This window comes from Drosophila miranda, chromosome XR (assembly GCF_003369915.1).
Source record: "Drosophila miranda strain MSH22 chromosome XR, D.miranda_PacBio2.1, whole genome shotgun sequence".
Taxonomy (NCBI): Eukaryota; Metazoa; Arthropoda; class Insecta; order Diptera; family Drosophilidae; genus Drosophila; species Drosophila miranda.
This window is the reverse complement of record NC_046674.1, coordinates 51,434,757-51,506,845: the sequence shown is the minus strand read 5'-3', so window position 1 is coordinate 51,506,845 and position 72,089 is coordinate 51,434,757. Positions and strand designations below refer to the sequence as shown.

The 72,089-nt window shown below is 46.1% G+C and overlaps 2 long non-coding RNA genes across 2 annotated transcripts; both read left to right on the top strand.

Annotated features, from left to right (window-relative positions):
- The first annotated feature begins 44,352 nt into the window (after positions 1–44,352).
- On the top strand, positions 44,353–45,124 carry LOC117186822. The gene is made up of 3 exons (XR_004471707.1): positions 44,353–44,509; positions 44,578–44,762; positions 44,820–45,124. It is a non-coding gene; the product is annotated as an uncharacterized LOC117186822 (long non-coding RNA).
- Positions 45,125–50,582: 5,458 nt separating this feature from the next.
- Positions 50,583–51,354, top strand: LOC117186796. The gene is made up of 3 exons (XR_004471695.1): positions 50,583–50,739; positions 50,808–50,992; positions 51,050–51,354. It is a non-coding gene; the product is annotated as an uncharacterized LOC117186796 (long non-coding RNA).
- Positions 51,355–72,089: the final 20,735 nt, after the last annotated feature.

Genomic DNA, 72,089 nt, shown 5'->3' with positions numbered 1-72,089 from the left:
TTTCCTAATCAACAGTTACAACTAAGATTATCAGTGGGCTCATATTTTCTAATCTTAAGGATCTACGGCGGGTATATATATATGAGAGATTTTGAGTTGTATATAAAGTAAGATGAGGTGGGGTTAATAATAATAATAATAGTAATAAAGGGTTGTCATATGTGTAGCAGGGCCTTCTTACAATTTCATCCATTTCTTTTCAATATTTCATGTCAATTCTTAATGCGAAGGGACCTAACTATTATTTAAAGCTAATTCTTAGGAACTTCATATTCTGCTCAAAGGAATGTTTATAGGGTCTCGTTCAGCGGGTTCGAGTCTCGGTCGGGTTCGACGGAACAGCCTGCAGCTTGATCACTTTTCTAACTAGGTAACCCGAGGGCTTGGCGAATCACATAGGAATGCCTGGCTAGGAAATGATAGGCGGAAACTGGAATCAGGTGTCCGAAGAGCGCATTTATGGATTTATGGACTGTAATCTTTTCTAATTCAGGATTTTAGGCGCCATTTCAACACGGACCGTGTTTCAGATTCTACATAGACGAAACTCTATTAATACATTAATATTAATTTCTTTACATGCTTACGATGACATTAGATGTTCGAAAAGGCCTTGTTTCGCCAGCACACACTCCTCGCCGAGCGACGCGGGCGCCGGTTGGGGTCGAGAAGCGGCCGACGGGACGAGACAGCCTCAGCCCACGGGCAAGGGCGCGGTCTCGGTTACGGATCGCTTGTTGATGCGGCACGTGGAATCTGCAGACCCACTCGCTGATCTGGGAAGGGCGATGAACTAGAGTGCTGACGCCTGCGATTTCCAGGCGAATTGAAGAGCTCCACTTTGCCGGTCACTTTCTGGTGCGCCTTGGCACGGGTCGCGCTAGGCTGGGGCGCGTAATGCGGCGTCTTCTCAAAGAGCTGATCGGCAATTTCCGCAGGAAATCTTTTGCTGCGAAAATACGAGTTTTATCTATTAGATAATCGTCCGGAGAATATAGATCGACATTAATTTTACCGCAATGGCAGCGATATCCGTGGATGTAGACAGATTAATCCAGGCTCCAGCGGTTCACTGAGTTTAAACGCTCACAGAAGATCTTGATAATTGTCAATCCTGCGGTCAGCTGTCCAGGCAGCTGATTGGCAAAGCACCTTTTAACACTTGTAAAGTCGGTTCATGCACCCTACACACTCCAGGCATAACACTCTACATTACTTCCAACCGATATTTTCACCCGTTGAATTAATTTTGCCAGAAGATGTGCTGCACAAAGTTCTGATTTCGGAATAGTTTTCGGATTCTTTTTCGGATTAACTTTGCTTTGCTGGCTATTATAATTGTATAACTATCTACCTTGGCATACACTACGGCAGCATAAGCCCTTTCGGATGCATCGTCAAACCCATGAATTTGCATCGACTTATTGTGCTGAGAATTTAGCCATCTCGGTATCCGAATGCTCTCTAACTCTGTTAAACTATTTTTAAGCGAATTCCATTCCCGAGTATACTGTTCTGATAATTCTTCATCCCAATTTTTGTCTGCTATCCAAAGTTTTTGAATAAACAATTTTCCGACAAGTGTCACTGGAGACAACCAGCCTAAGGGGTCATACATTTTGGCTAAGGTAGATAATACTATTCTCTTGTTATTTTTCTTAATTGGTTCATAATGGAAATCGAACCTAAATTCGTCTTTGACCGGTTCCCATTGGAGTCCTAATGTTTTGACGGATTCATTCTCCTCAATGTTGAATACTTTATGTTCTTGGTTCGCCCTAGCGCCATCTATAAATTCTGGGATATTTTTTATCCACTTTCTTAAGTTAAACCCAACCTTATTAAACTCCCGGGTAACTTCCTTAACATGCTTCATCAGGTCGTCCATTTAAAAATCATTCTTTATGAATTCCCTAATTGCTTGATTTTGCAATTATCTGCTTTTGCAATAAGAACCCTGGTTGCTAAGTAGGGTTCTGAAGCTGTACCGTACGTAATGGTTGTGAGTTCATAATCTTTTAACTTTTCGTTTGGATTATCTCTCCAAATTATAAGCAAATATTGTGGATCGTCTTTATCAACATTAATTTGCCGGTACATTTTTTCAATGTCCGCAGATATTACAAATGGCCATTTACGCCATTTCACCATAATATCGAAGATATCTTTTTGGACCCTTGGTCCAACCCACATGATATCATATAAACTTTTATTGTTTGTGGTTTTTGCGGAAGCATCGAAAACCACCCTCAGCTTTGTCGTTAGACTGGAATCTCTTATGACTCCCTGATATGGTAAATAATATTTCCCATCTTCTTTGGACTCTACCATATGTCCTTAGATTTTATATTCATGCAGAAACATTATGTAATTTTCTTTTAATTTTTTATTATTGCTAAGCTTTCTTTCTAAGCTGTAAAATCGCGCCATAGCTTGGGGTTTTGAATATCCTAGATCCTTTTATTTTTTATATGGTGTTTTGACCACATACCTGCCATTCTCAGCTCTTCTTGTTGTTTCCAAGCGAATGCTTCTTGCAAACAACTTCTTCTACGTCATTCTTTTCACTTTCCAATTCCCAGAACCGCTCTAAGTCCCCAACTTCAATTTTTGTCGCCACAATAATTGAATAACTTTTTTATTGGTGCAACCGGTTATAATCCATCCGAAATCTGTACTTTGACCGACAGGTATCACCGAGAGTACTACGGCAATCGCCGGATAGCACTTTTGAGATCCTATCGGACTATGGGTTACTACGGCGATCGTTGCTACGTAGGGATACCGACAGGCAGCACCGAGAGTGATTGCCCATGTACTCTTGGTGATACCTGTCGGTTCGCAATGTGGCGGCGACCCCCGTAATAACCCATAGCCTAATAGGACCCCGAAAGCGAGGTCTGGTGATTGCCTCGGTGCCCTTGGCGATACCTGCCGGTATCCCCGTCTGATTTTCTACCCTTAACGTGGCTGACAGGCCAGCGAATCCGCAAGAGAGCCGTCCGGCGATTGTCTAAACGTTCTCGACGAAACTTGTTGACACGCCGCGTACGGTTTTCGTTCACCTCGGTGGGTCCCATCTACGGAACTGCCTCCCCGTCCACCATTGTCGGCCCAAAACTCGGAGTCCCGGTAAATTATAAATATTGCTGTAATTTCGACCCTGGAGTAGATTGAGATATGTACCCAGCCAGGATCGTTTCCTTACAAAAAAAAGGAACTCAAATAGACACCCGCAGTAAAATGTATCCTTTGCGTAGGTCTAACGATAATTATAGAATACAAAATTTTACCTCCTACCTCATTGTCAAATCATATATAAGGCTCTGATTTTAAAAATAAAATGTAGATTGAATTTACAACTCAACTCGCAAAGGTCTACACTCTTTTTTTTATCTGGCTAACCTAATTGATTTCTATATAGAACAACTCTTTTCTCATAAACTGTCTCAGATTTCGTTTCAGAATTGACCTTAGTTGACTCTCGCTAATAGGGTTTTGCAAGGGATCTACAAAATTCAAAACGCCGTTATGAAATTCGTCAATGCTTTCGTTGATTTGCTGCTTGCGATATTGACAGGTATCACCGAGAGGGCTTAGGCAATCGCCGGACGGCACCTTCGGGACCCCGGGGGAACTACTGGGATCATGTGGGACACCAACAGGCATCACCGGGAGCGCCTAGGCAATCGCCGAATAGCAGCTTCGGGATCCTGTTGGGCTACGGATCATGGGGGAATCATACGAGAGCGCCGACAGGCATCACCGGGAGCGCTTAGGCAATCGCCGGATAGCGGCCTCGGCATCCTATCCAGGATACAAATCACAACGGGACGGGGGACGAGGGGTACTCAGGCAAGCATGTTAAGAATGGGGAGAAGAGACGGATCCCCTGACACCCGGATTCCCCAGTGAATGGATACGGACCGTTGGCGGCGAGATTGTTGGTTCATTGTGTTCTTCACTTGTTCTTTCTCAATCCCTACCTATCGCACCGTTAGCAGCCTGTTTACTCACGACGTGAGACCCGCTCACCTCTTATCTCCTGCGCTACGCACTGTCAGCTCTTTCCTCCTTCCTTGTTCCTCACAGGCGCCGTTGGTGCGTGGTCTTCACTGGGATCACTGGTATATTCCTTTCGCTGGCGTGTGTCCCGGTTCACACGTTTTTTCTTTTCTCTTATCTCGCCCGATCTCGAGTTTTGTCCGCGGGCACGTCCGTCTCGTACGGCACTCTCTAACCAACTTTTTTTCAGCTCCAGCGTCAGCTCGGGCAGCTAGCGTCGTTGTTGCTGCGGCAGAGGCCTGGCGCTCTCGTTCTTACGCTCGTAATACGCTGGCGCGTATTTGCTGTTAGCTTGCCTGATCGCTTACGGCTTTCGATGCTTCATTGTGCCTGGCCTTCGTCTTCCTCTGTTTCGATTGTCGCTGCTTCGTTGTTGTTGCTGGGCTGGCTGCTTTTGCTGGGATAACCAACCCCGAAAATTCAGTGGCGTCTGCCGTGATCACAACTTCATTTATAAACATAAGAGACTACGTGGGTGCTATAATACGGAAATTAAAGAAGTTGGGCCTTCGTGGCTCTTCCCCCCCTCCCCTTAACCTACAGATGAAAGGTCAACGCTCAAATCTAGAAAATACGAAAGGTCAGGACTAGGTAATCGTGACTTAATTCTAATAGGTAACTGAACAAAATGGCAAACTTAGGGTCCCTCCAGTGGGAAAGAAAACGAAAGAGAATGGTGGGTGGAGCGTACGCTCCCTCACAGCTTACATTACTGTTATTTTAGGACTGCATTAATTAAGTGTGTTTCCCACTTGTGTTTTTTTGTAGTATCTTTCAATGTGTTACTGATCTTTGTTTACACCCGAACAGTCATTTCTTGTCTACTTTATGTGATTTCTTTAGAGATCAGTTTGAGATCAATTGTTCGGAGCAGAACCCAGCCGATTAGCTGCTTGCCAAATAGCACCTAATTCTTGGCCCTCAGCCGTTTATTTTGTTTGTTACTTATGTCTATGTCACTCATTTGTTTGTTAAAGCTTTGCGCTTGCTTGCCCTGCTAAACGCTCTCTGCCAGCTCGCTCTTCGCTATCTCCGCTTTGCGTCTGCCTACCGACGTCGGCCGAGCGAAGCTGCGCTTAGCGATCGGAGCGGCAATGTAAAGGGCAGGCCACACTTGCAATTTGGATGTCACGCATTAAAGAACACATCGTAATTTTATTTCTGCGCCGAGTTTTATTCAATTCGAAATAATTAGTCGGCCGATTGGGGATAAAAAACATTATCTCCACATAAAATTTGGTGACCCCGACGTGATATCTGAGTTGCAGTGTCAATTAATAATCATTCGCAATCGACATTCGTTAGCCTTAGCAAATTTTCGGCGGTTAAGCACAATTCGGTGCTAAAACATACTTACATACGCGCATTGCTGGCTATTAATTTCTCTGTCGCGACAATTCGGTCAGTGCAGTGCGGTAGGCAGTGCAGCGAACTCACTAATACACACAAGCGGAGTACAAAGCGGAATCGGACAGCTCGCACAGCCGCACAGTTAAAGGCATTAGCTGTAATCCCTTTGCTTGCGGTTCCCACGTTTATACGTATACAGGGTGTCTTTTTTGGTCGTGCTGAGTGACTCTTTTAAAACCTCAACATGGCAGCACCTGAGCCTACCAATGTCGCGAACGCAGCAATGCCGAGTGATATAGATTTCTACAAGCACAAGGCCGAGTCCATCGCGCGCCAACTAAAGGCCATGGATCGCTTTCTCACCAAGGAAGAGCTTGCCGAGTTAGATGAGGCAGAACTTCAAGCTCGCTTAGAGCAAATCGAGCGAATGAATGCGGATTTCGATGCCGCTCAAACGAGCCTTGAAAGGCTGGATTTCCTGCAGTTAGCCCATGATGCCCGGCTGGAATTTTCGAATGTTTATGTCAAGGTTAGGTCCAGGCTGTTGCGGGAGTTGATGGCTGCTCGCACGGTAAATGTTGCCAATTCAACGGCTCGGCATACTATCGAGGGGAATTCGTCGTTGTTCGCCTATAATAGTATAGGCCGTTCTCGAATGCCCGAGTTGCAGCTTCCGCGATTCGGTGGGAACTACATGGATTGGCCAGAATTCCACTCGATGTTCTCGACAATGGTGCACAAAGACCATCGTATACCAATCATCGAAAAATTCCAATATCTTCGTGGATGTCTAGATGGTGCTGCGCTGGATACGATTCGTTCCTTGGAACTTTCTGAGGAGAATTACGACAAGGCGTTGAATTTACTAATGTTGCGATTCGATAATAAACTGTTACATTTTCAGGCACACGTCAAGGCTATTTTCGGGCTGCAAGGGGTGGAGAAGGGCTCGGCTATCGGCTTGCGCGCGCTCAGCGATAAAATCAATTCGCACTTGCGTGCACTTCAGACCTTGGCGACCCCGCAGGAGATATCCGATGGGTTGCTGATCTTCATCATAGGCACGAAATTGGACCACAAGACCAATGAGAAATGGGAAGAGAACTTGCCGACGTCAGGATTGCCTCGGTGGTCAAGCATGGCCTCATTCTTGGAAGCAAGATGTCGGATGCTGGAAAATTTGGGATCGGCTTTGGTAACAATTCCTAGCCAGCTGGTGGGAGAAGACAAACCTGTCACCCTTTTCACCTCCAGTAACGACCATCCTAACCCCATATGTAACCATTGCAATTCCTCCGAGCATTACATATCTAGATGTCAGGAATTCCTGAATCTCTCTGCGTTTGAACGATACAAAGAAGCAAAGAAGAGCCGCTTGTGTTTGAACTGCCTCAACAAAGGCCATGAATTGCAGAGGTGCAGGTCAGGACTTTGCAGGCATTGCCAGGCCAAACATCACACGCTACTCCACATTCCATCGGGAACTGGTGCTTCATCTTCCCCTTCACCGGCCGAGGAATCGATCCAGCAAGAGGCCGCGACTGTGCTTCTAGCAAGCGGGTGTTCTAGCCCTCCCCCCTCGATCCAGAAATCTCAGCCTAGCCAGAACGTGTTGCTACCTACTGCCCTCGTCCATGTAACAGATCGTTATGGAGCACTTATCCCATGTCGTGCCATTTTGGATTCTGCATCACAGGCAAACTTTGTAACATCTAGACTTGCTGATCAGTTGCAGTTGGATCATCGCTCGTCTTATGTTCACATCTCTGGAATCGGAGATTCCATTCTACCTTCGAGCAAGTCTGTACATATAGTTGTACAATCCCAGGACGCAAGCTATCGAGCTTCCTTCGCTGCAATTGTCACCAACTCAATTACGGAAATGCAGCCTAACTTCGGCCTAGACGCAAAGGATTGGCCAATGCCGAATAATCTACAACTAGCTGATCCTAATTTCTCCAAGCCCCAACGTATCGATCTGTTGATAGGTTCTGGTTTGTTCTTCGATTTAATGTGCGTCGGACAGACTCGACTATCAGCCCAATTGCCAACATTGCAGGAGACAAAACTTGGTTGGATAGTATCAGGAAGCATTGATAGCTCGGAGAATAAGCGTGCAGCTTTAGCCGCTTTTGAAAATTCCTCGTGCATCTCTATTGACGATTTTCGACCCACAACGCTGGAGTACCAAAACTTAGAGCAGCAATGCAGGAAGCAGCTGCTCGAGTGCCAGGTGCAAGTGGAAAAACTGCGATCGGAGAATCAGGAACTATTAAAACTATTAAAAACCTACATATCCACGCCAAATGAAATTCAACTTTCAACAGTTTCTACATTGCCAAATTTCCTGCCATTCTATGCAATTACAGAGGTTCCCGATGATCAAGACGTAATCACGACAAGCCGCCTTCGTAAAGAAGCGCCGATTGCTGCGTTCAAAGATCATCCCAGCGTAGCCGCCAGCTGCGCCCAAGCAAGCATCTTCAAGAGGGCCATTGGAAAAATAGCGGTTCTGCCCCTTCAGGATGGATCTGTTGAAAGCCTTTGCCTTCCAACGGGGGTGAATGTTCGGAGCAGAGCCCAGCCGATTAGCTGCTTGCCAAATAGCACCTAATTCTTGGCCCTCAGCCGCTTATTTTGTTTGTTACTTATTGTGAGGAAAGGTATTCCCACACGTAGGGGGCAGTACAGGGTTAAGCGCTAACGGCCGTTATCCGGGGATATCCGGAGGCGGCGAATTCCCGAGGAGAGCTCTCCCGGGGACCCAAGATGAGAGGGGAGGACCCCTGGAGAGAGAGCAGCGGGATGACGGGATCGGGCCGGCAGTGGCCCAGCGCATGACCAAATATGGTCATGAGATCACGCCACCAGCCAGGTCCCGTTGGAAAGCGACAAGGGAATGAAGGAACGCCGATGGAAAAATACGGGCACCACATGGCGGAAAGTGCCGTTAGCGCCAGGCGGCATCGGCGGCATCGGCGGCATCGGCGGCGCCGACGCAGAAGCGAGCCTATAAGAGGAGGGCCGCGACCAGGAACGGGGGAGTCAGCAAACGGAGCTAGCAAGAGTGAAGTGAATAGTGAGCCACAAGAGTGAGACCAAGCGAAGGGAAAAGAACGTTAGAAAGCGAACGCGTTGTGTGAGGATTGAGAGGCGGACTCGAGCGTGCAGCCAAGAGCCAAAGACCCCAATCCCTTGAACCAACGGTGCCACGCTTGACGCGCATCCCACCAGGAGTGAGGCACCCTCGGGCCGAAAAGCCAAGTGAGTCGAGTGAGAGCGAACGCGTCAGGCGCCTGACTGAGAGGCGGATCTGGGCCACGTGCCAAGAATCGCTAGCCCCAGTCAGTAGAGCCGGCGGTGCCACGCTCGGCGACGCCGTGGGGGGCCCAGGGAGCGACACGCTCATCGAACCACAGAGGAGAACCACGAGGAGAACCAGCACCGGAGTCGGAATAGCGTAAGATAGACTTAAGATACCAATAAAGCATATTAGCATACCAGTACAAGACCCAACCCGTGCCTTCTTACTTGTCGTCGGGGCAACATACACATATTGTTGCAGCGAGCCTACCGACCGCTGAGCCAGCCCAGCTGCATCAGACGGGAAAAGAACGGATCGTTACAACTGGCGCCCAACGTGGGGCCTCTCGACAAGTAAAAGACAAAGTGCATTTGGGAAGGGCGGTATTGAGTTTGGTATCGCGAGGGCATAAAAATGAGGAGCCGACGATGGGTTCATTCATTGAGGAAAGAGGACTTGGTCCAGTGCGCGCGGGCGTGCGGTCTTCGATTGGAAGGCACGCTGACCGAGATGCGCCGAATCTTCAAGGAGTGGATAGAGAAACACGGAGAGGAACCAGAGTATGCGGACGCGCTCGAGGCCTGGGAGATGAAGGCGGGAGGAGCCATGACCGCGGCCCAGATGGAGGACGGGGCGGATCCATACGAGCGCCTGACGCTGCCGGCGAGTGCGGAGCAAGTAACGCTGTGGAGACGGCCGTCCGAGACCCAAGAGGAGCTCATCGCGAGCCTGGCGGTCCCGGTGAAAAGCCGGTCGCCTAGCCGACCGCGGGCAGAGAGTGGGGAGAGGCCAACCAGGCCAGCACAGCCGGAGCAAGGGAGCGCGAGAAACCCACAGGGATTGGAAGAAGGGAGAGCAGGGGAGGATCGTCGACGGGGACTCGATGAACAAACCACGAGACCGCCCAGTTCGAGTTTTGCCCACGTCGCCAAGCAGGTCAGGGAGTGGTCGTTTCGGTTCGACGGAACGGCGAAACCACTCGAGTTCTTGGAACAGATCGAGTGGTCAGCCGACATGTACGGGTTGGAGTTGAATTTAATTCCGCGAGCCATGCCTGAGCTGCTAAAGGGTCGGGCGCTCATGTGGTTTGTAGCCAACAACAGGCAGTGGCAGACATGGGACGCATTTGCGCGTAGCTTCCAAGCATACTTCCTGCCGAGGGGGTATTTTGAAAAATTACTCCAGGAGGTGAGGTTGAGGAAGCAAAGATGGGGAGAGCCATTCAAGGACTACATGGTGGAGATGCAGACCCTCATGCGGCCACTAAAATGCACGCCCGAAGAGCAGTTGGAGCTCATTAGAGACAACAGCATGCCCGATCTGAGGGTGTTCATCCGGCCACATAGGTGCAGAGACCTGGATCACATGATGACGCTGGCCGACGAATTTGAGGCTCTGGAGAGGGACCGGCTGGAGTTCCAACGGGAGTGTCCGGCGAGTAAGGCAAAAGCAAACAATCCGATCGCTCGTCCGGCAGTAACGGAGATATGTCGCCGCTGCCAGGGCGAAACGACAGCCAGCTCTGATTCGACAAGGGAAAAAAGGCCGGTCCCAACGCGGCGGGACGACCAAGCGAACACGAACATAGAGGCTGGGTTCGTGAAAAACCCAGCCCAGGCGTGTCGACGATGTGGAAGTGACCGCCATTGGGCACAAGCATGCAATGGCCGACCTATAACATTCTGCTGGAGGTGCGGCAAGGTAGGAGCCCCGACATGGCAGTGCTGCCAGAAAGCGGGAAACGCCCCGCGACCCAAGCCGCGGAGGGCCGTGCCAGGGTCGCAAGACGAAGCCCCCCAAAGCTCATAGGAGAACTCACGGAGGAGGATGTCCAGCTGTCGGCGGTGGTGAGGATCGCGGGCAGCAACTGGAAAGCAACGGTCGATACCGGGGCGACAAGCAGTTTTATCAGCTGCGAGGCGGCGAGTAGACTGGGGGAAGAGAGGCGACAGAAAGAGACGAGGAAGCTGGTGTGGCTGGCTGACGGACGCAGCCGGGAAATCAATTCCCAGATCGAGGTGGAGCTGGCCTTCGGGGACAAGATCGTTACAATCCCGCTTCTCGTGTTGCCCGGAGTAATAGATGAGCTGGTCCTGGGATGGGATTTCCTCGCCGCGGTCGGAGCAGAGGTGACCTGTGCGGGACACAGGATTGTGATCCCTGTGAGAGGCCACCGCCAGGGGCGGTTGGAGGAGAAGTTGTCAGTGGCGGTGGTAGCGAACACGGGAGGGTCTGTCGAGCCCGCATCCGACGGAACGCGAGCGGAGGAGGGATCGGTTGAAAACTTCCTGGCAAAGGAGTTGGAAGAGTTCCGAGAACTGAAGGGAGTGTCGAACATAGCTACACACACGATCACTATGAGTGATGCCCAGCCGGTCAAACAGCGTTACTATCCCAAAAATCCCAAGATGCAAGCCGAAATCAACCAACAGGTCGACGAACTGCTGGAAAGAGGGTGTATTGAGCCATCGAAGAGCCCGTACAGTTCACCCATCGTGATGGTCAAAAAGAAGACGGGAAAGTGGAGATTATGCGTGGACTTCAGACAGATAAACGCGAAGTCCATCAAGGATGCGTACCCCATGCCAAGAATAGACTATATTTTGGACCAGCTCAGGGAGGCACGGTTCATCAGTAGCTTAGACTTAAAGGACGGATATTGGCAGATACCACTGGAGGAAGGCAGTAGAAAGTTCACCGCGTTCACGGTGCCCGGCAAAGGGCTGTTCCAGTGGAAGGTGATGCCATTCGGACTCCACTCAGCCTCGGCTACGTTTCAGAGGGCATTGGACCAGGTGATAGGCCCCGAGATGATGCCACACGCGTTCGCGTACCAAGACGACATCATTGTCATCGGCCGTACCGAGGAGGAGCACAAGCGCAACCTCGAAGAAGTTTTTCGACGGTTGAAGAACACAAACTTGCGCCTAAATGTGGACAAGTGTCAATTTTTTAGGAAGGAGCTACGATACCTGGGGCATTTGGTAACGGGAGACGGAATCTGCACCGATCCCGAGAAAGTGGCGGCCATTAAGGAGTTGCAGCCGCCAGCGAGTGTCAAAGAGCTACGACAATACTTGGGCGTGGCCTCCTGGTACAGGCGTTTCGTAAAGGGATTCGCCACGTTGGTGCAGCCCCTCAGCACTTTGCTGAAGAAGAAGGCCAAGTGGGAATGGTCAACGGAACAGCAACAAGCGTTCGAGGACGGAAAAAGTCGGCTGACAGCAGACCCGGTGTTGGCATGCCCAGAATTCTCAAAGAAATTCGTGCTCCAGACGGACGCCAGCGACTACGGACTGGGGGCGATCCTGACGCAAGAGACGGAGAAGGGCGAGAGGGTCATCTAATACGCCAGTAGGACTCTGAATAGCGCAGAAAAGAACTATTCGGCGACTGAAAAGGAGTGTCTGGCCATTGTATGGGCTATAAGAAAGCTAAAGCCCTATCTGGAGGGATACCATTTCAAGGTAGTCACAGATCACATGGCGTTGAAATGGTTGAACAGCATCGAGAGCCCAACAGGGAGGATCGCCAGGTGGGCGCTGGAGCTACAATAATACGACTTCGAAGTGGCATATAGGAAAGGGCAGCTGAACGTAGTGGCGGACGCACTGTCCCGACAGCCATTGGCGGAGCGATGCCTGAGAACCACCGAGGAGGAAGCAGAGAAGGGACACGAACCGGAGGCAGAGTGCGGATGGATTAAAAAGGTCAAAGAGAGGATGAGGACGGAACCGAGGAAATATCCGGATTACGTCGAGGAAGCAGGCCGGATATACCGTCACATCCCGCACCGGGCTGGAGAAGAGGAGGTAGCATCATGGAAGTTATGCGTCCCGAAGGATCTAAGAGAGAGAGTTATAAGAGAGAATCACGACTCGCCGGAGGCGGGGCACGCGGGCGGCAGAAGGACGATGGCCAGAGTAGCCGCCCGATACTACTGGCCGGGGATGCACCGAGATGTGAGGACATACGTGAGAAAGTGTGAAATCTGCATACGCTACAAACCAAGTCAACTGCAGGCGGCCGGGAAAATGCTGACACAAGTGCCAGAGGAGCCGTGGGCAACGGTGTGTGCCGACTTCGTGGGCCCTCTGCCCAGGTCAAAGCATGGGAATGCCATGTTATTGGTGATGGTGGATCGGTTCTCGAAATGGACCGAGTTGGTCCCCTTGAGAAAGGCCACTGCGGAAGCACTAACAAAAGCGTTCCGAGAGCGCATCGTGTCCCGGTTTGGCGTGCCGAAGGTGGTGATCACGGATAATGGCGTCCAGTTCACCAGTAGAGCTTTTAAGAGGTTTTTGGAGCAGATGGGAGTACGGCATCAGTTCACGGCCCCGTACACGCCGCAGGAGAACCCGACGGAGCGAACTAACCGGACAGTGAAAACTATGATAGCTCAGTTCACCGAAGGGAACCAGAGGAACTGGGATGAGAAATGGCCAGAGATAATGTTGGCCGCAAATTCAGGGGTGTCCGAATCCACCGGGTACTCGCCGGCGTTCGTGGTCCAAGGGAGAGAGCCGAGGCTACCAAAGGCTCTATACGATGACGAAGCGCTTGGCACAGGACAGGGCACGCCCACTCCGGACGAGAACGCGGCCAAGTTGAGAGAGGTGTTTCAACTGGTGAGGCGGAATCTCGAAAGAGCGGCACAGGACCAGGCGAGGTATTATAACCTGAGGAGGAGAGCGTGGAAACCCACGATTGGAGACAAGGTATAGGCCAAGCAACACCATCTATCCAACGCGGCCGAAGGGTTTGCGGCAAAACTGGCCCCGAAATATGACGGGCCCTACACCATAATGGATTTCGTGTCCCCGGTCATTTGTAAATTAAAGAAGGACAGCGAGAAACGGACGCGGACCGCCCATATAGGGGACCTGAAGCCACAACCCGGGGAAGGAACCCCTAAAACAGGCCCTGGAGCCGAAGCGTAGACGACGCACAAGGAGGGGCAACGGGCGAGGCATACGGAGAAGGGTGGACGAGCACGAAAGACAGAGACTAACGGCAGGGGCAGAAAGGAGAGTCCCAGCTGGATGCCACGCAGGACAAGGTCGTACGGGATACTCTTACAACTAAGGTTCAGTAAAACTAAGAACCACGCGTGTCACGCAGGACATGAATCGCCCACAAGAGAGGAGCGGGCGGCCCAACTTGATGCCACGCAGGACAAGGCCGTACAGGATGCTCTTACAACTAAGGTTCAGTAAAACTAAGCAGCAGACGGCGGCCGGCGGACCAATAAAGCTGGACCTACAAGGAAAAAAAAAGGAGGATTAGCTCGTCAGCCAATAGGAACTGATCAAAGGCAAAGAAGGTAGAAGATACCCGGGCTACCACTATCCCAGGGGGGGCGGGTTGCGTGGTGCGTCGATGGACGGCGGGGGGGCGGGCCGATGTTTGGCAGCACGGGCGAAAGGTCGGAGGACCTATTGATCACGAGCTGGGAGATCGGTCAGCACCCTGGACTGGAACCCAAGGACGGGCTAGAAGAAAGGCAAGGTGAGATGAGGAACCCAAGAACTCGGGAGGCTTACCAGATTCAAGGCGAAGCCAAACAACACGTCGCCAGACCTGGAAGAAGAAAGGGCCGAATAAAAAAAAAAAAGAGAAAAAGGAAGAAAAAGTGGGAACCGAAGGAAAGCTAACAAAACCAGGGGGCACCCTAGGGCTAACGCGGCGAGAGGCGCGGATAACTTTCAAAACGGGAGCGACCGAGAGAGCCAGCTGGAAGGCAAGAGAGAGCCGTCCCACGGGCCCATGTAAGGCACCGTTACAGGGAACGGTGAGCACCGGCACGAGCCCTTATAAAGGGGGAAGCAGCGCACGATCAGGTCTTTTCAAAAGTTGACCACGTGGAAAAAAAAAAGGGGTAAGATGCAGCAGCACTTAATAAGGTACATAACGGAGCAGCGAAAATGGATTCGCCGCGGGTATCAGGCTATGGGTGATACACAAAGTCGGCGGCAGGCGTACCAGGTCGAGCGCGAGGAGCAAAGGGCGAGTAGGAGTAGGTCCCCGGAGCTACAGTTGTTGGCCTCACCGCTAGTGTCAACCGCGGGATCCATGGGACCGACGGTGTCCCCCGTGGTATCGCCGGGGTACACCGAGGCGGAAAGTGACCTAGAATTGGTGAGCTGGGAGCCGGCGCCACGGAGAAAACGCGCACGCGAGGCGAAGCGCGAGGAGCCCCGGACTAGCAGACGCGAGGAGCCCCACACCAAGCGCGAGGAGCCCCGGACCAGCAGTAGCGAGGAGCCCCGCACCAGCAAGCGCGAGGGTTGGCTGGCGGTGATCTCCAGCGATGAGGAGGAGGCGGAGTGCCCACCAGCGCCGAAGGCGGCTCGAGTCCAGTCGCCCGAAGAGGAGTGGCAGGAGAGGCTACGACGAGCCGAGGTGGAGGAGGAAAAGCTCTGGCAGCCACCCCCTGAACACGTCGAGTCCGAGGAGGAGCCACGGCCGCAGGCCCCACCGTCACCGGGGGCAGAGGAAGAGCTGTTCCTGCGTCGGCCGCCGGCTGACAACGCGCGCGGTCAAGGGGGTCAGCAGCAGCAGCATCAGCAGCAGCAGCAGCAGCGTCAGCAGCAGCAGCATCAGCAGCATCAGCATCAGCAGCAGCAGCAGCACTGGCACGGGCCACAGGGAGCCGCCATCGGGCCGTTCGTCTCGCAGGAGGTGCGCTCCGCGGTGCGAGACGGCATGATGTGGCACGTGCAAACGCTGCACATATCGTGGGCCTCTGGGCCCGCGCCCCAGCAGCCCGGGCAAGAAGCGAGGGAGGCTCGACTGTGGGAGGAGGCACCACGCGCCAGTGACGAGCGGGACCCGAGGCGGCGGGCACGGCCACAGGAGTCGACAGGCCCAGCGGTGGCACCCACAGCCGAAGAGGTGCCCGAGGAGGCGCCCGGGAGGACGAGTCCGCGGAACAACACTCACCTGAGCCATGGGAGAGAGGTCCTTGGCGATGGCCGGAACCCGGCCAGGGCGAGCGTCCGAAGCTGGGCCGACAGGCGTCGTGCCCAGGGGAGCGGGCGGAGGCGCGCCGGCCCGAGCTCCAGCGCCAGGCATCGTCGCCCCAGACGAGGTCGGCGGACAACTCACGGTGGTGGGCCGTCAACCGCGAGGAGTGGCCGGCCGTCGTCACGCGCTCTCTCGCGCGGATAAAGCCAACCGCAAGGAAGGTGAAGCGTCTGGTCAACGACGGGGGCGTCCGGTACCGGCTATTGGTGTCCACCGATCGGCAGGAGGTATTCCGGGCTAGGTATTGAGGAGAAAAGAAGAGTAGAGAAGAAGAATGGAAAAAAAAGTAACTGAAAACAAGAACAAGTAAAAGAAAAAAAAAACCAAAAAAAAGGGGTGTTTTAAAAAAAAAAAACATGGTCTTACCTTGCAGCAGAGGAACAGCGGGGAATCGGTGAAGCTTGAATGAAGGCGGCGGAAGGCATCAAAGCGGGAGGAAAACTTACCCGAAGCATCCAGAGGGCCGGCGGAAAGCATGCGCGCCAGCGAAGGGTAGTAGGGAAAACCAGACGCGCACAAGATAAACAAAGAAAACACCCGGCATCGCGAGAAAATAGTACGTTTCCAGTCCATTGAGGAATTCGCGATCCGGAAGTAGAATACGCACGCTGCGACATATCGAGTAGATCACAAAAACGACCCTACGCTGTATCGAGTGGAGCGTAAGGGCAACGCTGTGTCATATCGAGTAGGTCGGAATAGCGACCGTACCCTATATCGGGCGGGGCAAAAGAAGCTCCTATGCGAACTATCGGTAAGGGGGAATCGAATCGATCGCGCTCATCGGAGAGATACGGCAACACCGCAAGGCGTGAGGCCGAAAGAGGGCGCCAGGGGGCACCCGGGTCGAGAACAAAGCACGCGCGCGCCGGTCGCGCGGGGTTTTTGAAGCATCCCAAACCTGGGACGCGGAAAACCGGGGTTTTCCGCCAATAAAAGAAAGGGGGAAGTGTGAGGAAAGGTATTCCCACACGTAGGGGGCAGTACAGGGTTAAGCGCTAACGGCCGCTATCCGGGGATATCCGGAGGCGGCGAATTCCCGAGGAGAGCTCTCCCGGGGACCCAAGATGAGAGGGGAGGACCCCTGGAGAGAGAGCAGCGGGATGACGGGATCGGGCCGGCAGTGGCCCAGCGCATGATCAAATATGGTCATGAGATCACGCCACCAGCCAGGTCCCGTTGGAAAGCGACAAGGGAATGAAGGAACGCCGATGGAAAAATACGGGCACCACATGGCGGAAAGTGCCGTTAGCGCCAGGCGGCATCGGCGGCGCCGACGCAGAAGCGAGCCTATAAGAGGAGGGCCGCGACCAGGAACGGGGGAGTCAGCAAACGGAGCTAGCAAGAGTGAAGTGAATAGTGAGCTACAAGAGTGAGACCAAGCGAAGGGAAAAGAACGTTAGAAAGCGATCGCGTTGTGTGAGGATTGAGAGGCGGACTAGAGCGTGCAGCCAAGAGCCAAAGACCCCAATCCCTTGAACCAACGGTGCCACGCTTGACGCGCATCCCACCAGGAGTGAGGCACCCTTGGGCCGAAAAGCCAAGTGAGTCGAGTGAGAGCGAACGCGTCAGGCGCCTGACTGAGAGGCGGATCTGGGCCACGTGCCAAGAATCGCTAGCCCCAGTCAGTAGAGCCGGCGGTGCCACGCTCGGCGACGCCGTGGGGGGCCCAGGGAACGACACGCTCATCGAACCACAGAGGAGAACCACGAGGAGAACCAGCACCGGAGTCGGAATAGCGTAAGATAGACTTAAGATACCAATAAAGCATATTAGCATACCAGTACAAGACCCAACCCGTGCCTTCTTACTTGTCGTCGGGGCAACATACAAATATTGTTGCAGCGAGCCTACCGACCGCTGAGCCAGCCGAGCTGCATCAGACGGGAAAAGAACGGATCGTTACATTATGTCTATGTCACTCATTTGTTTGTTAAAGCTTTGCGCTTGCTTGCCCTGCTAAACGCTCTCTGCCAGCTCGCTCTTCGCTATCTCCGCTTTGCGTCTGCCTACCGACGTCGGCCGAGCGAAGCTGCGCTTAGCGATCGGAGCGGCAATGTAAAGGGCAGGCAAGCCACACTTGCAATTTGGATGTCACGCATTAAAGAACACATCGTAATTTTATTTCTGCGCCGAGTTTTATTTAATTCGAAATAATTCGTCGGCCGATTGGGGATAAAAAACATTATCTTCACATTGAACATTCTGCAAGGGGCCGAAAGTGGCATAGTTTTGACGATAATATGTTTATGTTTGAGCATTCTGCAAGGGGCCGAAAGTGCAAAGATTTTGTATTTTGATTCTTGTGAAACTTTTTGTGTACATTTTATTTATAGCCATAATTACAAGTACAGATAACACAGCCCCACAAAAACAAGTGTCGTGCGCGGCTGACCAGTGTATCCTATCCCTATGTATTTTGGGCCCTGAACACGAATCCAAGGTCAGATTTGCTCCATCACGTCAGGTTTTTTTTCTAACCTCCAAAAACCTATATCGTCGAATAATGGTGGAAATCCATTTCAAAAAAAATAATCGGATTTGCTTGAAAGTCGTCACTGTGGGGCTTCTGGGGTCGTTGATTACGAATTTGATGTCAGTTTTCTTGTTTCTAGATGTATCGAGTTCTTTTCTCTTAAAAAGATCAGTTCAAAAGATGTCAGTATTCTTGTTTCGAGATGTATCGAGTTCTTTTCTCTTCAAAAGATATATTTAAAAGGGGGGATGTAGATGTAACATGGCCGGGGAGTTATTCGTTTTAAGTAAATCCGGCCTTATTGGATACTCCATTTCGAGTTTTTTAAAACTGGGTGGAGAGTACGCTCCCTCACACCCCCTCCATACTTCGGCGGGTCCGAAGAGTGACCGTGACAGCCCGGCTGCGAGTGGTGGTGTAACCGGATATAATCCATCCGAATTCTGTGTTTTGACCAAGTTACTACTCCGTCTTTTAAAATATGGGTATACAAATCTATCCCAAACTTTACATCTTTAATAATCTTCCCATCATCTTATCTTTGCATCAGTATTGCGCCATAACCGTATGAACTTGAGTCTGTATGTATTTCCGTTTCTCTATTTGGTCTAAAAATGGATAATACCGGAGGATTTGCCAATGCGTTCTTAAGAGTTTCAAACGTCTTCACCTGTTCTCTATTCATGGGAAACGGACCACCTTCTTTTAACAACTTCACCAAGGATTTAGCTGTCGTCGAAAATGACAACATGAAACGTCAAAAATAAGAAAAGAATCCAAGGCCTGAGTGCAGTTCTTTTACATTTTGAGGGACTGTGCCTCCCTACGTTATCCCTCTTTATCAATCTCTACCGACGCACAAAATTTACTGAATTCATCGCCTTGATCCATATCCTCGCTGGCAGTTTTGTCATTCCTTGAGTTTTCTTGTGTCTGATTTTTAAATGTATTAGAACGGTTGCTTAGCTCACTTCTCTCTGATTGATTACCATCTAACTCATCATATAGTCTTATGTTACTATTATTTATTACTTTCGGTGAATAAAGACGCGTACGTTAAACTAATGGCTTGGCCGTCAGCCTTCGAGTGCTACAGGGGGATAAACGGATGTCGGGTCGGCTCGTCACAACTGTAGACTCGGAACGGGGCACAGGCGCCTCGGGTTCATGGCTTGCCCTGGATCCAAGGCGACTGTGCTCCGCGTCATAGGATACAGGTGGGCGATTGCTTCGATACCCTTGTCGATACCTGCCGGTATCCCCGTCTGATTTTCTACCCTTAACGTGGCTGACAGGCCAGCGAATCCGCAAGAGAGCCGTCCGGCGATTGTCTAAACGTTCTCGACGAAACTCGTTGACACGCCGCGTACGGTTTTCGTTCACCTCGGTGGGTCCCATCTACGGAACTGCCTCCCCGTCCACCATTGTCGGCCCAAAAATCGGAGTCCCGGTAAATTATAAATATTGCTGTAATTTCGACCCTGGAGTAGATTGAGATATGTACCCCAGCCAGGATCGTTTCCTTACAAAAAAAAGGAACTCAAATAGACACCCGCAGTAAAATGTATCCTTTGCGTAGGTCTAACGATAATTATAGAATACAAAATTTTACCTCCTACCTCATTGTCAAATCATATATAAGGCTCTGATTTTAAAAATAAAATGTAGATTGAATTTACAACTCAACTCGCAAAGGTCTACACTCTTTTTTTTATCTGGCTAACCTAATTGATTTCTATATAGAACAACTCTTTTCTCATAAACTGTCTCAGATTTCGTTTCAGAATTGACCTTAGTTGACTCTCGCTAATAGGGTTTTGCAAGGGATCTACTAAATTCAAAACGCCGTTATGAAATTCGTCAATGCTTTCGTTGATTTGCTGCTTGCGATATTGACAGGTATCACCGAGAGGGCTTAGGCAATCGCCGGACGGCACCTTCGGGACCCCGGGGAACTACTGGGATCATGTGGGACACCAATAGGCATCACCGGGAGCGCTTAGGCAATTGCCGAATAGCAGCTTCGGGATCCTGTTGGACTACGAATCATGCCGGATAGCAGCTTCGGGATCCTGTTGGGCTACGGATCATGGGGGAATCATACGAGAGCGCCGACAGGCATCACCGGGAGCGCTTAGGCAATCGCCGGATAGCGGCCTCGGCATCCTATCCAGGATACAAATCACAACGGGACGGGGACGAGGGGTACTCAGGCAAGCATGTTAAGAATGGGGAGAAGTGACGGATCCCCTGACACCCGGATTCCCCAGTGAATGGATACGGACCGTTGGCGGCGAGATTGTTGGTTCATTGTGTTCTTCTTGTTAGCTTGCCTGATCGCTTACGGCTTTCGATGCTTCATTGTGCCTGGCCTTCGTCTTCCTCTGTTTCGATTGTCGCTGCTTCGTTGTGGTTGCTGGGCTGGCTGCTTTTGCTGGGATAACCAACCCCGAAAATTCAGTGGCGTCTGCCGTGATCACAACTTAATTTATAAACATAAGAGACTACGTGGGTGCTATAATACGGAAATTAAAGAAGTTGGGCCTTCGTGGCTCTTCCCCCCCTCCCCTTAACCTACAGCTGAAAGGTCAACGCTCAAATCTAGAAAATACGAAAGGTCAGGACTTAATTCTAGGTAATCGTGACTTAATTCTAATAGGTAACTGAACAAAATGGCAAACTTAGGGTCCCTCCAGTGGGAAAGAAAACGAAAGAGAATGGTGGGTGGAGCGTACGCTCCCTCACAGCTTACATTACTGTTATTTTAGGACTGCATTAATTAAGTGTGTTTCCCACTTGTGTTTTTTTGTAGTATCTTTCAATGGGCTACTGATCTTTGTTTACACCCGAACAGTCATTTCTTGTCTACTTTATGTGATTTCTTTAGAGATCAGTTTGAGATCAATTGTTCGGAGCAGAACCCAGCCGATTAGCTGCTTGCCAAATAGCACCTAATTCTTGGCCCTCAGCCGCTTATTTTGTTTGTTACTTATGTCTATGTCACTCATTTGTTTGTTAAAGCTTTGCGCTTGCTTGCCCTGCTTAACGCTCTCTGCCAGCTCGCTCTTCGCTATCTCCGCTTTGCGTCTGCCTACCGACGTCGGCCGAGCGAAGCTGCGCTTAGCGATCGGAGCGGCAATGTAAAGGGCAGGCAAGCCACACTTGCAATTTGGATGTCACGCATTAAAGAACACATCGTAATTTTATTTCTGCGCCGAGTTTTATTTAATTCGAAATAATTAGTCGGCCGATTGGGGATAAAAAACATTATCTCCACATAAAATTTGGTGACCCTGACGTGATATCTGAGTTGCAGTGTCAATTAATAATCATTCGCAATCGACATTCGTTAGCCTTAGCAAATTTTCGGCGGTTAAGCACAATTCGGTGCTAAAACATACTTACATACACGCATTGCTGGCTATTAATTTCTCTGTCGCGACAATTCGGTCAGTGCAGTGCGGTAGGCAGTGCAGCGAACTCACTAATACACACAAGCGGAGTACAAAGCGGAATCGGACAGCTCGCACAGCCGCACAGTTAAAGGCATTAGCTGTAATCCCTTTGCTTGCGGTTCCCACGTTTATACGTATACAGGGTGTCTTTTTTGGTCGTGCTGAGTGACTCTTTTAAAACCTCAACATGGCAGCACCTGAGCCTACCAATGTCGCGAACGCAGCAATGCCGAGTGATATAGATTTCTACAAGCACAAGGCCGAGTCCATCGCGCGCCAACTAAAGGCCATGGATCGCTTTCTCACCAAGGAAGAGCTTGCCGAGTTAGATGAGGCAGAACTTCAAGCTCGCTTAGAGCAAATCGAGCGAATGAATGCGGATTTCGATGCCGCTCAAACGAGCCTTGAAAGGCTGGATTTCCTGCAGTTAGCCCATGATGCCCGGCTGGAATTTTCGAATGTTTATGTCAAGGTTAGGTCCAGGCTGTTGCGGGAGTTGATGGCTGCTCGCACGGTAAATGTTGCCAATTCAACGGCTCGGCATACTATCGAGGGGAATTCGTCGTTGTTCGCCTATAATAGTATAGGCCGTTCTCGAATGCCCGAGTTGCAGCTTCCGCGATTCGGTGGGAACTACATGGATTGGCCAGAATTCCACTCGATGTTCTCGACAATGGTGCACAAAGACCATCGTATACCAATCATCGAAAAATTCCAATATCTTCGTGGATGTCTAGATGGTGCTGCGCTGGATACGATTCGTTCCTTGGAACTTTCTGAGGAGAATTACGACAAGGCGTTGAATTTACTAATGTTGCGATTCGATAATAAACTGTTACATTTTCAGGCACACGTCAAGGCTATTTTCGGGCTGCAAGGGGTGGAGAAGGGCTCGGCTATCGGCTTGCGCGCGCTCAGCGATAAAATCAATTCGCACTTGCGTGCACTTCAGACCTTGGCGACCCCGCAGGAGATATCCGATGGGTTGCTGATCTTCATCATAGGCACGAAATTGGACCACAAGACCAATGTGAAATGGGAAGAGAACTTGCCGACGTCAGGATTGCCTCGGTGGTCAAGCATGGCCTCATTCTTGGAAGCAAGATGTCGGATGCTGGAAAATTTGGGATCGGCTTTGGTAACAATTCCTAGCCAGCTGGTGGGAGAAGACAAACCTGTCACCCTTTTCACCTCCAGTAACGACCATCCTAACCCCATATGTAACCATTGCAATTCCTCCGAGCATTACATATCTAGATGTCAGGAATTCCTGAATCTCTCTGCGTTTGAACGATACAAAGAAGCAAAGAAGAGCCGCTTGTGTTTGAACTGCCTCAACAAAGGCCATGAATTGCAGAGGTGCAGGTCAGGACTTTGCAGGCATTGCCAGGCCAAACATCACACGCTACTCCACATTCCATCGGGAACTGGTGCTTCATCTTCCCCTTCACCGGCCGAGGAATCGATCCAGCAAGAGGCCGCGACTGTGCTTCTAGCAAGCGGGTGTTCTAGCCCTCCCCCCTCGATCCAGAAATCTCAGCCTAGCCAGAACGTGTTGCTACCTACTGCCCTCGTCCATGTAACAGATCGTTATGGAGCACTTATCCCATGTCGTGCCATTTTGGATTCTGCATCACAGGCAAACTTTGTAACATCTAGACTTGCTGATCAGTTGCAGTTGGATCATCGCTCGTCTTATGTTCACATCTCTGGAATCGGAGATTCCATTCTACCTTCGAGCAAGTCTGTACATATAGTTGTACAATCCCAGGACGCAAGCTATCGAGCTTCCTTCGCTGCAATTGTCACCAACTCAATTACGGAAATGCAGCCTAACTTCGGCCTAGACGCAAAGGATTGGCCAATGCCGAATAATCTACAACTAGCTGATCCTAATTTCTCCAAGCCCCAACGTATCGATCTGTTGATAGGTTCTGGTTTGTTCTTCGATTTAATGTGCGTCGGACAGACTCGACTATCAGCCCAATTGCCAACATTGCAGGAGACAAAACTTGGTTGGATAGTATCAGGAAGCATTGATAGCTCGTAGAATAAGCGTGCAGCTTTAGCCGCTTTTGAAAATTCCTCGTGCATCTCTATTGACGATTTTCGACCCACAACGCTGGAGTACCAAAACTTAGAGCAGCAATGCAGGAAGCAGCTGCTCGAGTGCCAGGTGCAAGTGGAAAAACTGCGATCGGAGAATCAGGAACTATTAAAACTATTAAAAACCTACATATCCACGCCAAATGAAATTCAACTTTCAACAGTTTCTACATTGCCAAATTTCCTGCCATTCTATGCAATTACAGAGGTTCCCGATGCGCCCAAGCAAGCATCTTCAAGAGGGCCATTGGAAAAATAGCGGTTCTGCCCCTTCAGGATGGATCTGTTGAAAGCCTTTGCCTTCCAACGGGGGTGAATGTTCGGAGCAGAACCCAGCCGATTAGCTGCTTGCCAAATAGCACCTAATTCTTGGCCCTCAGCCGCTTATTTTGTTTGTTACTTATGTCTATGTCACTCATTTGTTTGTTAAAGCTTTGCGCTTGCTTGCCCTGCTAAACGCTCTCTGCCAGCTCGCTCTTCGCTATCTCCGCTTTGCGTCTGCCTACCGACGTCGGCCGAGCGAAGCTGCGCTTAGCGATCGGAGCGGCAATGTAAAGGGCAGGCAAGCCACACTTGCAATTTGGATGTCACGCATTAAAGAACACATCGTAATTTTATTTCTGCGCCGAGTTTTATTTAATTCGAAATAATTAGTCGGCCGATTGGGGATAAAAAACATTATCTTCACATTGAACATTCTGCAAGGGGCCGAAAGTGGCATAGTTTTGACGATAATATGTTTATGTTTGAGCATTCTGCAAGGGGCCGAAAGTGCAAAGATTTTGTATTTTGATTCTTGTGAAACTTTTTGTGTACATTTTATTTATAGCCATAATTACAAGTACAGATAACACAGCCCCACAAAAACAAGTGTCGTGCGCGGCTGACCAGTGTATCCCTATGTATTTTGGGCCCTGGACACGAATCCAAGGTCAGATTTGCTCCATCACGTCAGGTTTTTTTTCTAACCTCCAAAAACCTATATCGTCGAATAATGGTGGAAATCCATTTAAAAAAAATCATCGGATTTGCTTGAAAGTCGTCACTGTGGGACTTCTGGGGTCGTTGATTACGAATTTGATGTCAGTTTTCTTGTTTCGAGATGTATCGAGTTCTTTTCTCTTAAAAAGATCAGTTCAAAAGATGTCAGTATTCTTGTTTCGAGATGTATCGAGTTCTTTTCTCTTCAAAAGATATATTTAAAAGGGGGGATGTAGATGTAACAAGGCCGGGGAGTTATTCGTTTTAAGTAAATCCGGCCTTATTGGATACTCCATTTCGAGTTTTTTAAAACTGGGTGGAGAGTACGCTCCCTCACACCCCCTCCATACTTCGGCGGGTCCGAAGAGTGACCGTGACAGCCCGGCTGCGAGTGGTGGTGTAACCGGATATAATCCATCCGAATTCTGTGTTTTGACCAAATTACTACTCCGTCTTTTAAAATATGGGTATACAAATCTATCCCAAACTTTACTCGTATTTTTCGCATAGGCCAGTAGTTGCTGTGGCGTCCTCTTGGAGGCATCTTCCAGTAATGCCAGCACTGGGGCGCCCAGGTACTTCCTCCTTGCCCTTAAGAGAGCAGGACAGTTGCAGATGAGATGTTCCAGGGTTTCGGTTGCCCCAGGTTCGTCACATTTCCTACAACTGTCTCTGTTTGTGATGCCTAGCTTTGTTGCATGCGCCGCAGCCAGGCAATGGCCCGTTAATATTCCCACTAATAATCTGCAGTCCTTCCGTGGTAGGTGCAGCAGGTAGTGGCTGAGTTTGTCATTGCGTTCCTTGCACATGATTTTCGAGGTTCTGCAGGCGGTGGTACTCCTCCACCTACATTCGGTTTGTGATCCGGCCTGCTTTTCTAGATCGCTTTGCAGCGTTCTGAGGGAGACAGGCACGTTCTCGGTTCTCGTATTCGCCAGCCCGACGCCTTCCTTAGCTAGTACGTCCGCCGTCTCGTTCCCTTCGATGCCCTGGTGGCTGGGAATCCAGTAGATCCGCACTGACTTTGTCGTGCTTAGGGTATCTAGTGCCTCCCTGCTCGCCAAGACATTTCTGGAACTGACTGCGGACGACTGCATGGATCTTATCGCCGCTTGGCTGTCGACGAATAGGTTGACCGCATCGTGTGCTCTTTCAGTGAGAAGAGCGACTTCCGCTGCTTTCCTGATGGCAAAAACCTCTGCCTGGAATATGCTACAATGGTCCGGTAGCTTATATGACAGCCTTATCTCAGGGTCTGTACAGTATAGGCCCGCTCCTACTCATCCGTCCATCTTGGAGCCGTCCGTATATATATTGAGGTGCTCCGTTTGGTCTCTTCCGATTTTCCAGTCTTCAGGTCCCAAGGATGCAGTTGTTTTTACGTCGAGGCATGTTTGGGGGGTCATGTAATCAGTTGATCTGTTCATTTCCCTTCCAATTGAACTATGCCCGTATTCTTGTGGCGACATATTTCCTGAAGCGATGAGGCGTTGTGCTGCCTTTCCTGCAGTCAGACGGGCGTGGATGTCTAGGGGTTCGATTCCAAGTAGGGTTTCGAGTGCTTTTGTTGGGGTTGACCTCAGCGCCCCTGTAATACAGAGCAAAGCCTGTCGCTGAGTCCTTTCCATAAGCTTATGATACGTTTTCTTTCCAGTAGCTTGCCACCACACTAAGACTCCATACAGCAGAGTTGGTCGCACCACCGAGATGTAAATCCAATGCATCAGAGCCGGAGATAGGCCCCATGTGCTGCTGAGCATCTTCTTGGATGCATAAAGCGCAATGGTGGCCTTCTTCACCCTTTCCAATACATTGGGTTTCCATGCCAGTTTACTATCCAGTACTGTGCCCAGGTATTTGACTTGTGTTTTTGGGGTTAGCCTAGTTTGATTGATCTTCGGGGGGGTCCATATCGGTACCTTGTACCTCTTGGTAAAGAGGATGAGGTCCGTCTTGTCCGCGTTGATACTGAGTCCTACTTCTTCCGCCCACTCGCGTATCTCCCTGAGTGTTCGTTGCATAAGTGAGCTGAGGGTCGATGGGCAAACACCCGTAATAAGTATGCTTATGTCGTCCGCATAAGCTGTTATTATTGGGGCCTTCCTTTCGTATCTCTTGATGAGGTCGTCGACCACCAGATTCCACAGGAGGGGCGACAGGACTCCACCCTGGGGTGTGCCTCTGTGTGCCTCTTTCACCATGGAAGCGGTGCCCCACTCTGATTGCACCCGTCTGCAACCTAGGAGGTTCCTTATCCACAGGTTGATTGCTGGGTGTGTATTAGTTGCTACCAGGCAATTTGTTATTGCTTCCGTAGCCACGTTGTTGAATGCTCCGGAGATGTCCACGAATACTCCCAGTGCATACTCTTTATTGTGAAGGGCTTTCTCAATGGTAGCTACTACCGAATGTAGTGCGGTCTCCACCGATTTCCCTTTAGTATAGGCATGCTGGTTGGTTGACATCAGTCCCCCTACCTCATTTCTGATGTGTAAGTCCAGCAGCTTTTCTAGCGCTTTTAATATAAAGGAGGTAAGGCTTATCGGTCTATAGTCCTTGGGACTCGCATGGCTGCACTTTCCTGCCTTTGGGAGGAAGACAACTCTCGAGGTTCTCCATTGGATAGGGATATAGCCAGTACTTATACAAGCTGTGAATATTGCGGAGAGCCATGGGGTAATCGCCTCTTTGGTCACCTGCATCATGGCTGGGAATATCCCGTCAAGTCCTGGTGCTTTTGTGCCCGCAAAGGAGTCTATTGCCCAGTGGATTCGCTTGGTGGTTAACAAATCTGTTGGGGGGTGTTGTTCCTCGGTTGCTAGGTCCTGGTGCTCTTTGGCATCAGCGACCTCGGTGCAACCAGGGAAATGTTCCTCCATTAGTGCTGTTAGGGCTTCGTCACTGCCCTCTGTCCACTGTCCGTCATCTAGCTTTAATTGGCTTTGTATGGTAGGCTGCTTAGAGAGCAGCTTCCGTAGCCGTGCGGTTTCTGGTACTTTCTCGATGTTGGAGCAGAAGGTCCTCCACGAGTTCCGTTGTGCTTTACGTATTTCCTTCTTGTAGCTCCTGAGTAGGAGTCTGTATTCCTCATAGACGATCCCTTCGTTCGCTTGTTTGGCGATCTTAAAGAATTCCTTGAGGTTGTCCCTTTGAAGAGAGAGATCCCGGCTCCACCAGAGTGGCTTGGACCTCTTCTTCGTCCTTGAGGGTTTGCACGATGTGTGGTAGGCGTCCAGCAACGCGTTGGATAGGGTCTCTAGAGACTTTTCTATGTCCTCCGCGGATTTCACTGTGCCCGGACTCGCGAGCTTCGAAGTAACTGTCTTTTTAAACTTTTCCCAATTTGTATTCCGGGGGTTTCTATAGACTATTACCTTCGAAGAATGTTTGAAGTCGCACTTAAACTGAATGTACTTGTGATCTGAGAAGGACGGTCTTTCAAGGACCCTCCAGCTAGATATCGTAGTACTGTTTCCCGTTGCTAGTGTTAGGTCTAGCACGTTGGATGAAGTCGGACCCACGAAGGTGTGCTCCTCCCCGACGTTTGCTATATATAGATTAGTATAAAGTATAAAGTCTAAGAGTGACTCACCTCTATCATTGATGTCGGTGCTTCCCCACACATTGTGGTGGGCATTGGCATCCGTCCCGATGACGAGTTGATAGTTTTTGGTGCCGGCTTCTGTCACCAGGCTCCTGAGTTCGTCGGGTGGTGCGGGTCTGTCGTGAGCCATGTAGCAGGAAGCCACCAGAAGGCGCTTTTCCTCGCTTTCCAGCATCACAACCGTCAGGTCATCCGTGCTGTAATGAGACATAAGGTAAGCATGGATTCCCTTTCGTACGAGTACGACGGTTCTGTTCCTGCTTACCGATGTTGCGTAGAACAGTTTGTGATTTGAGGACTTTAGTCCGGCCACTGAATTGCCTGTCGCAATCCAGGGCTCCTGGACTAGAGCTATGTCGGCGAGCCCTTGCTCCATGGCGATAAGGAGCTCCGCCGACGCTACCTTGCTTTTATGCAGGTTTAGCTGCAGCACACTCAGCATGGGTGGCTGGCTCACTTGCATCCGACGGGTTGACTACTAACGTCAGGTCACCGTCTTCCTCGTCTTCGGCCTCAAGCGCAAGACCCTGGGCGGCCTCCACGATGGACTCGAGACCTAAGTCCTTTTCCACCTCGCCTACCTGCAGGGTATGCGCGTCCTTGTCCTCAGGGTGGCGCTTTTTGAGGCGCAGGTAGACGCTACCCATGCCCCACGCCATCTTCCCGAACTTGGGATACAGCAGATCCTCTGCCTCCTTGTTTATTTGGAGGATCACACATTGGCCCCCTCGTTGGGTAGTGGGCTACCAATGTGTAGGATCCTCCAATCGGTCGTTGGCACGTCCGCGTTTTGCCGCTGAAGGAGCTTCAGCGCTCGGTCTCCCTGGATTGTGATGGGGAAGAGTACCTTCGCCTTAGGCTTGGACGGGATAAGCTCCCGGTCCACAACCTCCAGCTTGGCCCCCTCCCACATCGCCTCCAGTTGGCAGACCGTACGCGTCAGCCACCTTAGGGTTGGATCGTCGTTTCACTTTAGGATCTTAACCCCATTTAGCCACCCAGCACCATCGAACGTGGGCATAGGGGCCGCGGGGTCTTCTTCCATGTGTGCAAACAGTGCGTCGACGAGACGCGCGTGCACAAGCTTCCACTGTGCCGCTGACATCTTGCCGTTTTCCTCGCTCCGGTCGATGAGTGCCACGATCAAATGTCGTTTGGTCACATCGCTGACCTTCGCGTTCGATTTCGATGGCTTCTTGGCCACTTTCAGTGGAGGGGCTGCACTCTTGGGCCCGCGTTGCCGCTTGCTCGCCGGAGTGTCTTTAATGGCACTCTCAGTCGAGCGTTGCCTCTTGGTGGCCATCATCTCCTCCACCTTATTGGCATATTCGCCATTCGACGCCCTCATCTGTGGCATCTGGGCGTAATGTAGTCGGCCCTCCTCTACTCGCTGCTCGGCCGAGGCTAGCTTGACCTTCTCCTCCTGGGAGATGTCTACTTTACCTTGCAGCCGGCTTTTGATATTGAGGGCCGCTTTGTATTGTGCTTTGGCCTTCATCCCCTCCTTGGAACGCTTCGGCCCTTCCCTACGCAGGGAGCTGGTGCCTGGTTTCGGTGAGCGGAGAAGGCTCTCTTCCTCCGTCCTGCTCATAGAGAGCACGCTCTCCAGATCCGTGTCTGTGTCGACTACGGCATCTGTGCGGCTCAACTTGCAGGCTGCGGAGTGAGTTGTTTTTGTTGTTGTTGTTGTGGCAGTAGCTTTACAACTGACTTGGCCTGCTCCCGCCAAGTCTGAGGTGTGACCGCTGGCGACACGCAGAGAGGATTGCTCCTCCCCGTGCCCGCCGGTGGTAGCAGTCACGCTTCCCACCGACGTTTGGGTTGACATCCCAACCCGTGCTTTCTCCTTCTTCGCCTCCATATTTGGCCCGAGGGTCCATACTGGTTAATATTTTTCGGGGGGACCACCCCCTAGCGTTTTAGGCCTGACCGCCAGGCACCTCTAGCCATGGCCCTGGTTCGGTTCCCCCGACTTTGAATCGGGAAGACGCCGGACCATAGCCTTAGCTAGACACTGCATTACCCCGGACAGAGCAAGCGACAGTGCATTACCCTTGTCCCGGGTAATGCAGTGTCCATTGCCCAGCCGGCACCCTCGTGGAGGGTTCAGCTAGAGGATTTTCGCCAATCCAAGGCATGAGTGCAGTTCTTTTACATTTTGAGGGACTGGGCCTCCCTACGTTATCCCTCTTTATCAATCTCTACCGACGCACAAAATTTACTGAATTCATCGCCTTGATCCATATCCTCGCTGGCAATTTTGTCATTCCTTGAGTTTTCTTGTGTCTGATTTTTAAATGTATTAGAACGGTTGCTTAGCTCACTTCTCTCTGATTGATTACCATCTAACTCATCATATAGTCTTATGTTACTATTATTTATTACGTTCGGTGAATAAAGACGCGTACGTTAAACTAATGGCTTGGCCGTCAGCCTTCGAGTGCTACAGGGGGATAAACGGATGTCGGGTCGGCTCGTCACAACTGTAGACTCGGAACGGGGCACAGGCGCCTCGGGTTCATGGCTTGCCCTGGATCCAAGGCGACTGTGCTCCGCGTCATAGGATACAGGTGGGCGATTGCTTCGATACCCTTGTCGATACCTGCCGGTATCCCCGTCTGATTTTCTACCCTTAACGTGGCTGACAGGCCAGCGAATCCGCAAGAGAGCCGTCCGGCGATTGTCTAAACGTTCTCGACGAAACTCGTTGACACGCCGCGTACGGTTTTCGTTCACCTCGGTGGGTCCCATCTACGGAACTGCCTCCCCGTCCACCATTGTCGGCCCAAAAATCGGAGTCCCGGTAAATTATAAATATTGCTGTAATTTCGACCCTGGAGTAGATTGAGATATGTACCCCAGCCAGGATCGTTTCCTTACAAAAAAAAGGAACTCAAATAGACACCCGCAGTAAAATGTATCCTTTGCGTAGGTCTAACGATAATTATAGAATACAAAATTTTACCTCCTACCTCATTGTCAAATCATATATAAGGCTCTGATTTTAAAAATAAAATGTAGATTGAATTTACAACTCAACTCGCAAAGGTCTACACTCTTTTTTTTATCTGGCTAACCTAATTGATTTCTATATAGAACAACTCTTTTCTCATAAACTGTCTCAGATTTCGTTTCAGAATTGACCTTAGTTGACTCTCGCTAATAGGGTTTTGCAAGGGATCTACTAAATTCAAAACGCCGTTATGAAATTCGTCAATGCTTTCGTTGATTTGCTGCTTGCGATATTGACAGGTATCACCGAGAGGGCTTAGGCAATCGCCGGACGGCACCTTCGGGACCCCGGGGGAACTACTGGGATCATGTGGGACACCAATAGGCATCACCGGGAGCGCTTAGGCAATTGCCGAATAGCAGCTTCGGGATCCTGTTGGACTACGAATCATGCCGGATAGCAGCTTCGGGATCCTGTTGGGCTACGGATCATGGGGGAATCATACGAGAGCGCCGACAGGCATCACCGGGAGCGCTTAGGCAATCGCCGGATAGCGGCCTCGGCATCCTATCCAGGATACAAATCACAACGGGACGGGGGACGAGGGGTACTCAGGCAAGCATGTTAAGAATGGGGAGAAGTGACGGATCCCCTGACACCCGGATTCCCCAGTGAATGGATACGGACCGTTGGCGGCGAGATTGTTGGTTCATTGTGTTCTTCTTGTTAGCTTGCCTGATCGCTTACGGCTTTCGATGCTTCATTGTGCCTGGCCTTCGTCTTCCTCTGTTTCGATTGTCGCTGCTTCGTTGTGGTTGCTGGGCTGGCTGCTTTTGCTGGGATAACCAACCCCGAAAATTCAGTGGCGTCTGCCGTGATCACAACTTAATTTATAAACATAAGAGACTACGTGGGTGCTATAATACGGAAATTAAAGAAGTTGGGCCTTCGTGGCTCTTCCCCCCCTCCCCTTAACCTACAGCTGAAAGGTCAACGCTCAAATCTAGAAAATACGAAAGGTCAGGACTTAATTCTAGGTAATCGTGACTTAATTCTAATAGGTAACTGAACAAAATGGCAAACTTAGGGTCTCTCCAGTGGGAAAGAAAACGAAAGAGAATGGTGGGTGGAGCGTACGCTCCCTCACAGCTTACATTACTGTTATTTTAGGACTGCATTAATTAAGTGTGTTTCCCACTTGTGTTTTTTTGTAGTATCTTTCAATGGGCTACTGATCTTTGTTTACACCCGAACAGTCATTTCTTGTCTACTTTATGTGATTTCTTTAGAGATCAGTTTGAGATCAATTGTTCGGAGCAGAACCCAGCCGATTAGCTGCTTGCCAAATAGCACCTAATTCTTGGCCCTCAGCCGCTTATTTTGTTTGTTACTTATGTCTATGTCACTCATTTGTTTGTTAAAGCTTTGCGCTTGCTTGCCCTGCTTAACGCTCTCTGCCAGCTCGCTCTTCGCTATCTCCGCTTTGCGTCTGCCTACCGACGTCGGCCGAGCGAAGCTGCGCTTAGCGATCGGAGCGGCAATGTAAAGGGCAGGCAAGCCACACTTGCAATTTGGATGTCACGCATTAAAGAACACATCGTAATTTTATTTCTGCGCCGAGTTTTATTTAATTCGAAATAATTAGTCGGCCGATTGGGGATAAAAAACATTATCTCCACATAAAATTTGGTGACCCTGACGTGATATCTGAGTTGCAGTGTCAATTAATAATCATTCGCAATCGACATTCGTTAGCCTTAGCAAATTTTCGGCGGTTAAGCACAATTCGGTGCTAAAACATACTTACATACACGCATTGCTGGCTATTAATTTCTCTGTCGCGACAATTCGGTCAGTGCAGTGCGGTAGGCAGTGCAGCGAACTCACTAATACACACAAGCGGAGTACAAAGCGGAATCGGACAGCTCGCACAGCCGCACAGTTAAAGGCATTAGCTGTAATCCCTTTGCTTGCGGTTCCCACGTTTATACGTATACAGGGTGTCTTTTTTGGTCGTGCTGAGTGACTCTTTTAAAACCTCAACATGGCAGCACCTGAGCCTACCAATGTCGCGAACGCAGCAATGCCGAGTGATATAGATTTCTACAAGCACAAGGCCGAGTCCATCGCGCGCCAACTAAAGGCCATGGATCGCTTTCTCACCAAGGAAGAGCTTGCCGAGTTAGATGAGGCAGAACTTCAAGCTCGCTTAGAGCAAATCGAGCGAATGAATGCGGATTTCGATGCCGCTCAAACGAGCCTTGAAAGGCTGGATTTCCTGCAGTTAGCCCATGATGCCCGGCTGGAATTTTCGAATGTTTATGTCAAGGTTAGGTCCAGGCTGTTGCGGGAGTTGATGGCTGCTCGCACGGTAAATGTTGCCAATTCAACGGCTCGGCATACTATCGAGGGGAATTCGTCGTTGTTCGCCTATAATAGTATAGGCCGTTCTCGAATGCCCGAGTTGCAGCTTCCGCGATTCGGTGGGAACTACATGGATTGGCCAGAATTCCACTCGATGTTCTCGACAATGGTGCACAAAGACCATCGTATACCAATCATCGAAAAATTCCAATATCTTCGTGGATGTCTAGATGGTGCTGCGCTGGATACGATTCGTTCCTTGGAACTTTCTGAGGAGAATTACGACAAGGCGTTGAATTTACTAATGTTGCGATTCGATAATAAACTGTTACATTTTCAGGCACACGTCAAGGCTATTTTCGGGCTGCAAGGGGTGGAGAAGGGCTCGGCTATCGGCTTGCGCGCGCTCAGCGATAAAATCAATTCGCACTTGCGTGCACTTCAGACCTTGGCGACCCCGCAGGAGATATCCGATGGGTTGCTGATCTTCATCATAGGCACGAAATTGGACCACAAGACCAATGAGAAATGGGAAGAGAACTTGCCGACGTCAGGATTGCCTCGGTGGTCAAGCATGGCCTCATTCTTGGAAGCAAGATGTCGGATGCTGGAAAATTTGGGATCGGCTTTGGTAACAATTCCTAGCCAGCTGGTGGGAGAAGACAAACCTGTCACCCTTTTCACCTCCAGTAACGACCATCCTAACCCCATATGTAACCATTGCAATTCCTCCGAGCATTACATATCTAGATGTCAGGAATTCCTGAATCTCTCTGCGTTTGAACGATACAAAGAAGCAAAAAAGAGCCGCTTGTGTTTGAACTGCCTCAACAAAGGCCATGAATTGCAGAGGTGCAGGTCAGGACTTTGCAGGCATTGCCAGGCCAAACATCACACGCTACTCCACATTCCATCGGGAACTGGTGCTTCATCTTCCCCTTCACCGGCCGAGGAATCGATCCAGCAAGAGGCCGCGACTGTGCTTCTAGCAAGCGGGTGTTCTAGCCCTCCCCCTCGATCCAGAAATCTCAGCCTAGCCAGAACGTGTTGCTACCTACTGCCCTCGTCCATGTAACAGATCGTTATGGAGCACTTATCCCATGTCGTGCCATTTTGGATTCTGCATCACAGGCAAACTTTGTAACATCTAGACTTGCTGATCAGTTGCAGTTGGATCATCGCTCGTCTTATGTTCACATCTCTGGAATCGGAGATTCCATTCTACCTTCGAGCAAGTCTGTACATATAGTTGTACAATCCCAGGACGCAAGCTATCGAGCTTCCTTCGCTGCAATTGTCACCAACTCAATTACGGAAATGCAGCCTAACTTCGGCCTAGACGCAAAGGATTGGCCAATGCCGAATAATCTACAACTAGCTGATCCTAATTTCTCCAAGCCCCAACGTATCGATCTGTTGATAGGTTCTGGTTTGTTCTTCGATTTAATGTGCGTCGGACAGACTCGACTATCAGCCCAATTGCCAACATTGCAGGAGACAAAACTTGGTTGGATAGTATCAGGAAGCATTGATAGCTCGTAGAATAAGCGTGCAGCTTTAGCCGCTTTTGAAAATTCCTCGTGCATCTCTATTGACGATTTTCGACCCACAACGCTGGAGTACCAAAACTTAGAGCAGCAATGCAGGAAGCAGCTGCTCGAGTGCCAGGTGCAAGTGGAAAAACTGCGATCGGAGAATCAGGAACTATTAAAACTATTAAAAACCTACATATCCACGCCAAATGAAATTCAACTTTCAACAGTTTCTACATTGCCAAATTTCCTGCCATTCTATGCAATTACAGAGGTTCCCGATGCGCCCAAGCAAGCATCTTCAAGAGGGCCATTGGAAAAATAGCGGTTCTGCCCCTTCAGGATGGATCTGTTGAAAGCCTTTGCCTTCCAACGGGGGGTGAATGTTCGGAGCAGAACCCAGCCGATTAGCTGCTTGCCAAATAGCACCTAATTCTTGGCCCTCAGCCGCTTATTTTGTTTGTTACTTATGTCTATGTCACTCATTTGTTTGTTAAAGCTTTGCGCATGCTTGCCCTGCTAAACGCTCTCTGCCAGCTCGCTCTTCGCTATCTCCGCTTTGCGTCTGCCTACCGACGTCGGCCGAGCGAAGCTGCGCTTAGCGATCGGAGCGGCAATGTAAAGGGCAGGCAAGCCACACTTGCAATTTGGATGTCACGCATTAAAGAACACATCGTAATTTTATTTCTGCGCCGAGTTTTATTTAATTCGAAATAATTAGTCGGCCGATTGGGGATAAAAAACATTATCTCCACATTGAACATTCTGCAAGGGGCCGAAAGTGGCATAGTTTTGACGATAATATGTTTATGTTTGAGCATTCTGCAAGGGGCCGAAAGTGCAAAGATTTTGTATTTTGATTCTTGTGAAACTTTTTGTGTACATTTTATTTATAGTAATAATTACAAGTACAGATAACACAGCCCCACAAAAACAAGTGTCGTGCGCGGCTGACCAGTGTATCCCTATGTATTTTGGGCCCTGGACACGAATCCAAGGTCAGATTTGCTCCATCACGTCAGGTTTTTTTTCTAACCTCCAAAAACCTATATCGTCGAATAATGGTGGAAATCCATTTAAAAAAAATCATCGGATTTGCTTGAAAGTCGTCACTGTGGGACTTCTGGGGTCGTTGATTACGAATTTGATGTCAGTTTTCTTGTTTCGAGATGTATCGAGTTCTTTTCTCTTAAAAAGATCAGTTCAAAAGATGTCAGTATTCTTGTTTCGAGATGTATCGAGTTCTTTTCTCTTCAAAAGATATATTTAAAAGGGGGGATGTAGATGTAACAAGGCCGGGGAGTTATTCGTTTTAAGTAAATCCGGCCTTATTGGATACTCCATTTCGAGTTTTTGAAAACTGGGTGGAGAGTACGCTCCCTCACACCCCCTCCATACTTCGGCGGGTCCGAAGAGTGACCGTGACAGCCCGGCTGCGAGTGGTGGTGTAACCGGATATAATCCATCCGAATTCTGTGTTTTGACCAAGTAACTACTCCGTCTTTTAAAATATGGGTATACAAATCTATCCCAAACCTTACATCTTTAATAATCTTCCCATCATCTTATCTTTGCATCAGTATTGCGCCATAACCGTATGAACTTGAGTCTGTATGTATTTCCGTTTCTCTATTTGGGCTAAAAATGGATAATACCGGAGGATTTGCCAATGCGTTCTTAAGAGTTTCAAACGTCTTCACCTGTTCTCTATTCATGGGAAACGGACCACCTTCTTTTAACAACTTCACCAAGGATTTAGCTGTCGTCGCAAATGACAACATGAAACGTCAAAAATAAGAAAAGAATCCAAGGCATGAGTGCAGTTCTTTTACATTTTGAGGGACTGGGCCTCCCTACGTTATCCCTCTTTATCAATCTCTACCGACGCACAAAATTTACTGAATTCATCGCCTTGATCCATATCCTCGCTGGCAATTTTGTCATTCCTTGAGTTTTCTTGTGTCTGATTTTTAAATGTATTAGAACGGTTGCTTAGCTCACTTCTCTCTGATTGATTACCATCTAACTCATCATATAGTCTTATGTTACAATTATTTATTACGTTCGGTGAATAAAGACGCGTACGTTAAACTAATGGCTTGGCCGTCAGCCTTCGAGTGCTACAGGGGGATAAACGGATGTCGGGTCGGCTCGTCACACCCCGTGAGGGCGGCTGGAAACAGGTCCTGGTACGGTCATGTCTCTGCCAGGATGCTGGCTAATTGTAGTCGGGCGGAGAACAGAAAACTCTCAGTGAAATAACCCCAATCCAAGGTGACACTGTCATATGCCGAGGGATGCATGGACGAGGGGGCGCTCGGTCGCTTATATGCGGACTCTGGATACCTGCCGACCGCCAGTTTTAATAGGGCTTCCCGGGGCACGCGGGCTATGCCCCAAGTCGCCCAACCCCTTCCCGCCTACTCGTGGGATCAAATATGCCAAATTTATATATACAACCAAAAAACACCGCAAAGGAGCTCGTCACTCCTCCTAAAGTGCCGGAGGGAAAAGACCATCCCTCTACAAACGCATCTGGGAGACCAGTGCCCAAAAAGACGGGGAAGGAGACTAAGTCGGTCCACCGTCTCGAGGCAGCAGGCGCTGCGAGGAGAGGACCGAAAAGCCAATCGGACCAATCCACGTCGGGGGGGCCCCAAGGGCGACCCGGTTACCGGGGTGGCGGCCATGCAGAGCGATATCGCGGCTGGCAGACCCCTTGGGACCGGGGACCCCTTGACAACCCCGGCAGGCGGCGCTTCTCGAAAGATAGGCCCAAGTTTTAAGACAAGAGACGTGCGGCCTTCATCCTGGGCAACGACGACCCGGTGTTCCTGGCGTCTGCCCAGGGAATCGAATCGCGACGATGGGCCAAGACAGTCCTGCCCGACTACCAGCCAGCCAAAGCTGGCAAGTCCGCAGCCAAGGCCCCAAGCAAGCGACAACGCTCGGCAGAAAACACCACCACGCAAGTCCAACAGGCCAAGAGGACGAAAACCCTGAGCAACCGCTCGTTTGCCGAGGTGGCGAGAGGAAAAACCCTGATTGGAGTCCTAGATAGGGGCTCCAAAGACGGGCAGATTCCTCGGGACAAATGGCACCTCGTGGAAAACGAGCTCCAAGACCGCTTCCTCCAGGAGTTGGAGAAAAATGGAGGACCACCGCCCAAGTGTGAGGACGCCGGGTGGCACCAAGGCAGGGTGAAAGCCATCGCCTGCCAAGATGCTCGCTCGGTGGCCCTCTACGCGAAGGCGGTAGCATCGCTCAAGGAGGTCTACCCAGGAGCCCAGCTGGAGGCCGTGAAGTGGGAGGACATCCCTAGCAAGCCGAGGGCCAGAGCGTGGTTCTCGGCGAAGCCTGCAGAGCCGGATAAGATTCTCCGGATTCTGCAGGTCTGCAACCCCCTCCTTCCCACAGCCGATTGGAAGGTGGCCAAGGTAGAGGAGAGCAACGGGCAGAGGCGCCAAATCATCCTCGTCCTGAACGAGGAGTCGGTCAGACTTCTCCACGACATGGAGGGCGCTGTGGACTACGGCTACAAGAAGGTAGTCGTAGTACCGTACAAGTCCGACTCTAAGGGCATGCAACCGACGGTCGAGCCAGACCTGGAGCCCCCGGAGATCCCTAGCATGGAGAACAAGCCTGTGTCGGTATCGAACGTGACATCAGTGGTGTCGGATGACATCCTAGATGGTAACGTGTCAGACGTGAGCGATCTTACTAGGGATCTCAAGCACATCGGGGGAGGAGCTGGACTCTTCGGAGAGCGACCACGACAAGACAATTGTGGAGGTGAACCTCAGGAATGTCACTGATACTCCTGCAGATAAGCCTCCACCATTGTAAGGCAGCATGCCCTGCTCTCTTGCTCCACCTAGCCAAGGGTGGAGCCGACATAGTCCTCATTCATGAGCCCTGGATCCTCGGAAACAAGGTCTCTGGTCTGAGGACTCCTGACTATAAGCTATACGTAGCTGACACCGCAGGTAAAACTCGCACCTGCATCCTTGCAAAAAGAGATTTGCACTTATTTTTGCTCCCAAATTTCAGCAATGAAGACCAAACAGCAGTGAGCCTTGAAGGCCAGGGGTGCTCACTAAGAATCTGCTCCACGTACATGGGTCACGACCAACCAGACCCCCCTCCACAGGCGCTCAGGGCGCTAATCACAGACTGCGACGCCAAGGACACCGGCTTTATCGTAGGGTGCGACGCCAATGCACACCACTGCCAGTGGGGAAGCACTGACACCAACGAAAGGAATGAGTACCTTTTCAACTATTTACTTACCACTCAGATGGTCCTATTAAATAGGGGGAGGGATCCCACCTTCATTATTAAAAACCGCAAGGAGGTCCTGGACCTCACACTTGCCTCTCATGAGTTACATGGGAACATCGTATCCTGGAGGTTCCTGGATGAGCACTTCTTCTCGGACCACAGGTACGTGGAAACCGTATTCTCTTTTTCACTACCGAGACCAGCTCAGTTCCGGAACCTCAGGCGGACAAACTGGGCTCGGTACTTAGACCACCTCTGTCGTGTTCTTCTTGAGACTCCACCTGAGGAGGAGATTTCCAGGGAAGCCACGACTCATCTTGCTAAACTATTTACCGACGCCTGCAATGAGGCGCTTGATAAATCCTGCCCCTCTGGCAAGTGCAGAGGCCGGAAGAAACCTGAATGGTGGAATCCGAAACTGAGGGAAGTCCGGAAAGCCTCCCGGAGACTCTTCAATAAAGCTAAGGCTGAAAACTTTGAGCAGAACTGGGCCGATTACAAGGCCAGTCTGTCAATTTACAATAAAGAACTGAGGAAAGCCAAACGCGCCTCATGGCGTAAGTTCTGTAGCGACATTGAGAATAACTCAGAGGCCTCGCGCTTGCGCAAAGTTCTCTCGAAGACTACACCCACTCTGGGCTACCTGAAGAATGCCGACCAATCATGGACAACGTCCAGCAATGAGTCGCTAAATCTTCTCCTTAACCCCACTTTCCCGGCTGCGTTGAAAACAGACCACACTACATCGCGGCTCCTTCCGTTGCCTCAAGTGATATCATGAACATGCTAAGCCAGGAGAACATTTCCTGGGCAATCAAAAGCTTCCAACCATTCAAGTCTGCGGGACCAGATGGCATCATCCCTGCCCAACTGATTCACGTTGGACAAAAAGGCACTAATTGGCTCAAAAGGATATACGAGGGAATCTTCTCCCATGGATATATCCCGGAAACCTGGCTTCATACCAAAGTCGTCTTCATCCCCTTCAGTCCTCGCACACTGCCACCAAAAATTTCAGACCCATAAGTCTATCGTCCTTCCTTCTGAAGACGATGGAACGGCTTTTGGGGATGCATCTCACGGTAAATATTCCGCCTAGTCTAATCTCAGACTCCCAGCATGCCTATCGGAAGGGAAGATCCACCGAAACGGCCCTACACACGATCACATCGATCAAAGAAGCGTCCCTCAACTGTAATGAGTACACCCTGGTAGCCTTCCTCGACATAGAAGACGCCTTTAATAACATCCTCCTGACCGCCATCACGGGTGCACTGACGGACCTGGGGGTTGACTCCCGGACGGTGAGCCTGATCGATCAGATGCTACAATGCAGGACGGTTGAGGCATCACTGGTGACGTCAATGTCCACCAGATTTGTCAGTAGAGGCACCCCGCAGGGCGGAGTCCTCTCGCTTCTCCTATGGAACGTGGCAGTGAACGAACTGCTGCGGGAGATAGAGGGGGGTGGCTGCTGCGTGGTGGCGTATGCGGACGATGTTTCTATATCATTATCGGGTAAATTCCCGCAGATGCTGTGTGAGTGCCTGACAAGCACACTTATGAAGATGTCAAAATGGGCAGACAAATGAGGTCTAGGCGTCAACCCGTCTGAAACGGAACTGGTGCTCTTCACAAGGAAGTACAAAGTTCCGGCACTGATTCCCCCAAAACTATGTGGGGAAGCGCTAGTCTTCAGCAACAACGCCAAGTATCTTGGCCTAATCCACGATAGAAAGCTCGACTGGAAATTGAGCATAGAGGATAGAGTAAAGAAGGCCACAGTGGCCCTTTACAAATCCAGGAAAGCAATCGGGCTAAAATGGGGAATGACCCATTTTGGTGGCTATACAGCGCAATCATACGACCAATCATGCTCTATGGAGTGGAAGTATGGTGGCCAGCCCTGGACAAAAGAACTTGTCTTAACAGACTCAGTAGAGTTCAACGCATTGCAGAGCTATGCATAACTGGCGGGCTACGCACTACTCCAGGGGAAGCCCTGGATACTGTGCTGAACCTCCTCTTTGTAGATCTCATGGGTAAGAAGGTAGCAACACTTTCTGCCCTCAGAATGAGAGAAGCCAAACTGTGGAAAGCGTCCTTGGTTGGGCACTCGGGAATCCTGATGTGACTCCCGCAATTACCAGAGAGTGCAGGTTACTGTATCTCTAGTGATCACCTCTCCACGCCTTTCCAGGTATCAATCCCACCTAGGGAGGACTGGGAGATGGGCGAACCAGGACCCGCAAATGCGGTTCACTTCTACACTGATGGCTCAAAATTAGACGGCCGCGTGGGAGGCGGAGTCTACTGCAGCGAGCTGAACATCAGTCATTGCTTCAGGCTCCCGGACCACTGCAGTATGTTCCAAGCGGAGGTTGTAGCCATCAAGGAGGCCATTTCCATCGTCTGCAAACTACTTCTAGACACGCACTTAGTGTGCGTTTTCTCGGACAGCCAAGCAGCTATTAAAGCTTTAGGCTCAATATCGTCGAACTCAGCGACCGTAAATGACTGCCGCAGGTCTCTGCACGAGATCGCAGAGCAGTTAGACCTCTTCCTAATATGGGTCCCAGGCCACAGGGACATCGAGGGGAATGACGCCGCCGACGAGCTAGCAAGGCAGGGTACGAATCCTCTCCTATCGGAGAGGAAGCAGGTAGCGATGCCTCTGGCTCCTCACGCACGAATTGTTCGAGCAAAATGCCAATAGGATGGCAGCGAACCGTTTCCTGTAGGGTCTCAAGATTGATATGGCCACATCGATCGAAGAACCGCTCAGCCGAGCTGTATAGACTCAGCAGAGCACAGTGCTCTGCAGTTACTCGAGCCATTACGGGACACTGGCAGATCGGCACTCATGCCTCTAGACTGTCAATCCCTCATAACGACTTCCGCAGTAGTTGTCGCGACGAGGAAGAGGAGGAATCGGTCCCCCACTTCTTCTGCCACTGCCCGGCCCTTGGAAATCGTCGTCTTCGTATTCTCGGGGCCGCTTTCCTCACGGACATTTCGGACCTGTCCGAGAGTCATCCAAGCCTCCGGATGGGACTGCCCTTCATTTGCAACAGCCTGCTCTCCACGGTTTTTAGGCATTGGGAAGGGGCACACGCCCATGCGGCATCACAACGGACCTTCTACAGGTCCAAGTGAGCTTGGGAGGGTTTCATCACTCCCCCAGGCTACCGCCTGAACCTAACCTAGCCCAACCTAAACTAATGGCATTTTGCTTCGACTTCGGTATCAAAGACTTATGAATAAAACTTACAGGGCTACCTGTACAAACAGATTAAAAATACAGACGACTCTTTGTTCACCAAACGGAAGTCATTAAGTGATTAACTGGACAGCCGCTAAATCGTCGTTGTTTTTCTCTCCCGGTCGCTCCTCATCTTGAACTGCAGCTACTCTAGTGGCCATCTTTCTTATTGGGCACTGCGAATATTGGTGGCCGGTGCTCCAACAGTTGAAACATGCCCCCTTTGGCTGACTGCATTCCTTCATAATGTGCCCGAATTGCCGAAAGTTGTAGCAACGCATTGCGCCACCACCATGCTGCTGCCCTGCTGCCATACTCACATTTACTTTTCCCTTTGTCATACTTTCGCTACGATTTGCTAAGACTCCAGGAGCTCTTCTGACCTTATCATAGGTGACCATCTTACCACGCAACTCGTTAAGTGTGCTGCAATATAGCATGGATGCTGCCATGCTCGTCTTGTCCTACAGTCCCTCTACGATAAATTTGACCACATCGCTCGTGGCCATGTCTGCGTGCGACGCTATGCTGCACATTGCGACGAAATATTGCAGTGCGCTTTCATTGTTTGCAATTTTTCGCGCCTCCAGTCGCTTTCCAATGGCCCACGCCGTCACTTTCTGCTCAAAGACGTTGAGCAATTCTGATGGCATCAATTGCCAAGTCACCGGCGCTACATGGTCGATGTACGCCTTCGCCGATCCGCCTAGCAACCGCTTTGCCAATATCCAGCATTTGGACTCGGATACACCATGGAAATTCATAATGTCCTCAAAGTTACTTATCCAACTGGTTACAGCCTGGTCGTAATCTCCAGAAAATGTACGCATCAACGCCTCAATATGTGTCAAGTCGATGCAGTCTCTCGGCGTTTCCAACTCCACAGCCTAATTTAAGATCAGCTAAGCGCTTGCGAGAAACGTACAATTGTTCCAACTGCTGCAAACGGCGTGACTGACATTTCGTATTCATATGATCGCATGGTAAATTTCGGCAAGCGTTGTCTTGTCGCGGCGTGAATGCTTCTCGAGCCTTCTCCACATTTGCATTATATTCTTCCGGCGCCGCTCTTATGTCTGCCTATTTCATCGCAGAGTTTTTTTTTTTGGGCAAACCCCACACCTGATTTATAAAATTTAAAAAGCACGTTATTATTATTTGTTCTTTCTACTTGATCGTCGTCTTCGAATGAATGTGTGTTGGCATATCGATCCTTGTAGAGGACATGTATCGATATATCGAGTACATTGGTATTTCTTATAATACTATAGATAAGTAAATCTTAAACTAATATTCATATCTTACAGCTATTTTCTGTTAACTTTTTATTATTGCTGAGCTTTCTATCTAAACTGTAAAATCTTGCTATAGCTTGTGGTTTTGAATCTCTTAGATCCTTTTCTTTTTTAAATGGTATTTTGACCATATACCTGCCACTCTCATCTCTTCTTGTTGTTTTCGTCATTCTTTCCACTTTCCCAGAACCGCTCTAAGTCCCCTACTTAAATTTTTGTCGCCACAATCAATTTATCACCTTTTGAATTGGTGCAACTGGATATAATCCATCTGAATTCTGTTTTTTGACCAAGTAGTCCGTCTATTTTTACTATTCCGTCTTTTAAAATATGAGTATACAAATCTATCCCAAATTTTACATCTACCCTACTTGGTTTTTTAAAGTTAGAGTCTGCCAAAACATAATCTTGCTACTTAGTTTTGGCAATATTGAAAGACTTTAATGGTCGTAATGGTAAGAGATCGCAAGCAGCAAATCAACTTTCGTTGACGAATTTCATAACGGAGTTATGCATTTACTAGATCGCTTACAATACCCTATTAGCGAGAGTCAACTATCGTTAATTCTGAAACGAAATCTGAGACCGTTTATGAGAAAAGAGTTGTTGCATATAGAAAACAATTCGGTTAGCCAGTTGAGAATTTCGTAGACGTGAAGCTTTTGAGTGAGCAGAAGAATAACACCGCTAACCTGAAATCAAACACACGTAAGCAAATTATTGAATTGGATTATGACCAGGATCGTTCAAATAACCATCTATTAGAGCAAGAAATTTTCGAGCTAAAAAGAACTAAAGCCTTAGAAGAGATACAATGCTGGAATTGTCGCAGGTTTGGCCATAAACACGCAGATTGCAATCTGACAAGATGATATTTTGCTTAGGTTGCGGAGCTGAAGATATAATAAGACTAAATTGTGAAACCTGTCAACAGGTGGCAACAAAAACAGCAGCTACCGCTTAAATCCTCAACATTAAATAATGAGCATTTTTCTTCTTACTGTCCGAAAGTCCAGATAGTTCCTAAATATTTAAATTCTAAAAATATTCAAGGTAAATTATATCCAATAGTCCCGTCTCATTAAAGACTTCAAAACTATGAAAAGATAATTTAAAAAATATTTGGTAAGACTTATGGAGAATTATTAGATTCTCGATTATTAGATTATAAGCAAAAATATACCCTATATTGCACGCAAGTAGCAAGTTGAAACTGCTGGAGTACAGAAATGCACACATTTCCATCCCGATCGAGGCTCCACCAGCTCCAGGCTCCATCTTTTCGAAGCTTTTGAGGTTAATGCATGCGTCGCCAGGTAGAAGAGCAGACGCTCTCCCGGCATGTACGGCAACAAAGGTGCCATTTGCAAGGCATTGTGGCGTGCCATCCCTCAGCACATGACAGCGATGTATTCCCGCTGCCTGAAGACAGGGTACTTCCCATTTCTGAAGGGACCCGATAAGGACCGGACCGATCCTACCTCATATCGGGGTATCTGTCTGTTGCCAGTGCTGGGCAATGTGCTTGAGGGGATCATGGACACCATACCGGATGGCTGCAGATGGCAATTTGGTTTTCGCCGTCTCCTACCTTATATATAATTCCTAATTATACAAAAATCTACATATATCTGGGAATGAATTTTTGGAATACTTTTGGCCTGATGGAAAAACTAGTAAAAGCGTTTTCAATAAATGCGATTGAGTTCCCAGAATGGTTAAATGCCGAACAACAACAACGGCATTTATTTTAATACGGAAGGCATGGGGAAAACGTCTATGTTAGAGAAGTCAATCAAATTACTTTCATCAGCGAAGCCAATAAAACAGAGATATTTCTCAGTATCACTGGCGGTGGAAAAACGAATTCTTGCGGAAATCGATGATATGCTTAGTTTAGGGATTCAAAGAAGTAGCACCGCCAGCTAGTTCTTGGAATAGTAGTACAACAGGATAGCAAATTTCGTATGCATCTAGATTCACGCAAAGTCAACTCAGTGACGATAAAGTGACAACCCAAGATAAATGGTATTTTTCTTTAGTATTTCATCTTTAGATCTGAAGCACGCCCTTTGGCAAATAAATCTGAAGGAATCTTGCAGAGATCTAACAGCCTTCACTGTACCAAATCGTCCTTGGTATAGATTCAGAGTCATGCCTTTTGGACTTACGAAAACAAATTTGGACTACACAAACAATACGTCGATTAATGGACTCTAAAAATAGAGTCTTTGTCTATCTTCATGATTTCGAACATGTATATATATTAACTCAGTATATCCAACGGAGATCCAACCTCAGCCGCACAACTCAATATTTGGTTCGACCTTTTTCGACCTTCTGTGTAGACATTTAGTTGCAAATACAGTGCAACGTAAAATTCTTTGTCGTGGCCTGGATAGGCATACACTAGTCGGCATAATTATTTTGACGAAGTAAAAATCGTGTATTTTTTAGCATAACTTTTTTGTGACTTTGTTAAGAATTTTTGATTTATTTTTCTTTTAAATATATAACTAATAGACATTTGAAAATAAGGAAACAAATATATTTTCATTCAAACTTAAAAAGATTTTAATTACTAAGTAATTTCACAGTATGGCATAAGTATTTTGAAAAGATTGGTTAATTTAAATAACAAAGTTTAAACTTTACAAAAGTGAATGAATTAAGCAAAATTTAATAAAATATATATCCTCCTTTAGCTTCCATAACTTTTTAGAGTCGCCGTGTTACAGAATCCACTAAATTTTGAAGGATCTCCGGAGATACCGCTTGCCAAAGGGAAGTGAGCTCATAAATTGTCTTTTCTCTCGTATTGTTGAACGAAACTGTTCACTATAAATTTAATAAGTTTAAAAAACATAATGGTTTCAGAAATTTAACCAGATAATGCGCCAAGCGTAAAACAACTCCAACTGAAGTCCGAGTCCTTCTACGCGCACTTACAAAAAATGTGTTTCTGAAGCCTCAAATTGCTGCAGACTCTTCAACTTGACCGCAGAGAACCCAATCAGTTAACGCAGCCGGACGACGTTTAAAGGAATGACATTTTAATACCTCTAAGTCCAAGGACGTGCCGTTTATGACAAAGGCAAACAAACTAAAAAGACTGGCGTTTGCGAAGGAGTATGTGCATAAGCTAAAGAAGTTCTTGAGAAGCGTTTTGTGGACTGATAAAAGCTCATTTGAGTATAACTCATAAAAAACTCATGAAGATGTCAAAATGGGCAGACAAATGAGGTCTAGGCGTCAACCCGTCTAAAACGGAACTGGTGCTCTTCACAAGGAAGTACAAAGTTCCGGCACTGATTCCCCCAAAACTATGTGGGGAAGCGCTAGTCTTCAGCAACAACGCCAAGTATCTTGGCCTAATCCACGATAGAAAGCTCGACTGGAAATTGAGCATAGAGGATAGAGTAAAGAAGGCCACAGTGGCCCTTTACAAATCCAGGAAAGCAATCGGGCTAAAATGGGGAATGACCCATTTCGGTGGCTATACAGCGCAATCATACGACCAATCATGCTCTATGGAGTGGAAGTATGGTGGCCAGCCCTGGACAAAAGAACTTGTCTTAACAGACTCAGTAGAGTTCAACGCATTGCAGAGCTATGCATAACTGGCGGGCTACGCACTACTCCAGGGGAAGCCCTGGATACTGTGCTGAACCTCCACTTTGTAGATCTCATGGGTAAGAAGGTAGCAACACTTTCTGCCCTCAAAATGAGAGAAGCCAAACTGTGGAAAGCGTCCTTGGTTGGGCACTCGGGAATCCTGATGTGACTCCCGCAATTACCAGAGAGTGCAGGTTACTGTATCTCTAGTGATCACCTCTCCACGCCTTTCCAGGTATCAATCCCACCTAGGGAGGACTGGGAGATGGGCGAACCAGGACCCGCAAATGCGGTTCACTTCTACACTGATGGCTCAAAATTAGACGGCCGCGTGGGAGGCGGAGTCTACTGCAGCGAGCTGAACATCAGTCATTGCTTCAGGCTCCCGAACCACTGCAGTATGTTCCAAGCGGAGGTTGTAGCCATCAAGGAGGCCATTTCCATCGTCTGCAAACTACTTCTAGACACGCACTTAGTGTGCGTTTTCTCGGACAGCCAAGCAGCTATTAAAGCTTTAGGCTCAATATCGTCGAACTCAGCGACCGTAAATGACTGCCGCAGGTCTCTGCACGAGATCGCAGAGCAGTTAGACCTCTTCCTAATATGGGTCCCAGGCCACAGGGACATCGAGGGGAATGACGCCGCCGACGAGCTAGCAAGGCAGGGTACGAATCGTCTCCTATCGGAGAGGAAGCAGGTAGCGATGCCTCTGGCTCCTCACGCACGAATTGTTCGAGCAAAATGCCAATAGGATGGCAGCAAACCGTTTCCTGTAGGGTCTCAAGATTGATATGGCCACATCGATCGAAGAACCGCTCAGCCGAGCTGTATAGACTCAGCAGAGCACAGTGCTCTGCAGTTACTCGAGCCATTACGGGACACTGGCAGATCGGCACTCATGCCTCTAGACTGTCAATCCCTCATAACGACTTCCGCAGTAGTTGTCGCGACGAGGAAGAGGAGGAATCGGTCCCCCACTTCTTCTGCCACTGCCCGGCCCTTGGAAATCGTCGTCTTCGTATTCTCGGGGCCGCTTTCCTTACGGACATTTCGGACCTGTCCGAAATCAAACCGGGGACCTTGTCCAGAGTCATCCAAGCCTCCGGATAGGACTGCCCTTCATTTGCAACAGCCTGCTCTCCACGGTTTTTAGGCATTGGGAAGGGGCACACGCCCATGCGGCATCACAACGAACCTTCTACAGGTCCAAGTGAGCTTGGGAGGGTTTCATCACTCCCCCAGGCTACCGCCTGAACCTAACCTAGCCTAACCTAAACTAATGGCATTTTGCTTCGACTTCGGTATCAAAGACTTATGAATAAAACTTACAGGGCTACCTGTACAAACAGATTAAAAATACAGACGACTCTTTGTTCACCAAACGGAAGTCATTAAGTGATTAACTGGACAGCCGCTAAATCGTCGTTGTTTTTCTCTCCCGGTCGCTCCTCATCTTGAACTGCAGCTACTCTAGTGGCCATCTTTCTTATTGGGCACTGCGAATATTGGTGGCCGGTGCTCCAACAGTTGAAACATGCCCCCTTTGGCTGACTGCATTCCTTCATAATGTGCCCGAATTGCCGAAAGTTGTAGCAACGCATTGCGCCACCACCATGCTGCTGCCCTGCTGCCATACTCACATTTACTTTTCCCTTTGTCATACTTTCGCTACGATTTGCTAAGACTCCAGGAGCTCTTCTGACCTTATCATAGGTGACCATCTTACCACGCAACTCGTTAAGTGTGCTGCAATATAGCATGGATGCTGCCATGCTCGTCTTGTCCTACAGTCCCTCTACGATAAATTTGACCACATCGCTCGTGGCCATGTCTGCGTGCGACGCTATGCTGCACATTGCGACGAAATATTGCAGTGCGCTTTCATTGTTTGCAATTTTTCGCGCCTCCAGTCGCTTTCCAATGGCCCACGCCGTCACTTTCTGCTCAAAGACGTTGAGCAATTCTGATCGCATCAATTGCCAAGTCAGTGGCGCTACATGGTCGATGTACGCCTTCGCCGATCCGCCTAGCAGCCGCTTTGCCAATATCCAGCATTTGGACTCGGATACACCATGGAAATTCATAATGTCCTCAAAGTTACTTATCCAACTGGTTACAGCCTGGTCGTAATCTCCAGAAAATGTACGCATCAACGCCTCAATATGTGTCAAGTCGATGCAGTCTCTCGGCGTTTCCAACTCCACAGCCTAATTTAAGATCAGCTAAGCGCTTGCGAGAAACGTACAATTGTTCCAACTGCTGCAAACGGCGTGACTGACATTTCGTATTCATATGATCGCATGGTAAATTTCGGCAAGCGTTGTCTTGTCGCGGCGTGAATGCTTCTCGAGCCTTCTCCACATTTGCATTATATTCTTCCGGCGCCGCTCTTATGTCTGCCTATTTCATCGCAGAGTTTTTTTTTTTGGGCAAACCCCACACCTGATTTATAAAATTTAAAAAGCACGTTATTATTATTTGTTCTTTCTACTTGATCGTCGTCTTCGAATGAATGTGTGTTGGCATATCGATCCTTGTAGAGGACATGTATCGATATATCGAGTACATTGGTATTTCTTATAATACTATAGATAAGTAAATCTTAAACTAATATTCATATCTTACAGCTATTTTCTGTTAAATTTTTATTATTGCTGAGCTTTCTATCTAAACTGTAAAATCTTGCTATAGCTTGTGGTTTTGAATCTCTTAGATCCTTTTCTTTTTTAAATGGTATTTTGACCATATACCTGCCACTCTCATCTCTTCTTGTTGTTTTCGTCATTCTTTCCACTTTCCCAGAACCGCTCTAAGTCCCCAACTTAAATTTTTGTCGCCACAATCAATTTATCACCTTTTGAATTGGTGCAACTGGATATAATCCATCTGAATTCTGTTTTTTGACCAAGTAGTCCGTCTATTTTTACTATTCCGTCTTTTAAAATATGAGTATACAAATCTATCCCAAATTTTACATCTACCCTACTTGGTTTTTTAAAGTTAGAGTCTGCCAAAACATAATCTTGCCACTTAGTTTTGGCAATATTGAAAGACTTTAATGGTCGTAATGGTAAGAGATCGCAAGCAGCAAATCAACTTTCGTTGACGAATTTCATAACGGAGTTATGCATTTACTAGATCGCTTACAATACCCTATTAGCGAGAGTCAACTATCGTTAATTCTGAAACGAAATCTGAGACCGTTTATGAGAAAAGAGTTGTTGCATATAGAAAACAATTCGGTTAGCCAGTTGAGAATTTCGTAGACGTGAAGCTTTTGAGTGAGCAGAAGAATAACACCGCTAACCTGAAATCAAACACACGTAAGCAAATTATTGAATTGGATTATGACCAGGATCGTTCAAATAACCATCTATTAGAGCAAGAAATTTTCGAGCTAAAAAGAACTAAAGCCTTAGAAGAGATACAATGCTGGAATTGTCGCAGGTTTGGCCATAAACACGCAGATTGCAATCTGACAAGATGATATTTTGCTTAGGTTGCGGAGCTGAAGATATAATAAGACTAAATTGTGAAACCTGTCAACAGGTGGCAACAAAAACAGCAGCTACCGCTTAAATCCTCAACATTAAATAATGAGCATTTTTCTTCTTACTGTCCGAAAGTCCAGATAGTTCCTAAATATTTAAATTCTAAAAATATTCAAGGTAAATTATATCCAATAGTCCCGTCTCATTAAAGACTTCAAAACTATGAAAAGATAATTTAAAAAATATTTGGTAAGACTTATGGAGAATTATTAGATTCTCGATTATTAGATTATAAGCAAAAATATACCCTATATTGCACGCAAGTAGCAAGTTGAAACTGCTGGAGTACAGAAATGCACACATTTCCATCCCGATCGAGGCTCCACCAGCTCCAGGCTCCATCTTTTCGAAGCTTTTGAGGTTAATGCATGCGTCGCCAGGTAGAAGAGCAGACGCTCTCCCGGCATGTACGGCAACAAAGGTGCCATTTGCAAGGCATTGTGGCGTGCCATCCCTCAGCACATGACAGCGATGTATTCCCGCTGCCTGAAGACAGGGTACTTCCCATTTCTGAAGGGACCCGATAAGGACCGGACCGATCCTACCTCATATCGGGGTATCTGTCTGTTGCCAGTGCTGGGCAATGTGCTTGAGGGGATCATGGACACCATACCGGATGGCTGCAGATGGCAATTTGGCTTTCGCCGTCTCCTACCTTATATATAATTCCTAATTATAAAAAAAACTACATATATCTGGGAATGAATTTTTGGAATACTTTTGGCCTGATGGAAAAACTAGTAAAAGCGTTTTCAATAAATGCGATTGAGTTCCCAGAATGGTTAAATGCCGAACAACAACAACGGCATTTATTTTAATACGGAAGGCATGGGGAAAACGTCTATGTTAGAGAAGTCAATCAAATTACTTTCATCAGCGAAGCCAATAAAACAGAGATATTTCTCAGTATCACTGGCGGTGGAAAAACGGATTCTTGCGGAAATCGATATTATGCTTAGTTTAGGGATTCAAAGAAGTAGCACCGCCAGCTAGTTCTTGGAATAGTAGTACAACAGGATAGCAAATTTCGTATGCATCTAGATTCACGCAAAGTCAACTCAGTGACGATAAAGTGACAACCCAAGATAAATGGTATTTTTCTTTAGTATTTCATCTTTAGATCTGAAGCACGCCCTTTGGCAAATAAATCTGAAGGAATCTTGCAGAGATCTAACAGCCTTCACTGTACCAAATCGTCCTTGGTATAGATTCAGAGTCATGCCTTTTGGACTTACGAAAACAAATTTGGACTACACAAACAATACGTCGATTAATGGACTCTAAAAATAGAGTCTTTGTCTATCTTCATGATTTCGAACATGTATATATATTAACTCAGTATATCCAACGGAGATCCAACCTCAGCCGCACAACTCAATATTTGGTTCGACCTTTTTCGACCTTCTGTGTAGACATTTAGTTGCAAATACAGTGCAACGTAAAATTCTTTGTCGTGGCCTGGATAGGCATACACTAGTCGGCATAATTATTTTGACGAAGTAAAAATCGTGTATTTTTTAGCATAACTTTTTTGTGACTTTGTTAAGAATTTTTGATTTATTTTTCTTTTAAATATATAACTAATAGACATTTGAAAATAAGGAAACAAATATATTTTCATTCAAACTTAAAAAGATTTTAATTACTAAGTAATTTCACAGTATGGCATAAGTATTTTGAAAAGATTGGTTAATTTAAATAACAAAGTTTAAACTTTACAAAAGTGAATGAATTAAGCAAAATTTAATAAAATATATATCCTCCTTTAGCTTCAATAACTTTTTAGAGTCGCCGTGTTACAGAATCCACTAAATTTTGAAGGATCTCCGGAGATACCGCTTGCCAAAGGGAAGTGAGCTCATAAATCGTCTTTTCTCTCGTATTGTTGAACGAAACTGTTCACTATAAATTTAATAAGTTTAAAAAACATAATGGTTTCAGAAATTTAACCAGATAATGCGCCAAGCGTAAAACAACTCCAACTGAAGTCCGAGTCCTTCTACGCGCACTTACAAAAAATGTGTTTCTGAAGCCTCAAATTGCTGCAGACTCTTCAACTTGACCGCAGAGAACCCAATCAGTTAACGCAGCCGGACGACGTTTAAAGGAATGACATTTTAATACCTCTAAGTCCAAGGACGTGCCGTTTGTGACAAAGGCAAACAAACTAAAAAGACTGGCTTTTGCGAAGGAGTATGTGCATAAGCTAAAGAAGTTCTTGAGAAGCGTTTTGTGGACTGATAAAAGCTCATTTGAGTATAACTCATAAAAAACTAAAGTTTACATAAGAATGCCAACAAAGCAAAGAAAAAGTAAACGGTTTGTAAAAAAGTGAGCCGTGGCGGAGGCTCTGTCATGTTTTGGGGATGTGTTGCATACAGTGGGCTAGGAGACTTTATTCCTATCACCGGCTCAATGAACCAGGGCAATTATTTATACACCCTACATGAACACGCATTCCCCTCCGGTAATAGGCTGATTGGAGAGTCATTAATCCTGCAACAGGATAATGCCCCAGGCCACAAAGCCCGTATGATTACCACATTTTTGAGGGATGTTGGTGTTACCACCTTGAACTGGCCTCCTCAAAGTCCAGATTTGAATATTATTGAAAACGTCTGGTTTGTTTTAAAACGCAAAAGAACAGTTTCGTTCAACAATACGAGAGAAAAGACAATTTATGAGCTCACTTCCCTTTGGCAAGCGGTATCTCCGGAGATCCTTCAAAATTTAGTGGATTCTGTAACACGGCGACTCTAAAAAGTTATTGAAGCTAAAGGAGGATATATATTTTATTAAATTTTGCTTAATTCATTCACTTTTGTAAAGTTTAAACTTTGTTATTTAAATTAAACAATCTTGTCAAAATACTTATGCCATACTGTGAAATTACTTATTAATTATAATCTTTTTAAGTTTGAATGAAAATATATTTGTTTCCTTATTTTTAAATGTCTATTAGTTATATATTTAAAAGAAAAATAAATCAAAACTTCTTAATAAAGTCACAAAAAAGGTATGCTAAAAAATACACGGAAAAAAAAAGATCTTGCTGGTGTTATGAGTGTATCTAATATTGTACATCTCTAACTTTGACTCCAAACTTGTCATGACGTTAATTTCGGACGTATTGGGTTTGCACGTGTCATCCAAATTTATATTGGTAGGTAAGTATTTCCACAGCTGCATATACTTATAGTAAATTTTATTTTATAATTTGTTATTGTTTTGCTATGTGGAGGCCATGGAAATCAAGCGGTTTTGCATACCCCGAAAGAATCCGTTCAATTGCCACTAGACGCTCGTCAATCTAAAGTACATGGATTTGCATTGAGTTCTTGTCATGGCGCACAACATCTGTTATTGCTATATGGCGAAAATGCATTCTCGTTATTAATTTATAGCGTTAATGAGAAAAGTGAGCCGTTTCAATTGATTTACGAAGGCGAAACAAGAGACTGGATTAATGCTGCGGTTATTTTTGACAATGATGAAAAAAATGATTGGAAGCTTGTGGTGCACATGTCTCACAGTGCCTTTTTATACCTTCAGTGTAGCATCTCATCAAAGATGGTCTGTTCTGTGTTGGAATTAGCAAGCTGTACCGATTGCTCCATGCTTTACCATACGCGTCTGTATGGCAATAACTATAATGATTTGGCAATAATAAGCGGAAATGCGTTTGGTGAATTGTTGATTTGGCATACACAATGTCCTATAGATTCCGATACAATTAATTGTACAAAAATATATCCATTGCTTTTACGTATTCAAGCACATAATTGGGTTATCTACTCCATCAATTTTAACCTGGCGTTGAAGATTTTAGTTACTACATCTGATGATCGTTCTGTGAAGTTCTGGAAAATTCAAAAGGTCGGTCCATGGAAAACCGTCTATATAAAACCAATGTTTAGCTGCTTTGGACATACTTCACGAGTTATGAGCTCTATCATAGTCGAAAATGGTAAGCTTTCCTAACAAAAAAGGACGGTAATACGATATAACCATTTATGATGCAGGTGGCCACGTATGTGTAATAAGTGCTGGTGAGGATTCGTATGCGTGTATTTGGAACTGTTCCGGTGATTTGTTATTAAAACGTCGGCAACAATTTGGGGCACCTATATGGCGGTTAGGTTTTCACAAAGCTACTTCTACACTCTATAGTACCAGTTCAATAGGAAATGTAGTTGCTTATAACATTAAGAACATTTTTAACCGACAGAAAAACCGATTAACCATGGTGGATGACATAGATGCCACAAGTGAGTTTATCTGAAAACTAAAATTTGTTAATGATAAGACTATTGTTGGTCTAAGTAGCAAAAATCGCTTATTTTATATGAACCTAGAAACAATATCGCCGCATGTTGAAAAGTGGTATCTAGTGTCGAATTTTCCCTACTACAAACGTACAGTGCTAGCAGCGTTTGATGGAGTCATTGCTACTTGTGGTTATAAGAGAATAACATTGCACAGTTACAATGTAAAAAAAAAAAATTTCGAGGTAATTTTTGATGGCGTAAGACTGCAAGGGACAATTCGAGCATTTCATTTTTTAACCAAAGAACATTATCTTGTATCCGATGAATTAGGAAATTGCCAGCTTCTAAAGGGACGTAAGTTGGACTTGGATTCACATATTTTGCTGAATAATTTTGGTAGGTCCTGGACAACTGCCGCCTTGCTTGTAGTAGAAAAATATCTCTTGTTAAGTAATCGTAAGGGTCACGTCATGGTATACTACCGCTGTGCTGGGAAGAATTTTGAGTTGAAAAATACTGTCAAATGTTTGCATGGAAACATGGGTTCAACTTTTTTAAAGTTATTGAATATAAATAGTCACGAACTCCACGTAATGAGCGGAGGCCACGAGCCTTATTTAAAATATCTACGTTTGAGATTTGCTGATAATAGTTTAACAGTTCTGCAACGGGAGAGAGTCCCATTAGGTTGGGTTGAAGCGTCCCCAGGTGAAGATTTACTTCTTGGTTTCAATGATAATCACATTGTGGCCTGGTCGCGTAAACACGATGTGCTCGTGCAGATAGCTTGTGGGGGTGGTCATCGTTACTGGGACTACCATCTACATAATGATATTCTTTGTATATTTTTTATAAAGCACAAAAAGGTGTTTTTTTACCGTAGCTCACTTTGCAATGAAGTCAACGAGATAAATGTACAGCGTATTAACTGGCACGCTCGTAATTGTAACACAATAAAACTTCTTACGGGCCACAATGCTCTTACGCCCTTGCTTCTGTCAGCAGGGGATGATAATATTATAAAGATTGCCAAGCTAGTCAACGACAATTTAATTCATTGTGCCGAACTTCACTCCCACATTTCAAGTGTACGTTGTTTAGAAACTTGTCTCTATAAGTTCGAAAATGGTTTATTTACGTGGCTTATTTTCTCAGTCGGCGGACGATCTCAACTTTGCATTAATCAAATTGACGTAAATGTTGCTAGTGCGTGCAATGTTAGTGAGCTGTGTACCCACAAAGTGCTAAATACGTCAGAATCAAAAAACTGCGCTCTTGAAGCAAGATTGATGGCAATTTCCATCGCACAACATACCCTTTCGGGTATTTTTACGTTATATATAGCCAGTGCTGAAGGAGAGATTCGTGTTTATCGTTGGCTTTTTGAAAGACCTTTAGAACTACACTTAATTAATTTTCTGGACATAAAAAGATGTCCACTTAAAATGCATTGGATCAATAGCAAAAGTATATTGCTTATCACAACATCCAAAGGGGAAATCTACGGTTTTGACCAGAAGCTTTCCATACAACGTTTTCAGCTCCAGCTGCACGACGGTGGCATTAATACCTTAGATATAAAAATTTATGGACAGCTTTTGCACGTTTTGTCTGGCGGCGATGACGAAAATATACAGTATACCATTCTTAATTTGGATAACTTCACAGTTCAGCAGAATACAGCATTTTTGGGTCTGCACAATGCGCAGGTTAATGCAGTGTCATTAGAACAAGATAATGAAAGTGAAGGATCTCAGCTATTTGGTTATTCATGCAATGTAGATAAACAGATGTATAGGATCAATTTGATGACACATCAATTCAATCGTGTTGGATGCACGTGTATAGCTTATATAAAAGGGATGTTGCTAGATGAGCATCAGCGCATGTATTTTTACGGATGCGGAATTCAAATTTTACGTCGTACATTATTTGATAACGGATATTTAAAATAAATTTGCATTTATCATTTTAGGTAAGTCGACAGTATAATGCGTCGGTTCCAATATAGGTACTAGTTCAGTTAATTTGTGGAAATGTCTTTAAACCCATCTACCCATCGCTACCCTATTAAATTGTAGCAATCGTGTAAATTGAGAAATTAGGAAGGCGAAAATAAACAAATTTAAACAAAAGTCTCATGTTAGTATTGTCCTTTTAATGCGGCTTATAAGAGGTAAACTGTTTTGTGCACACAATCCTGTTCCCACTTTAATGCACCATTTACTGACATGAACTGCAGTGAACGCCAGCTACAGGGGACGGTGACAATTTCAAGTGCATGACGCAACATGAAGCAGCATGAAGATAAAGGAACATTGTAGTATATAAGGTGATGAAACTTTGAATAGTTTCAATAGAGAACTTAAAAGGAGGCATGTCAAAATCAGTGCTGCTCATTTTCTATCAGAAACTTTGAACTGTTTCTAACTTGAAACGAGGTGGAACGTTGTGAGTTGCTGCGGCGACCGCAACTCTCCATTTATACCATAGCTCGCAAACGACGGTCAACACTTTTTCCCTTTGCTGTCTCGTCACTGACAAAACCGAAAAAGACCACGAAGACACGGTCTCTCACTGAGCAGAACACTTTTTGTCTCTTCGCTTGTGTTATGTGTTTCGGGTTTTCGGGTGAGCCCGACACACGATCGTGTCTCACAATAACAACTTAGAAAGACACTTTGGTCAAGCGCTCACAGCAAAAGTGTCTTTAGATGAGCAGAACCAAAAAAGTGTCTGAGTAAAGTGTTTTTAGTTTTTTTTTCGTGTATATGTTTATTTATTCATGTTTTCCGCATCTTTTGGGCTATTGTATTGTAATATGTATATTTATTTGCAAAATTGGCAAACGAACATTTTCGTTTTGCTTTTCACGATTCATTTTAAGCTCCAATAGTCAAACCGTATAGAATTCACAAAAATTGATAGTTGCCATAAGCATCACACGTACAAGCACGCATACATACGCAAAAGACACTTTGTTCGTTCACTCGCGACAAGATGCTCAGTGAAAAACAGGAACAAAAGAGAAGTGAAAAAATCGGTCTTTGCTTGAGCGAAGAGCGAGTTGAGCAAAAACAGATTTGATCGGGTCTTTTCAGTCCATTTTCTCAATGTGTCCGTCAATGAGAGGTTTTTATCAGACACGCCGAAAGTGTCAACAGTTATTTGCGAGCTATGATTTATACCCAATACATAGTCAGTATGGCTCTCCTCCGGCAGACGCCGCTAATATTAAACGACACGACAAAGAGTGCGTGCGAGAGAGACAGAAAATCAAACTGAGCGTGTCGTCGGACGCTGCGTAGCCACTGCAAATTGATTTTTTCCTTTTGGCTATAAAAATTATCCGATCTGATCCAGATTCAGCAATCTGATATATATATTTATTCTGTATGATTGTGCGTTTTTAGTTTTCTCGAATCTTCAATATTGTGGATGCCACAGATCTTCGTTTTTTGTGTGGTCGGTAGGGGGTCTGGCGAAATTTTGAAATATACTTTTTATTGTGAGAACTAATAGGAGTGTGGATACCAAATTTGGTTAATCTAGCCTTAATATTTATTTATTTATTAAATTAACAATTGTCTGTTAATAATGGTACTTAATTACAAAAGGAGGAAAAAAGAGAAGTTAAAAGTTATTTAAATTTAGGTGATTATAAATATTGCATGCAATTAGTCAAGGGACAGTTCAAAGGATAAGGAATGACAGAGGGAGTTATAATTTGACCTACATATGGGTAAACGGATTGGCATAAAAGTACGGGTAGGTCTAGATGGGACGGCCAAGTCAGTCTGACCCAACAGAGTTTGGGAGTCAAAAATCCCGAGAAGGAGCTTGTGCACGAACATAACGCCATTGCATATTCTACGATGGTGCAACGACGGCAGGTCAATAAGATTTAGCCTAGACCGGTAGGGTGGCAAGATTCTAACCGAGTCCCAGGTAAAGTTACGAAGAGCAAAAATTAAAAATTGCTTTGCACGAATTCAATAACAACCTGCTGCTCTTTATACTGCGGGCTCCATACACAAGAACAATTTATTTATTTATTTATTAAATTAACAAATTATCTGTTAATAATGGTACTTAGTTACTTAAGGCGGAAAAAGATAAGTTAAAAGTTAGCTAAATTTAAATGATTATAAATATTGCATGCAATTAGTTTAAGAGACAGTTCAGGGGATAGGGTTTGACATATATAACTATACTCCAATATAGGACGTACTAACGAGATATACAGTTGTTGCGTAACGTACGGGTCGTCAAACTCCTTGGACCAATGCTTGATGAACGCTAAAACACCCTTAGCTTTATTTACAGTTGCAGCTGTATGGCTGTTAAAACACATCTTATGATCAAAAAGGACTCCGAGGTCATTTGAACTCGAAATTCGCTCGAAGACATGATTTCCTAGAACATATGAGACCAAATGTGGAGCTCGACGGTAAAATTTCATAAGTTGCATTGCATTTATAAAGGTTCATAAAAAAGATTAGTTGAACACCACAAATGTAGTTCACTTAGATTTGGTTGAAGGCGTGTGTGCAAATACCAATCAGAGTAAGAAAGACAGATTTTTACATCATCAGCATACATTAGTGTAGTAGAGTATGTTATAACTTGAGGAAGGTCATTCACAAATAAAATAAACAGAAGCGGGCCCAGATGACTTCCCTGTGGCACATCTGAAGTAACATTAACAATATTTGACAACACATTAGAAAACAAAACACGTTGAGTACGGTAACCCTAATAAAGAGAGCTTGTGAATAAGCAGAGCATGGTTCACAGGATTGAATGCCTTGCTGAAGTCCGTAAAAACTACATCCGTCTGCAAACCACTTTGAAAACCACGGTGGATTAGGTTAGAAGACTCAAGAAGGTTAGTCGATGTTGAACGATGTCTGAGAAAACCGTGTTGCGACGGAAATATCAAGCTGCAAAAAAGATGTTGCAGTTGCCGGGTAATCAGGAACTCAAGAAGCTTCGGGATGGCGGAAAGCTTTGCGATACCACGATAGTTTTCAATGTTTGATCTTGAACCTTTTTTTGTGAAGCGGAATGATGGAGGACTCATTCCAAATTACAGGGAGACAAAACTGTTCCAAAGAGAGGTTGAAGAGAAAGGTCAAGGGTTTGCAAACTATCTGGGTACAGTGTTTAAAATGCAACTTGGTACCTTATCTGAACCCGCAGAAAACGATATGTCCATAAATGACAAACCTTGCAAAACAACGCTTTCCTCGAAAATAGACAGAAAAATGCTGTTAGCGTGAGGTAGCTGGTACGGATACGGAGTGGATGCGTTGTAAATATGAGACGAGTACGTTGTTTGGAAAAAGGTAGCGAATAAATTTGCAATACCAACAGCAGAAGCTTCTGTTTTGTTCTGGTAATGAACGGGACGGAGGAAAAGCGTTTGACTTACGCTTAGAGTTAACGAACGAATACAATTTTTTAGGAGCACTACGAAAGTTTGTACTACATTGTGAAAGGTAATGATTATAGCACTGACTATTAACGGCAAGGAACAGAGAGCGAGCGGAGGAGTATAGAGCTAAGGCCAACGTGGAGCCCGACTTTTGGTACTTTTTATAGAGCCTGGATTTATTATTTTTAAGTATGACAAATACTTGGAGAACCAGGGAGGCTTGGACGATAAAGGTACAGTGATATCTGGAACAAATGTATTAAGGGCGGAGTAAGTAAAGCTATAAAACGAGTTAACAGTTGCATCTATGTTCGGTAATGAATAAAGAAACGACCAATCAACACGTGAGAGATGTAGATCTACATCGATAAAGTTTGTTTTGGGAAAACACTTTATGTGGCAAGAAGCCATGGAACTGTCAGCACAACCAGATCGGGTACAGTCAAGGGATATCGACAAAGTTGGATGGTAAGGATCTTCAGGGAATGATATTGGGCTTGCTCTGGATACCGTAGCAAGAGAAGCATCGTTAACAAACATGAGGTCAAGAAGTCTGTCCCTAATGTTTTTAACGCCATTAATTTGGACAAGGCAAATATCCGTTAGCCCATTGATAAAGTCATTGTGGCAATTGGGAAACAACAGGTTAGCGTCATCGCAAGGCAGCCAAGAAAGAAATGGGAGGTTAGTGTCCCCCATGGCAATAATTTGATCATTGCAACCTAATGCAGATACGACAGTATTAATTGCTGAGAAATGGTTTGAGTAAATCTTAGCATCAGACCTGGGAGGAATGTAGGAGCAGGTTAAATAGAAAAATGCCGAACCAACACGAACTTTGACTGCAACAAATTTAATTCCATGGATGTTATTAACTCAGATGAGAAATCAGATTTGACTGCAATCAGAACCCCACCTGCAAAATATGGGCGGTCCATTCTATAAATAGTGTAATTATCAATGAAAATTTCATGATCATTGATAGAAGAGTTAAGCCAGGTTTCGGTAAAAGCGATGGCATCAAATATTGCTTTCCGAGGGACCACTGCTCTAAGCTGAAGTCCCGAGCGAGATAGTGATGGTGAAGCCACTCCTAAAAGAGATCTCGGTCCTGGGGCAGAAGTCTTGGCAACAACGGCTGGAGCAGGACATCACCAGCAACCAACACACCCGCACTAGGAGCACTCACCACGTCAGAAGTGATGGCAGCAGAAACTGCAGAGATGTTGGGAACTTGGATGCTTGAAGGAAGCACATTGCTCGGTGTTAAGATCACCGGAGCCGCCGTTGGCGGATTTACAGATAACGACGAGGCATGACCATATGACATGAGTGACAAATGCTTCCGATGGATGAAGGTGGGAGGCAGGCGTACCAATCGGATTAGGTTGCAAGAGATTGGTATCATTATGAGCAATTTTCCGTCTAGGCGATTCGCTCAAGAGTTTGAGCCCAAGAAACTGCGATCCAAAGGCTTCTCATTGAGAGCCACAGATTGTTTCCGGACATCCAGAAACCCAGTTCGAGTCTGTCTCATGAATGTGCGCATTTCGGCCGCAATCTCCCGACGAGCCAGACATGACCAAGACAGTCCCATACGTTTCGAGATCAGATCGTTTAGCCGGCCAAAATTCCCGCCACCAGCACATTTTATGTGGGCAAAATCTGGCACAGCCAGCAGCTAAGGAATGAATCACCAATGATTACACCACCGAATTCACATTTCTTTGCACTACAAACAATTGCCATTATTGACAGCAGTAGAATCACTGTGCACGAATAATAAAAGTACAGAGGAAGAGCGCAGGTAAAATGGGAGAGCAGACAGCAGAGCGTGCCCGACACTCAGCAGCAGCGGCAATAATTTAGAGCAGATGATCCAACGAAGTGCAGGAAACGAGCAGTAAACTCACCAAAGCAGAGACACAAAAGAAAAGTCCACAAAAAGGGAGAGTATAGGCAATCCAGAGAGAGTGAGAGCAACAATGCGAGCAGCAGGCCCGCTTATGCTTTCGAGAGAGTGTGGGCTATAACGCGATAACGAAAAGCAGACTGGGTAAAAACAATAACAAATTGCCTGCACCAGTCCGATCCGTTACGTTGCGAATGTTGTATTTATATTAAACACTTGTTTACAAACGAAACACTGGTGATTAACACAAAGTAAAATCAAAGTAAAGAGATTCGATGATATATCAAAACAAAGTGACAGCAATGTTGTATGATATTTAAGCAAAGGGCGGAGAATGCAGCTTAAGCAAGAGCTAAAAGCGAATACGAATAGTCTCTGAGATGTGTGGATGCCCCAGATTTTCGTCCTTTTTTTGGTGGGGCGGAAGGGGGTGTGGCGAAATTTTGAAACTAACTTGTCACGGTCCGATATCACAGTAGTGTGGATACCAAATTTGGTTGCTCCAGCTCTTATAGGCTCTGAGATCCTTGAACTCACATTTTGCAATAAGCAAAGCCGACTGTTGCAGCAGGACAACTTAATTACACTACTACATAAGCAGCTTGGCGTGTGCGATGTTGTGAGCTGAGCTTTTGTTCTCACACGCGGCGCTCTTGTACTGCTCTCTGAGCATGCAAGATCGGCTCTGCGTTGGAGTCGGGGAGTTATTGCTATCTCTGTCTGCGACCAGTCGAATAAATACTTTGAAGTAGACCACTTGATAAGACCTTAAAAGAAAAGTCTAGACATTTGCGAGTTGAGTTGTAAATTCAAACTAAATTTTATTCTTAAAATCAGAGCCTTATATGTGATTTGACAATGAGGTAGGAGGTACAATTTGGTAGTCTATAATTATCGTTAGACCTACGCAGAGGATACACTTTACTGATGGTGTCTATTTGAGTACATGCTTACATTAGTTTTATTTTAGGACCGCATTTGTTAAGTGTTTTCTCCACTTGTATTTTGTTGTCGTATTAATGGGTTACAGATCTCTGTTTACACCCGTGCAGTCATAACTTGTCTACTTTATGTGATTTCTTTAGAGATCGGTTTTGTTACATGAGTGAATGTGTACAATAATATATTTATGTTTAAACATTCCGCAAGGGGCCGAAAGTGGCGTTGTATTGACGATAATATGTTCATGTTTTGAACATTCTGCAAAGGGCCGAAAGTGGCATTGTTTTGTATTTTGATTCTTGTGAACCTTTTTGTGTACATTTTCTTTATAGCTATAATTACAAGTACAGATAATCATTTACAGTCAATTACAGTGGGTAGGGAAGTGCTATCGTTTGCAGTCTTCGTGCTACTTTAATTCTTCTTATGGCATAGATTATTAATATTATTATTATTATGATTCCGATAATCAAGGCCGCATGTCCAGATACATGATGGAACTTAAGTCCTTTTAACTCATGATGACCTTCTTTTAACAATTTTAATTCGTTTCTTAACTTATCCATTTCTTCTGTGTGGTTAAGTAATGGTACTGCTAATGGATTCCAAACAATTTTTGGTATTTTACTTATATTACTTGTATAAAAGGATGAAATGGGCTCGTAGCTTTCTGTTTGAATACTGTGATGAGGTACTAGTATTTTATCATCGGTTCGCACAGTACAACCATGTATTATTTTTAAAATTCCTTGTTGTGGAAGATCAATTAGTTCTTGATTTGAGTTACTACATTGAATTCTAGCATTAGTGTTTACTGGAACATTGAAGAGCCAACTACCCTGCCTTTCTAATTCGACCCAAAATGACCTTGTCTCTGCTATCTTGCTATAAACGCAATTTGAATTACCTTTTGGTTTGAAAGGAGCTATCTCACAAGCATTATCATTGGCATTGCTCCAGGGCCAATTACCTTCGCATATTCATTTGCCATTTTAGGCATTTATTCAAGGTAGCCTCAGTCATCGAATGATAGGAATCAATTTCGAAATTATATACTAAATACTTGGAGCTCAAATCTACCTTGACCAATTTTTGTTCATACTCAACCGGCATCGGAATTATCCTAAACAAATGGGATGCGTGTCTACCAAACAGGGGAATCTTCACGTTCAGAATTATTTTGTTATCAACAAAAATTCCTTTCGCTGTTAATAGGCTGTAAATTTCCTTCAATTCTGTTCCTGTTCTTTTTCCTGGAAGCACCAATGTTTCTAATAAGTTATCTTTTACTTTTTCTATTTCTCCCTTTAGCTGTATAGGCTTTAAAATATTTTGATTTAGTCTACCATGATAAATATCTATCAGTAGATTACTAACTTCTGATTGAATTTTATCGCACTCTTCAATCAAGGAGCTTAGTTGCTTTGTTACCATAAAGAAATTTATAGATTCTTTGTACACATTGAAACTTTCCTTTAATGCTTCCGTTATGTTTTCTACTCTAGCGCTCATACTTCTAAAGTTCAAATTTATTTCCTCGGTAGTTCTTTTGAGAATATTTACCGTTGACTCTACCACTGATGTTTGTTTTTTAATTAAATCATCTAGGTTATGTTGGTTTTCTAATAAATTTTTCATATTTCCTTCCAACGTTTCCCTATCTTCGGCGTCCATTATCCCAAATAATATATGATAAAGTGTGCCCATAAACTCAAATGGTGCTCGCTTCTTTCTTTTATTATCCTGAGTCATGAAAAGTTTATTATTTTCCTCCAGGTCTGCAATTTGTCTTTCCGTATTATCTAAGACATTATTGCATTGATCTTCAAAAGTATAAAGTTTACCACACACAACTCTCATTTTCCCAATCAATTCTTTCCCCTTTTTTATCATTTGGAAATACGGGTCCATGTTATAATAAACAATTTAATCCCAGGATGAGGCGACTATTTCAACGTCCCCCATCGGGTCCAAATATATCGAAGTGGAAATGTTCATTTTTTCAATTGACCACTTCGCCTTTCCTCTGGCAGCCATGTTTGCACTTGATACTTGGCAACATAAAACAAGCACTAACAATGCTGCCATTAGTCCCAGCTTGGACATTTGAGGTATACTACGACTACTTTTGTTCTCTTTTGGAGTCATTCCTGAGTCTTGCTCTTCTGACTAAATTCGTTTTATCAACCCGTCTTGATGTTAACAGTGCAGAATTATTGCCTGTAACTTTATTTTTAAGGTCTCCTAACCTTTGGATTACATCGCTGGTCAAATGACCAGCTTCAATCTTTTTAATCACCCTTGCTATCGCGGCTTGAGCCTCTAATAGCTTAATTATTTGTTTCGACAACATCTTAGTTTAATTTTTTTTTTTTTACTTAATTAGACTCAAAAACGAGGGGGAACGTTGTAAGTTGCTGCGGAGACCGCAACTCTAAAGTTATACCCGATACTAAGTCAGTATGGCTCTCCTCCGGCAGACGCCGCTAATATTAAACGACACGACAAAGAGTGCGTGCGAGAGAGACAGAAAATCAGTCTGAGCGTGACGTCGGGTGCTGCGTAGCCAGTGCAAATTGATTTGTTCCTTTTGGCTATAAAAATGATCTGATCTGATCCAGATTCAGCAATCTGATATATATGATCATTATCTATGATTCTGCGTTTTTAGTTTTCTCGTATCCTCAATATTGTGGATGCAACAGATTTTCGTCCTTTGTGGGGGCGGAAGGGGGTGGGGCAAAATTTTGAGATACACGTTTTATAGTGAGATCTAACAGGAGTGCGGATACCAAATTTGGTTACTCTAGCCTTAATAGTCTCTGAGATTTGTGAATATCCCCAGATTTTCATCCTTTGCGGGGGCGGAAGGGGGTGTGGCGAAATTTTGAAACAAACTCGTCTCGGTCCGATATATTAGGAGTGTGGATACCAAATTTGGTTGCTCTAGCTTTTATAGTCTCTGAGATCTAGGCGCTAATGCTTTACTCTAAGCAAAGCCGGCTATGCTACGTGTGTGTTAGAGAGAGACAGGGCGAGAAAAAATGAAATTGTTTTCTTGATTCTGGCTATAATAATTATACGATCTGGTTCAGATTTTGCACTCTAGAAGATATAGTCATCTTCTACGATTCTGCGTTTTTAGTTTTCTTGTATCGTCGAAATTGTGGATGCCACAGATTTTCGCCCTTTGTGGGGGCGGAAGTGGGCGGGGCAAAGTTTTGAAATATTTTTGTAGCAGTGACATATCACAGAAGTCTGGATCCAAAACATCGTTGCTCTCGCTCTTATAGTCTTTGAGCACTAGGCGCTGAAGGGGACGGACAGACGGACAGACGGACGGACGGACAGACGGACAGACAGACATGGCTCAATCGACTCGGCTATTGATGCTGATCAAGAATATATATACTTTATGGGGTCGGAAACGATTCCTTCTGGACGTTACACACATCCACTTTTACCACAAATCTAATATACCCAATACTCATTTTGAGTATCGGGTATAACAATTTGAGATATGAGACTTAGCTGATGAATTCTGCTTCTGTTGTTGTTGTTACTGCTGCCGCTGAAGTCGCTGCTGCTAATACCGCTGTTGCTGCTGTTGGTGTTGCCTCTGCTTATGTCGCTGCTGCTGATATCGTTGTCGCTGCTGCTGGTGTTGCCTCTGCTTAAGTCGCTGCAGCTATTGTCACTGCTGCTGATGTCGATGCTGCTGAAGTCGCTTTCGCTGATCTTCCTGTCGCTGAAGTTATTGTCGCTGGCACAGTGGGCACACACAAACCAATTTATTTATTTATTTTTTCACAGTCACAGTTATTTGCCACCTTTTTTTTCAATTGCTAGCCATTAAGCACTTTCGATGTTTCGGATTATTATTTTTTTCTTTCGATGTTCCGGCCTCGAAAACGTCACCGTCGCGAACAAATTTTTATTTTTCAATTACAATATATATACATCTTTCGTTATCTATTAAAATACAGCCTGTCCAGCTCGTATTTCTCCAAAATATTAATTAAAACTTCGGTTTCATTAATTTTTTTTATACCCGATACTCAAAATGAGTATTGGGGTATATTAGATTTGTGGTAAAAGTGGATGTGTGTAACGTCCAGAAGGAATCGTTTCCGACCCCATAAAGTATATATATTCTTGATCAGCATCAATAGCCGAGTCGATTGAGCCCTGTCTGTCTGTCCGTCCGTCCGTCTGTCCGTCTGTCCGTCCCCTTCAGCGCCTAGTGCTCAAAGACTATAAGAGCTAGAGCAACGATGTTTTGGATCCAGACTTCTGTGATATGTCACTGCTACAAAAATATTTCAAAACTTCGCCCCGCCCACTTCCGCCCCCACAAAGGACTAAAATCTGTGGCATCCACAATTTTAAAGATATGAGAAAACCAAAAACGTAGAATTGTAGAGAATGACCATATCTTTAAGACTGCGGAATCTGAATTGGATCGTATTATTATTATAGCCAGCATCAAGAAAACAATTTCATTTTTTCTCGCCCTGTCTCTCTCTAACACACACGTAGCATAGGCGGCTTTGCTTAGAGTAAAACATTAGCGCCTAGATCTCAGAGACTACAAAAGCTAGAGCAACCAAATTTGGTATCCACACTCCTAATATATCGGACCGAGACGAGTTTGTTTCAAAATTTCGCCAAACCCCCTTCCGCCCCCGCAAAGGACGAAAATCTGGGGATATTCAAAAATCTCAGAGACTATTAAGGCTAGAGTAAACAAATTTGGTATCCGCACTCCTGTTAGATCTTACTATAAAACGTGTATCTCAAAATTTCGCCCCACCCCCTTCCGCCCACACAAAGGACGAAAAACTGTTGCATCCACAATATTGCACATTCGAGAAAACTAAAAACGCAGAATCATAGATAATGACCATATCTATCAGATTGCTGAATCTGGATCAGATCAGATCATTTTTATAGCCAATAGGAACAAATCAATTTGCAGTGGCTACGCAGCGCCCGACGTCACGCTCAGACTGATTTTCTGTCTCTCTCGCACGCACTCTTTGTCGTGTCGTTTAATATTAGCGGCGTCTGCCGGAGGAGAGCCATACTGACTTAGAATCGGGTATAACCGTAGAGTTGCGGTGTCCGCAGCAACTCACAACGTTCCCCCTCGTTTTTTTTTTTTTTTTTTGTATTCTCCGATCACAATAGATATACCAAGTTATCTATTAAAAATACAGCCTGTTTAGCTCGTATTTTTCCAAATTATTAATTGAAACTTTCGTTTCATTAATTTATTTTCTACTCTGTTCCTTCCTATAGGAGGGAAATCAGAATTTTTTATTTTGCTACCTTTAGCTGTCAGTGAACTAGACACTTGTTCAGTCTCAAAGGAGCTGGTTTAACTCCATGCTCTTACCACAGGGGGGGAAACAACGGAGAGTCTCGAAGGACCAAAATGTTAAGACCTTAAAAGAAAAGTCTAGAAATTTGTGAGTGGAGTTGTAAATTCAAACTAAATTGTATTCTTAAAATCAGAGCCTTATATGTGATTTGACAATGAGGTAGGAGGTACAATTTGGTAGTCTATAATTATCGTTAGACCTACGCAGAGGATACACTTTACTGAGGGTGTCTATTTGAGTACATGCTTACATTAGTTTTATTTTAGGACCGCATTTGTTAAGTGTTTTCTCCACTTGTATTTTGTTGTCGTATTAATGGGTTACAGATCTCTGTTTACACCCGTGCAGTCATAACTTGTCTACTTTATGTGATTTCTTTAGAGATCGGTTTTGTTACATGAGTGAATGTGTACAGTAATATATTTATGTTTAAACATTCTGCAAGGGGCCGAAAGTGGCATTGTATTGACGATAATATGTTCATGTTTTGAACATGAACATGAATGTTTTATTGTTCTGCTATTACCTGACCATTTGAAATCAAAAAATTGCAACTAGAGCCCGTTGACTCCGTCGTATAATTTAATTTGGAAAAAGTCTTCCGAATTTTCACAGACCATGAAACCTGTGTGTCAGAGAGAGACTGAAATTGTTTTCTTGATTCTGGCCATTATAATTATACGATCTGGTTCAGATTGTACTCTAGAAGATATAATCATCCTCTACGATTCTGTGTTTTCTGATTTGGACGTTGAGTACGGTAACCCTAATAAAGAGAGATTGTGAATAAGCAGAGCATGGTTCACAGAATCGAATGCCTTGCTGAAGTCGGTAAAAACTACATCCGTCTGCAAACCACTTTGACAACCACGGTGGATTAGGTTAGAAGACTCAAGAAGGTTAGTCGATGTTGAACGATGTCTGAAAAAACCGTGTTGCGACGGAGATATCAAGCTGCAACAAAGATGTTTCAGTTCCCGGCTGATCAGGAACTCAAGAAGCTTCGGGATGGCGGAAAGCTTTGCGATACCACGATAGTTTTCAATGTTTGATCTTGAACTTTTTTTTGTGAAGCGGAATGATGGAGGACTCATTCCAAATTACAGGGAGACAAAACTGTTCCAAAGAGAGGTTGAAGAGAAAGGTCAAGGGTTTGCAAAGGGACTGGGTACACTGCTTTAAATTGCAACTAGGTACCTTATCTGGACCCGCAGGAAACGATATGTCCATAAATGACAAACCTTGCAAAACAACGCTTTCCTCGAAAATAGACAGAAAAATGCTGTTAGCGTGAGGTAGCTGGTACGGATACGGAGTGGATGCGTTGTAAATATGAGACGAGTACGTTGTTTGGAAAAAGGTAGCGAATAAATTTGCAATACCAACAGCAGAAGCTTCTGTTTTGTTCTGGTAATGAACGGGACGGAGGAAAAGCGTTTGACTTACGCTTAGAGTTAACGAACGAATAGAATTTTTTAGGAGCACTACGAAAGTTTGTACTACATTGTGAAAGGTAATGATTATAGCACTGACTATTAACGGCAAGGAACAGAGAGCGAGCGGAGGAGTATAGAGCTAAGGCCAACGTGGAGCCCGACTTTTGGTACTTTTTATAGAGCCTGGATTTATTATTTTTAAGTATGACAAATACTTGGAGAACCAGGGAGGCTTGGTCGATACAGGTACAGTGATATCTGGAACAAATGTATTAAGGGCGGAGTAAGTAAAGCTATAAAACGAGTTAACAGTTGCATCTATGTTCGGTAATGAATAAAGAAACGACCAATCAACACGTGAGAGATGTAGATCTACATCGATAAAGTTTGTTTTGGGAAAACACTTTATGTGGCAAGAAGCCATGGAACTGTCAGCACAACCAGATCGGGTACACTCAAGGGATATCGACAAAGTTGGATGGTAAGGATCTTCAGGGAATGATATTGGGCTTGCTCTGGATACCGTAGCAAGAGAAGCATCGTTAACAAACATGAGGTCAAGAAGTCTGTCCCTAATGTTTTTAACGGCATTAATTTGGACAAGGCAAATATCCGTTAGCCCATTGATAAAGTCATTGTGGCAATTGGGAAACAACAGGTTAGCGTCTTCGCAAGGCAGCCAAGAAAGAAATGGGAGGTTAAAGTCCCCCATGGCAATAATTTGATCATTGCAACCTAATGCAGATACGACAGTATTAATTGCTGAGAAATGGTTTGAGTAAATCTCAGCATCAGACCTGGAAGGAATGTAGGAGCAGGTTAAATAGAAAAATGCCGAACCAACACGAACTTTGACTGCAACAAATTTAATTCCATGGATGTTATTAACTCAGATGAGAAATCAGATTTGACTGCAATCAGAACCCCACCTGCAAAATATGGGCGGTCCATTCTATAAATAGTGTAATTATCAATGAAAATTTCATGATCATTGATAGAAGAGTTAAGCCAGGTTTCGGTAAAAGCGATGGCATCAAATATTGCTTTCCGAGGGACCACTGCTCTAAGCTGAAGTCCCGAGCGAGATAGTGATGGTGAAGCCACTCCTAAAAGAGATCTCGGTCTGTGCGCATTTCGGCCGCAATCTCCCGACGAGCCAGACATGACCAAGACAGTCCCATACGTTTCGAGATCAGATCGTTTAGCCGGACAAAATTCCCGCCACCAGCACATTTTATGTGGGCAAAATTGTCGCACAGCCAGCAGCTAAGGAATGAATCACCAATGATTACACCACCGAATTCACATTTCTTTGCACTACAAACAATTGCCATTATTGACAGCAGTAGAATCACTGTGCACGAATAATAAAAGTACAGAGGAAGAGCGCAGGTAAAATGGGAGAGCAGACAGCAGAGCGTGCCCGATACTCAGCAGCAGCGGCAATAATTTAGAGCAGATGATCCAACGAAGTGCAGGAAACGAGCAGT